Source organism: Tympanuchus pallidicinctus, unplaced genomic scaffold (genome assembly GCF_026119805.1).
Source record: "Tympanuchus pallidicinctus isolate F22 unplaced genomic scaffold, pur_lepc_1.0 scaffold1, whole genome shotgun sequence".
Classification (NCBI taxonomy): domain Eukaryota; kingdom Metazoa; phylum Chordata; class Aves; order Galliformes; family Phasianidae; genus Tympanuchus; species Tympanuchus pallidicinctus.
This window is the reverse complement of record NW_026294618.1, coordinates 92,180,877-92,252,965: the sequence shown is the minus strand read 5'-3', so window position 1 is coordinate 92,252,965 and position 72,089 is coordinate 92,180,877. Positions and strand designations below refer to the sequence as shown.

Here is a 72,089-nt window from a genome sequence, read left to right as displayed (position 1 = left end):
CTCTTTCATCCTTATGTTTTTTTGAGAGTCTATAAACAAGCAAATGTAAGGGGAAAAAACCCTTAAGATCCAGTCATATGGTAAAATAGAAAAATCAACTAAACTATTCCTTGTATCATAGTATGCATTTATGATTAAAGTGCAGCTGTCCTTTGGTACAAATTAAGAAGTTTATTGTTATAAAATACACAGTGAGGGTGACATCAAAATTAAAGATGTTCTCCAGACCTCAACATCTCCCATCAGAGTTTAGAGGCAAGAGATCAATTTGTTCAAAATCCACTGCATAAAATTACCCCAAGGATAAAAACAACCCGACTGTGGCTTTAATCCTACCCACAAAATTTGGGAATGAAGGTTTGCATGTAAGAAGGCATTCTTGTCTCTTCAACATGGAAAAACTACTTTCCTTTCTCACCACCGTACAAAAAGGAAGAGGAAACCAAAAGACAACCCATGCCAGAGGTCAGGGGATTACAGGCTTCTAGAGCTTTCTGCTCTATGTAGCTGTTGAGAAGGACAGCACTGGGAGATTCAGAAAGGGAAGAAACAATGAACTTGCTCTCTATGAGCTTGACTCGTATACAGCAGAGCTGCAGCCCCAAACATCCAGAATCCAGTATTTATCGATGCTATCATTAAATCTGAAGTATACCCATCTTGTATACTTTTACATAGACAGGTGAAAGTAATACAGTATATAAGAATAGCTCTTGTAACTTCCCCATTTTGCTAGAATAAAAAAAATACAGTGCAACTAACCTCTATTTCTTTTATAATGATTTGCCTGCACTTCTCCGGATGTTCATGGACATAAACAAGATAGGTCTCTATTACAATCAGTCAAAATTAGAATGGTTATGCCGGCGTGTTAATCCACGCTTCACAGAATTCACAGGGAAGCAGTCACATAAGTTGATCCGTTGCTGTTCCATATTTTAATTAGCAGAGTATAAAAACTTATCATAAAGAAAGAAATATGAGTTTACGTACACTTTACCAGAACACACACCACCTTCTTCATTTATTTCTGCTTCATGCTTAGTTTCTGTTCTTGCTCTATAAACTGCTGTGTGAAGAATGGAGTACTTCTCTACTGGAGATGGCTGGGAACAAACAACATCAATGTATAACTACTGAGTAAGTGGTCATGTGTTATACTCTCCAAAATACCAAAGAATAAGTTTACCTAAAAACTACGCAAAATGTTTTCAAAAGTTAAAGGATACCCTAACTCAGCTTTCATTAAAGATTATTTCTTACTTAAAATATACATTTTATGTGCATGAAAGTTACTTTTAAAAAAGAATCTTGATAAATAGCTTAAAAATAACAATGTGCAAAGCACTAAAATTAATATCTAGCATTTTACAGAGTATAGTGACACATTAATACTTCTTTTTCCATCAAACTTAACCTGAAATAGTTACAACCTTCAGAAAAAGAAAAAACAGATTCTAAATTTAGAACAAGGAACCATAGTTTTGCAGGAAACTTGTGCCAAACACTCAGTGAACAGATTGCCATTAATCACAGAAATTAGATTAATTTATTGGCATTACAGACGGAGTAGTAGGTTAACATATATAAAACATGGAGGACTGACTTCTGTTTGCATATTGACTTCACCCTTGTGCAACAGAACTTTGCTACGTTAAAGGAATGACTTGAATAAACACTTGGGACTGTATAAAAAAAATCTAGGATAAAATGAGTCATCATGCAATGCCTCTGCTTCAGATTTGACAGCTACAGTTTACTGCCGTGAGAAGGTATTTTAATGATGACTTATGTAGTAGCATATTTGGTAGGAGTAATTCAGAAAGGTGAAGCTATCTGCTAAGTCTGCCTTGAAGAGACAAAGGGTAGCAAGTCATGAACAAATTCTAAAGATTTTACTTTTTTCTATCTTACAAAACACCTCAATATGCCCTTATCACAAAACAAAATTGGTACTGTGAACAGTAATTCAATATTAATGTTGTTGCAAACTTGCCCATTCTCACCGGTTCACTTTTGTCCTTCCTCCTGATGCCAGCCGGCCCACACATGATACATCTGCCTTTTGCCATAAGCAGCACCTCTGACCTCTCTGCTTCAAAACGGAGATGAGACACTAATTGTTCTTTCAGCATTCTGTTTTGCCCATCCATCTGCGGTTGGTATCCTTTCTCCTAACGATAAGAAAACATCAATTACACAAAATCTGCAATAATGACCGTTTCTGCACTGTGCCCTTGAAGTGAACTTCACACTTGAGAAGACCTGCAGGCACCAACAGAAATCAAGTAGTGTGGGAACTGTTGTGGATGTTAACATAGGGAAACACAGGATTTGTTAGTCTCAACCCATGTTATAGATAGATACCTTAGAGCCCATGCACATCAAAATATAAGCATAAGTGCTAATAAAATAGTGCATTGGGAAGCAGAATAAAGATGAGGCTGTACATCCAACCCCACCTTTAATATTCATACACGTAAAACCGTTATTGTATCTTAATGGACTAATGCATGGCCAGTGGATCATGAGCACATTTTAGAACAGTAAAGACTGAGGTGAAACAGGCTACCCATACTGGGTCAGGTGTACCAACAGAAGCTCAAAGAAAGCACACGGTCATTGGGAATCCTAGCACTGCTCACCATCTCCTTGGCTGTGATGTCCGACCAATGGCACTGGGTGGGATGGGCAGGGTCTGCAGAGCTGCGAGGGGTGATGGCAGCCCTCACCCCTCTGCTGTTCCTTCTCCAGTTATTGGAGAGCCGTTGGGGCCCAGGTGGCCAACGGCTGTACCTGTGGGTCCTGCCTGGCCAGTATCAACATCTGAGCTGTCAGTGAGTTAAGCTACCAGTTGTAAACCTATGTGTTTACATAGATGTAAACGTATGTATTTACATAGATACGAGAGAGCACATGACCAGTTGGGGTTCTTTTGTAATAAGCTTTTCAATGAATTCCTTGAACTTTCCAGCCATAGTTAGCGGCTCTTGTTGTTTAATTACTCTTGCCAGAAAGAGGGAGTCAGCAGGCATGTCACAGTCCTCCTGCTGTGATTGCACCTCTGCTTCTGGATGCTTATTCTTTAGTAGCCTATAAAAAGCTACAAAAGTTTATTTTAAGTCTGTAACATATTCAATGAAAAAAAAATATTTTGACAAAACAGATTTTCCATTATTTTCCTCACGCATTTGAGAAGTTTCCACCATCTCTTGGATTTTCCAATAGTAAACAACTTAGTTAACTTCTTTCAATAGTTTTAAGATGACATGAGTAATGTAAATACTTGGATGAAGTAATCAGGTGTCAGCACACCCCCACCAAGCTGGATTTTTTAAAAGATAAAACTGCTTAGTACTTCCATATCTTGAGCTCAGTCCACATTTAAGTTTTCTTGAGCTCCTAATGCACACGGATCTTATTCTTTCACTTGTGTTTCATTAATAGTAACAGCATAACAGAATTAAAATAACAAAGTATATTTCAAGAAATGGAAATAGATTTTATCTGGACTGCCAGACACAGCTGGAGATCTACAGAGGACAAGTAGTTTTCTCAGAACAAGCTCAAGCATACATGATTTGACTATACAAGGCTTTCCTTAAATCATAACTAACCCTTTATTTGCCAATCTGAAACCATTATACCCAAACAAAATAAGATCTTGTTAATCATGTTAATACGTTAAACTCTGACTTGGTGAGAGAGCAATAAATGTCACAACAAAGAAATGGAATCTCAAAAAATAAAATCCATGCACTTATGCACAGGAGATTGACATGCAGAGCTCCTACTGAAGCTACCTGTTGTTATAAGAACAAGAAAAATTGGAATGCTGAAATAAATTTGCCAGATGTAAAAATATGTGACCTAATCAATACCTGTAGATTTTTCTGTCTGTTTATAAATGCTAGGCTTTATGAAAGATTCAGAAAGGAATGACTCCTGAGAATGGAGACTTTCAATGCTCTCATTATTCTAGGACAGTTTCAGTTGAAAAATGGTCACTTTTAATCAAAGAATAAAATTCCGTTTTCTAAATGCTACTGCTAATCTGGATGCAATTAATTTAAGTAGCAGTTGCCATTACTTTAGCTGGCAGAAATAATTCCACAAATCTGGTTAATTATTGAAACCAGAAGCATTCTATGTGGCTTTTACATCAAATGCAAATGTTTTAATTTTTTTTGTAACACACAATTGTATTTACACATTTTTTTGTAGGTTTACAAATGGCAATGTCTCTTCACATGAGACTTTTTTGTCCTCTTTGTGCCGAGATAAATAGTATTACTGCAACAATGATTGAAGGGTAACATGCTCCAAACCAAATAAAGTGAATGAAATTAAAATTAACACCTGCTGACAAAGTTACAGTTTGCTAAAGCAAGCACTCTGCTTTGTTAAGAGATGTTAAGAAATGCTTTAAAACAATTTTCACCAGAAAACATTAGAAAACAAATCTAAGGGCAAATGGGAAATGTTGGAAAGGTTAAGGAAGTTCTAAGAGGAGGCATGTTTTTCTTCTCTGATTATAAACCTATTTAAACATAAATCTCACATCTTTAAATAAACCATTCCCTGGGTATAATTGAAAATAACAAGAGCACATTAATCAGCAAAGCAGCCTTGATCCACCTGAATCCTACAGATTTTTTTTTAATTATATGGAATTCTGTCATGATTATCAGACTCACAGAATCACTAAGGTTGCAAAGGATCAACTGCCAGCCCATCCCCACCAATACTGCCTACTGACCATGTCCCTCAGTGCCACATCTACAGTTCTTGAATACCTCCAGGGTCGGTGCCTCCACCACCCCCACGAGCAGACTGTGCCAGTGCCTCAATGGTCTTTCTGAGAAGAAATTCTTCCCAATGTGAAACCTCAGGAGTCTTTGTTGCAGACATAGTTCCCACTGCACTGAAAATCCCAGGAACAACATGAATAAATGATGTTTTTTATGAGTCCATAGCTATTTACAGTCCCATACATACATATGCATATACATATACCTACATACACACACACTCCTATAGCAGTTATATATATAGGAGTATATAAAAAGAAGCATATATAGAAACTGCTATAGGAACATGGATACAGAATTTTTTTTACTTGATTTTTTAATATCAAATGCAATGCACTGGCAAAAAAACAATACCCTTTGTGAAAAAAGAGTCTTTAATACTTTCAGACGTGTAAGCAGTCTCAGGATGGATAAAGACAGAGGGTTTTCCAGTAGTTGCAGCAAACTGGATTCTCAGGACTCTCCTGAAAAGTTTCCCTGCAGGCTGAGAGGACTTTGCTCCATGTACTAAAAAGTCCAAATTCTTATTATTTAAGATAAAAATGCAGTGAGTATATTATGAGAATAAACACAGGATAATAGGTTACAAGCTGAACTGTAAATTGATGGAGGAAGAGAGAGGAATAAGAGGGAAAAGTGAAATCATCACTGAAGAACACAGATGTGGCAGACACATGAAATAAATAAAGCACCTTAAATAAATCAGCAGAACATCCCAAACTCATTTTATAAGGTAAAAAATGAAAGCATACCATGCACTTTGGGACCAGCTGACACACTCAGCCCTACGCTTGGTTTAGAACAAAGCACTGGCATTGTATTCATGTCCCTGTCAGCTGTGGCTATTTCTTCACAGGGAACCATGTGGTGAACAATCTGAGGGCTTCTTGAACTCCAGCATGACCTTCCAAGAGGAATTCTGAGAACCCCTAAAGACCGGTACAAGGTTTGAACAACCTCTTCATCCCAAAGGGGAATCTAAGCTTTTTATTCCGGAATTCTCACTTGGTAAATACCAGCATCAGTACATCGCCATGATACCAAACCAGTATTAATACTGGGACCATCTACAATAGTCAGATCTCTCTTGGAGGAAATGCATCTATTTCAAAAGAACAAAAAATAAAATTAAGAAATGGGATGGTGCCCTTAAACAGAATGATGTTAAAAGCATAAGAGCGTGTTGCATTGACATGGAAAGTTTTGAAGAAGTCCATAACTTCTCTGCATGAGAACTGAAAAGTCTGCAAACCAGACTGTTCCCTGATAAAAAATTCATCATTGTCCTTATGAAACATCAGGAGTATTATTCTGTACTCTTTTCCATATGAATTAAATACATCTATTATTCCATTATTAATGTTTTAGTCACATATCATTATTTCAGTATGAATTTGATTTATGGTTTCTTTCTTACTGTGAAGATGTCAGCAAAATGGGTAAAGCCCATGGGAATTGGCATAGAGGCCATTACTCTTGTTGCTCAGTCCCTTCCATTCTCTAAGTAAAATTCAGCTCTGTTGAAGTCAATGCCAAAATAATAATGGTAATAGAAAGCCCAGGGCAGAACCATGCCTCCCTCTCTTCTCTGAATTCTTTTTTTTTGCCCAAAGCTTTTCCACACACAAGTTTCTCCCTGGTAGAGGAAGACCTTGCATATGCACTTTCTCTATCACCTTTGAGCTGTTACATCTGAAATCAGAAATATGATCCCAATAGGCTGGGAATTCTGGGCTGTAACACTTGTGTTCTTTCAGGTATTCAGATGCTATGCAGCAGCAGTTACTCCCCTAGACAGCTCATCAGACTTGTTAAGCTTAACAAAAACGAGCCGAAATGTAAGTTGGTGTGGAACACTCAGCTGTTTGCTCACTGCATGAATGAGCCTGAAAGGAACAGGCTGCTACAGTACAAACAACAAATACAACTACCAGCAACTTTCCAGAGAACAGCACATAACCATGCAGCCTGAGCTCAGAAACTTTGGCTAAACAGTGAAAGGAAACCAAATGAGAAACAACTTTACACCTTACTTTAATGTCATGCAGTGTGGAATTTCTAAGTAGGTAAACATTGAATAACAAATACCAAATGATCAGACTTCAGTTCTGACAGCAGCAGGCTCCTGCAATGCTTATAATTACCATTATTCTGTGCCACAGGACAGCTCTGACTGCACACTGAAGTCAGGAGCTCAGCTTCATGGCCACAGTCACCATCATGGCACTCTGGGTTCCCCAGACTCCATACTCAGAAGTGAGCTCTCTTGCAACTCAGAAATATACATAAGAAGACAGAACATTTTTTTGTTGTTGTTGTAAATCCCCCTTCCTACTCACCTGTTCTCTCATTAAGTGGTCATTTACCTTTGCCCCATCAATTAACTTTTCTTGACTATCTTTCTGCTTCCCTTGACATCTTGATTCTTTCCTCCTAATTGCAGAGCACAGAACTTGCATTTATTTATACCTTAATCATCATGTCTCCTTCCAATTCAGACACTCACTGGACAAAGACAAAGCACGATCTCCCAAGTTACCCAGCACCAAGATGGCGTCTATGCTGCTACAGAGCTGTGGCCGGCAGGCCTGCCAGGCCCTGCTGGGTAACTTGGGAAATCGTGCTTGTCTCTGCTGTTCATCATATTGGTGTGTACTTGCAGTTATTTGGTCCTGACCTGGTTAGGGTTAGTAGCGTAGGAGGCAATGCAACAGCTCAGATATTACAGTACTACACAAGGCAAAGCATCTAATTAGCCCCTTTTTATACAACAGTAACTCACTCTCTCATACTCACAGGAACTGCACAGCTGCGTTTCAACATGCAGTTAATATAGATCATAAGCTAAAACTACAATTCCTATGTAGCATTTCCTAATTATTGTTATCATTAATATAGTTAAAATTATAATAACTTAAAAAACTCAAATTCTTAAGTTTTGTCAAACGTTTCCTTTGATTTCATTTGTAAGTGTAAGAAAATAGCTGGGTTCATGGAACACTTGAAATCTTTTCATACCCTTCTCCCTCCTGGAAGCTGTCATTCAGTCTGGGATAAGAAGCACAAGATATGCATTAGCATTCAGCGCGCGTTGCAACAGTGACCGACCGTCTCAAGCAATTTTAGTAGAGACTGGAGGTGGATTAAACTCCATGGGAACACAGAACTTAATCTGGGGCAATTACAGATGAATTCAAATCAGAGGCAAATAAATAAATAAATAAATTACATCCTGTTTCACCACACAGATCTACATGAAAAATAACATAACCATCACAACAAGCAATTAATCATGCAACGAGTCAATGACATCATTCTCGTAGTCTCCTAGAGAAAGCTGTTGGGCATGGTTAGGGGACAGCTGACAGTGATTGCTTGCTGGACAGCCGTTAACTTTGTTTAGGCCCTCCATTACTCACTGCTTAATATAAGGAACGTCAGATATCATCACTTGATGGAATGAACAACCCAGATCACAAGTACACAGTGTCCATTCTGTCCAGTAAGAAGCACCACTGGAGATGATGCTTGTTTGCTTCTCCATACAGGACAATACTAATATTCCTCCCACAGAAGTTCTGTCCCTGAAGAAAACCACCTCAGTTCAAGCTTTCTCATGTGTAATCATAGGAAGTTGTATACGTATTTCTTCCTTCATGTTATCCTTCCAACTTAAAAATGATTGCTGTTTCAGATGTAAGTGATATGTATTATAAAATGTTATTAGATCAGAGTTGGAGCTAGTACAGTAATCAGAACTGCATCAAGACTTCACAAGTTATTTTCTCTAATAACGCTCCTTGCCTTGACAAAGTAAGCTACCTGCTCTCTTTAGAGCAGATTCCCACTCCAGATAGGGAATCAGAAGTTATAAGTCATATTTTTACAGAATCATTTTTTACAGAATCACAGAATAGCCAGGGTTGGAAGGGACCTCAAGGACCACAAATCTCCAACCCCCCTGCCACAAGCAGGGCCACCAACCTTCCCATTTAATTCTAGACCAGGATGCTCAGAGCCCCATCCAATCTGACCTTGAACACCTCTAGGGATGGGGCATCCACAACCTGTCTGGGCAGCTTGTTCCAGCACCTCATCACTTTTATAGTAAAGAACTTTTTAGACTGAATAAAAGGAAGCAGTTTTTTCTAATAAGTCACTGAAACAGATTGCTTAAAGAGGTGGTGGATGCCCAGTCCTTGGGAACATCCAAGGTCAGGCTGGAGGGGCTCTAGGCACCCTGTGAGTCTGCTGTAGGCGTTCTCGTTCAGTGCAGGGGTGTTGGAATAGATGGCCTTTAGAGACTCCTTCCAACTCAAGCGACCCTACAACTCTTTGAGGTCCTTTTCAACCTGGGCCATTCTATGATGGCAGATGAATAAAGCGTATAAGTAGGTGACCATAACATAGATACAGAGAGTTTTTGCTCTGACCAGCTGAAGGCATTTTTAATGTAAGCATACAATAATAACTGAACACCATTACACCTTGTATAATCAAAGAATATTAGGATGCTATAATCACGAAATAAACAAGAGAGTTAGGCAAAGCAGACTATGATAACAAAAGAGAATAAATAGAAGGCTTACCCCTATCCTAGGCTCACTCTCAAAACATCAGCAGAGGCAATCTCCAGGAGAGATCCTTCCCCACTGGTAGCCAGCTCTTAAATAGGACTAGGAGCACAGGAGAATTGCCTTCACCTGTTCTCCTCTGGCTGACTCATTGCTCGCCTCAGGTGATCAGTCAGAGGTTCAGGCCGTGGCTCAGCAGTTCCCATACACACCTCCACCACTCATCATTCACCCGTTCCTCTCTACATCTAAACATCCCTAAGTACAGAGCTCCACGGATGCCATATCTCTTGTCGTTAATTTTATTGCTTCCTCGTGAGGTCTAAAACGAGCTGTCAGGCTTTTAGTAGCTGTGGATATTCAGAGAGAAACACAAATTAGTACACCAACTACCCAAGGATGAGGAATTTTCTCCCATTCATGCCGAATGATCAGCCCCTCCGTGCTACATCTCACTGCAGAGCTATTTTACAGACTGCATTAATTATCACCTCCTTCATCTCCTTCACTTACTGAATTTGAATAAATCCATTTCAGATAGACTTAAATAATAAATATAATAATATAAATAGTATATGTTACATATAACATATATAACTTAATATAATACAATAACATAATACATATCACAAAATCACAGAATCATAGCGGTTGGAAGGGACCTCTTGGGATCAAGTCCAATCTGAAGCTAAAGCAGGATTATAATAATATAAGTAATAAATAAGTGAATTCAAAATAAAACTTCAAAAGTGTTAAAACAAAATTCTGGTAACTGTCAGGCAGCTAATATATTCCTGGAAGCTCACAAAGACTCAGACCTGAAATGCTATGTGCCATAATCCACAGATCTAAGAACTACTTGAGCTGCTAACAAAATGCATTAGATTTCTTACACACAGGAGCTTGGCTGATGAACTTGTTGGGCTATTATGCATATAAGGACATACAATTTATGAAACCAACACAACTCAATGATATCATTTAAAGACTTCTGATGAGGAAGCACCCTTTGTAAGATGACATGCAAGATGTTAACCATTCAAAATCCCCCAATTTCAAGTCAGCTAGCATTTGTGAGCTGTGATATCAATACTGTTCTTTCCTCTCTGGCACTGCATCTGGAAGTTTCCTCATTCATTACAAAACTGCAATTTTCAACATTTATCCAATTTTAGAGAGAGGGAAAAGTCAATGTTCTTGAAAAGAAAGCAATGCCTCATTGAAAATAAGTCAGTAGGATAATTGGAAATAAACGTAGGCTTCCCTGTCATGTACTTAAAATATTAAACTATGCTGGCTCTCTTTAATAGAAGATTTCTTGTGCAAACCAGATACGTCATACACACAATATTCAGATTTCTTTGCAAGTGATAGATAAACCTTACGGTGCAATGCTCCCTCCTTCCAGTGACTCATCAGACAGCCATCCCTCTTGGCTGGACAAATCAGGATGAGTAAAGCTTCTGTTTGGGGGCCTACATGCCACATAGCTGCATTTGGTCCACAGAGTCCACAGACCGTGCATTCCAAGGGGTGGTGCACAGCTTTATTTTGGTTTAAAAAGTAGCTGATTTGGATTTCAAATCCAAATAAGGAATTGGTTCAACTGGATATCTCAGTCCAATCTATCCAGTTGGATGTCTGCCCAAATGGCTACTGCAGTTGGAGCGCTCAGTAAAAACTTGTGCCTCCTGGCAGAAGTCATTTAAACACAAAAATGTAAATATGCAAGATTGCATGTGGAGCACAATGATGAATAGCAAGCAAAATGCAAAAAATGCTGTTTGAATCAACCAAATTAAAAATATATACCATTATGCTACCACAAAAGGAGACAGAGGCTCAGATGAGGCATATAAAAATAGGTGCAGAAGCGCTCAGAATCCTAGTATAGATCACTTTAAAAAGATGACAAAATGGCTCATAACAGAAATTGATCATGAACACTGTGAAGGTGACACATCAAAATTTTCTGCTTTACCAATCTCAGAGAATGGAGACTTTTAATGAACCTACAAATACATTCTAAAGTAATAAATTATATATTTTCCAAACAATATCCAACAAAATTCTGGAGCCCGTAGGTAAATAAATAAATAAATATAAAAATTCAGTTGGAATAAAAGATTGGATATTTTAATCATTAAAAAAAAAAAAAAAAGAGAGAGAGAGTTGTGACTAATGGTTCAGGGATATTAACTTCAACCAGCAGAGATTTATACTAATCTCCTTCCGTATGCGTCCAGGATGAGACTTGACATACTGGACAGATCATAACACATCCATCAGTGCTCTGCTAGATGTTCCTCTACGGCTCTGGCCACTGTTGCAATTAGGTTGCTGAGCCAGGTGTGTACAGCTGGGCCTGAACACCCACTGCTAAGAGCATCCCAGGCACTTGATGGGACTCGGGGTTACCAAAGATCCTGGTTACATGGGCACAACAGCTCCTCAGGGACCTCCAGCACTGTTTGCTGAAAAGGAATTTCAAACGAACTTGGAAGAACTCGCTACAGCCCAGAAATACTGCTTCCTCATCCCACTTAGTGTAATCCTGTAAGAAACACCAACGCTTAGACCTGCTGCGATACACAGCATCTGTAGATATAAAGATACATAATGCAGATTTAGTCCTATTTCAGAACAAAAAGGATTTATATCAAATTAGCTGATTTGCATTTGTACCTAGGTAAAACCAAATGAAGATGTTTTTATTACCAAATAAATGCCCACAGGCAGATAAACAATGTAGGTACAGCCAGTGCCACCACTTCAGCCTGAGCTTGCATTGAGCATGCTCTCAATGCAACACTGCAAGATCAATAAAATGGATCAATAAAATGTCAGTTGTGTAATGAAGGGGAGGATAAAAGGTTAAAAAGTTGTAGCAAGGAGTGGTTAGAAGGGTGCAGCATGCTACAATGAGTTGCTTTTCTGTTTCCTTTATTCTCTAAGTGTTTATTGCTTTTTGGCAGCATTGAGTTACAGCCTTTTGGAGGGAAAAGCCTTGAAGTCTGTCAGCTAGCCCTAAAGCTCAGCAATGTGCCAGGTCAGGCACTGATCTTAGCGACAGTGGAACAAATGCATTTTGACTAATTCTACTGAATTCAGTTGCTTCCTCCCATGAGGAAAAGAAATATTAATTATTTACATTATAATACCATCTAGCCCTGTAGTTCCCAAATCCAGCTCTGCAATGTTAGGCATTACTTAGAGAAAAGAGCAATTCCATCTCATAAGAGTTCACAATGTAAATTGATAAGCCAGACAATCTGAGGGAGAAAAGGAGCACTATCTTCTCCACTTAGGGATGGTGAGTTGAGAGCCGAAGTGCCTGCCCAAAGTGGCAAAGGAACAGAACAGAATTAAACTCTCATTTTCTCAGATCTGATACCTGAGACATAACAATTTCTTTAAAAAAAAAATTAAAAAAAAAAAAACAACACCTGGTTTTGTCTTATTTTTATTTCCAAGTAACATTGTAAAATACCCAAGCAACACATCAATTCTTTTCTGCGTTAACTTCCTTTCTGGGTGCTTCCAAGGCAAGTTGCTCCTGAAACAGCATACTTTGCTTCATAAGGCTTTAGCATACAGAGCATCAATCACAGAATGGTTCCGGCTGGAAGGGACCCTAAAGCCCACCCAGCCCCAACCTCCTGCTGTGGGCAGGGTGTTCCCTATCAGCTCAGGATGCCCAGGGCCCCATCCTACCTGGCTTTGAGCATTGATGGAGCACCACAGCTTCTCCAGGCAAACAGTCTGTGACAATTATGTGCCAAAAGTCATTTTAACGGTTTTATTCTCAGGGTAGAGAAATTCATAATTTGAAACACAGTTTCTGGTTCAGTGGGTGGTTTGTTTTTGTGGTCTTTTAAGAACAGGATATGAATCCTCGAATGAACAGAACAATGACCCATTTGGTTCCAGCTATCTCTAATTGCAGGCCCTTGTAGTCATTTCAAAGCAAAGCAAGAAATGCTTCATAACTGATAAGCTGGACAAAGTGTACGTAGCCTGCTGAACTGAATTCACTGATAGTTAAATGTCTCCCAAGATACATGAATTTGTATCTCTTCTGCAGCTTTACTCTTTCAACAAGAACTTTCACTGATTAGAAAAACTGGTTCAGATTTCTTTTCACGTGTTATATCTTTGCCTCTCACTTTTCTTTCAGTGCTCTCATTGTTTTTACACTATGAGAAAAGACAGGTAAGAATCCTCCTCCTCCAGATATTTTGTACAGCTTTGTAATTCATTTATGTACCTCTCCCTAGCCAGACATCCACTCAGCAAAGAAACAGCAGGAAAGCTGAAAGTCAGACCTGAGGAGAAGTCCATTTCAAAGAGATGGATCTAGCACATTTGAAACTCTACTAAAACACACCCTACAAAAGGACAGTTGGCAGGAAGGTTTCCAAACCCAATGTAGAGACACTGCTTATTAGGCACAGAAAACAAGTTCTCCTTACAGACAAAACAAAACAAAGAAACAACAAACCACCTCAAAACAAACAGGTCAGGGAGAACTGCTTTTGCCTTAAGGTATGACCAGTGTGTGCTTGTAAAGACAAGGTAAGTCAACATCATTAGCTGCAAATGGCTAAGAGTTCTGGACTGTCATGTTCTTACTTTAAGAAAGAGCAAGTGATTCAAAGTGACAAAGGAAATGTCATCTGCTCTGCAGTAAGTGTCCCTACATGACAAGATTTCTTGGTGGCTGTGAAGACATAACCAAGCTCAAATTTGCCTATATTGCAGAACTATTCTCAACAATGTCTATATTCAAGTACTTCAAAAGTCCAGAGATTCATAATAAGACCTAGAAATTACATTTAAACAGCAAAGCTATCTGGATAGTTGCTAGAGAATCAGCTGTATTTTGCATTTGCAGTTCTTTATAGTTAGTATTTTAATATATTTATATTTGCCACATTACGTCAGGTAAGGTCTAAAAACTCCTGTGTCAAAATAAATGAATTTCTAAAGCTACAGTTGCAATTAACATCTCAATTTGCACCTCCAGTAACCTTACTCTATCAATAACTCTGAAACAGTAATTATTTGTAATAACTGTGGCCAAACTTTGCATTCCTATTAACAGTGACAGCCTGATTACCTTCTGTCTTGTGATTTACATTGTTTTAAAAACTAAGCAAAATGGAAGTACTATACTGCAGATGGAGCAGAAATTCTGGTTTGAGCTATCCCTCAAGACTACACTTTGGCTGCATAAATCTTGGCATAGTTTGTAGGAGCTATGCTTTCCTGGCAGTGTTTCATGTCAATGATCAGTATTTGGAAATGTGCTTAATAAGACTGAACTACCACAACAGCAGGACAGTCAGATCCTTTCAGATCTGTCACAACACAATGGTGATATTAGAGATACTTCATTGGGGGGGTGTAGAAAAGAAGGAACATCTATTCAAGCTTTGGACAAAATAAGTACTTCTAGCTCTTAACATTTTGTTCCACTTCCATAATGTATGACCTACATACATTACTAGAAAAAATATTTTTAAAAGGTACTTTATTTCCTCCAGAGCTTTACTGAGAAAGTCTGACTACCCAGAAACTCACAGAACTAGGCCATGGAACTACATTTGCTCTTGAATGAGAATTTGACCACCAATTTACAGGTAAGAAAATAACTATTGTTAATTGTGTAAGCACTTGAAAATATTTACAGAACAGTGCTTTGTTAAATTGCAGCACAGGATCATCTGCAGCAAATAATTTCATCATTGAGATGTATCACTGAAACTTCAGAATTCTGTTATCACATACTCACAGAATATTTGAGAGGAAAGAAAGGGGGAAATGTTGTATTTCAGAGCAGAATTTTCCCTCCCACTTGCCCACCTACAATTGCATTCCTGCACAGAATAAATCAGAACAAGGTGTTTATGATTAATGAATGATAAAAAATTACAAGCTCACCAGAATAAGAATGGATTGAGATCATCAATGTAAAGCTCGGTGCTGCATGGAGGGTAGATTGATAATAATTGCTTCCTAAATAAAGATACCGTATTTTACTTCGATCTTTTTACCTCCTGTTCTGTTCATAGTAATACAAGCTTTATGTAACATCCAATAACATCTTTGACCATAACTGAAGTTATTTTGTTAATTTTTTGCCTTCTGCTTTTAATTTTCATTGTCATCTTGGTAGAAATTGCACAGTGCTGAGGAGGACTCACATGAAGTAAGAGACAAAATTTCCATTAACTCCTTTGAAGCCAGATTTTTACCTACTTGGCCTTGCATTCACTGACAGTCTGGCACTGAAACACCCCTCTTATCCCTTTGATGCCCATGTTCTTCTTCCATTAGCATAATTAATGCAAATGGATGTGACATCAAGATCTAAAAGGCAAGACACAATTTAGCAGCAAAATTCTAGGGAGTTTCTAATGTAACTCTATTTCCCACATAGCTGTAGAGCAATACAGGGGCATGATCCAATGTCCTTTGGAAATAAAGGAAAATCTCCAGTAAATTCCAGACTTTGGACCATGCCCTGTAAAATTATTAATATTATTAGTTTTAGGTATCTGTGTGGAGACAGAGTAGAGAAAGAAAAGCAGAGTGCTAATATCTGTACTAATGAATGAATAAGTACAAGCCCACAGCACTGTCAGGTCATCACAACCTCCATGCAGTTTCTGTAGAAAGGTGCAGGTCAGTTTTCAGTGCCTTGGTGCAAAAGGAAGCATATGGTCCCAGGAACAGACAGAAAAACATTCATGACACTTTAAGTGCAGTTAATTATCTGTAGGTGAATCATACTGCTATCAGCATTGTCTTGCTGCATTTGAAACTGAAACAGTCATAGCAGCAGTGACTTCTTTCAGCATCATTGCAGTTCAGTTACCTGACTACAAATAGGAGAAGAGAAGCACAGAGCACTTCCTCCCCACTGGGGCTGCCTTTCCATCATAGCCAAGGGGAGGCAGCTCTGGCAGCATGCTGTGCAGCCACTCTGTTGGTATGCAGCTCCTCCAGGTTTCATCCACTCACATTTTGTTTTTCCACCTCCTACCTTTTCCCTTTAAATACATTAAGCATTCACAAAAAGAAAGGGAGTATTATATATGTGGAAAGATTTCACAAGGTAGGTAGCACCATTCTCACTTTACAGATGGTACAACTGAAGAAAATGAATGTGTGCTCACTGCACATATCTTCAAGGGAGCAAGGGAAATAATGTGATTTCCTATGACCTTTGTGGGGTTCACATCTATCACCAGAGCATGTGAGAGAACAAAACCTGCTGCTCCTAAGCGATGGTATTTACTTTTCCAGGAGAAGAGGCAGGAAGCAAGAAGGCTTGAGGAAGAAATATGCAACTTCCAGTCACCAAGAAGAACTGGTGACTAAAGGGACTAAAGCAGAGATTATTTCTTTCTTAAGTGTCATGAAGGGAAGAGAAGACCTTGTAACTGAAAATCTGAGCACTTTTTCTATTATTCACTATTGTCTATGGAGATCCACTTGCCTGGTTTGCTCATGTTTAGCAGCAAGATAGCCAGTACTAAGAGGGCAATCTGTATCTTTACCATTTTTCCTACCTCTTTTCACACTTTTTCTCTCATAATTTATCTAGCAAGTCTAACAGTGAAAATGGTAAATCTGGCTATGAATTCATCCACTATACATGGGTATAACTGTCCAGCAGACAGCCCTTAGCCTTGACACAGAAGAATACATGGTAAATTTATGGACCTTTTAGAGCAGTGAAAAAATTTCTACTACAAAAGTTACCAAAGCAAGGAAACAAAAGCCTATCATTATAAGAAAATGATTAATCTGGACACAAGTATGAATATGGTATTGAAGTCCATCTGCCATAGCAGACAACACATACTGGTGTAGCCCATGACTGCAGCCAAGTGCTGTTGTCTGCTGGGGCAATCCAGGAAGATACTGCAACATGTGCCCATGTGTCTGGGCAACAACACCTAGCAATGCAAATATCAAGGGTTGCATCTGTTGCCTCTGAAATCTGCAGTATTAGCAGCTTTTTAAAACTGTTGGATACCTTAGACACGCTCTTGAGTTCTGGACTGGAAATACATCCAAAACGTCCTCCAATTAATGCCTTGGCCAGTTTTGTAGTATTTATACTCAGCAGGCTAACTAAATTCCAGGAAAGGAAAAGTATCCTCAATTAAGGATTTTTTTCAATTGACTTAGACCACATTTTTTCTTTATGATAAATTGTCATTGAAAGCAATGGGGTTATTTTTTTGAATAACGATTATTAGGAAGAAAGGAAAAAGCCAGCTTTCATTATCCACTCATGGAAAGGATAAGTTTGGGTAAGACAGACTCAAGAATACTCTAAACATCTCTCATCATCCTCTCTCAAGAAAGATTAATTTGGCCAGAAGGACCAGAGAAATCCTTTAAACATGACATGGAAGATGGAGAGCTTTACTACAGAAAGACAGAAGAAGAGACTCTGAGCTCAATTCTGACAGCATGGAAGCCAAGGAGGATTTGCGCCTTTTCCTGCAAGACCTGATCAGAATTTCATCCATTCAGCCTCACAAAAACATTCCAGGATGTTTCACAAAACTGACTTCAAAGCACTTTTCTGGAATGTTGGAAATCCGAATTTCGTTTTTTTTAACCTCTGATGCACCCTGGAAGATGTGTCAGTCACCTCCTCAGTGTTGAGTTTTATGAGGTAGCAATGCTGATTTTCTCCTGTGGAGCTAGCTTCCATACTACTGTAGAATGAGATGTTTTCAGCTAGTATGTATAGAAGAAATCCAGTAACAGGCAATCTTCAGCTTTTTATGGATTATGCATTAATTATACCATACAGAGCTATACAGAGTTAGCTCTGTAACCACTCAGCTTTCCTTAGCTCAAGCACACTTCAAGGAAATACATCCATTCTGTCTGCAAATGTGATTTGAAGAGCAGTTCAGTCACTTCTGTAACATGTGCAATCCAAACTTATGAACCATCAGGCAGAAATTAGTTTCCCAAGTAACCTGATATGGCAGCTCTGTTGTCTGCTTCTAGAAATGGAAATGCTAGGCTGTAAAAATTAAAACTGCACAATGCAAGACTATCAGTTACGTCTGTACTGGTAAGTTGTAGAATGTCAATGCTAAGCAGAACTTCATCATTTAAATACTGTTAGAATGACCTTGGTATACCTTTTACAGAAGCCAGTTAGCACTCCTCCATGCCACGATCTTGACACAGGCTAAAAGCAGTCAGTTAGCATGCACCAAAAAGTGTTTTGCAGGCTAAGAGGATTTAATTTTGTCAGTGTAGGCTGATCAAACCAGAAAAAGCCTTGGCACTGTACACAACACATTAACTCCAGCTCAGTTTTTGTTTTGCCAGACATTAGATTACTGCACGCAGCCACTGCTTCTCCAGCATGCTCTAAAATAGGGTTTATTAGCACAAGAGCAGTGCTGAACGTGCCACTGGACCTTTCTTTCTGAAGTCTTGTGCCCAAAGTCCTCAGGAACAATCTGTTGGCTCTCAACAGACACACCAAATTTGGCAGGGTCTACACTGGGCCAAACTTAACGAGACCAATTGTTCACAAGCTGTTTCCATACAGAACTCTCTGCCCTGCTCTCCTCAGCATCTGTGCCAAAAGCATGTCTTATTAGCTCATTCACAGTGCAGGACCCGATCCCTGTGTGTGCTGGTACTAGTCTTAGAAGCTTCCTGCTGCCCAGGGCACCAGTGATTGCCTTGAAATACCTTAGTGATTCTGGAGTCAGCCCTGGTTCACTAGTTTCAGTGCTGAAACATATTTAGCAGCAGTTCTGAACAGATGATGCTTTTGACCTGGTAAATCAAACAGATTAACATAAAATATGAATAGACTTTGAGTGCTTACATAGATGTGTATTTGTATATACATATATATGAAGATTTACAGCTCATATGTATAAAATTAAATATTAGTTGTACGATAAAATAATAAAAATCCTTTTAAGTTATAAAAAGAACTGAACAACTTAAATACCCACCTCATACAGAACAAAAACATTTTGTGACTTCCAGCATAAATTTGACAGCAGAAATGAAATGGCACAATAGAATTTCAGACCACAATCTGGTCTGGTATTTCATTCTCCGGAATTCTAACAAATACAATATCTATATTACAATCCTCTTCACTTATGTAATTCTTACCAGTCTTTTTTGCAGTCAGAGGAACACTATTCTGGTATGTGCTTGATATAGTTAGGCCAATTCCAACGTATTTATACTATCACTATGTTATTGATGCACCACAAGTGAAGTACAGAAACATACCACATGTTTGTCTACAGTAATAACATGTCGTTAAAAAAACGGAGCACTGCAATTTCTAAATAATTTTCTTGTTATTGTTAAAGAGGAGTGGGTAAAAAAAGCCACAGAAAGCAATTCCCCAAGATCCAACACCCTGTTTGATAAGTGTCACACAAACACCCCTGCAGAACAGTCACACATCTTGTCTGAACCCCAGTTTAGTGCTCATTTTCATGACGTATTGTGTAAGTGTTCCTGCTGTTTATGATGATCTTGTCCTCTGCTTCCACAGAACAGAACAATCATTAAAAAAGAAAAAAGAAACTTTGCTCCTTGGAAGACAGTAGGGACTACGGTTTATGATGAATCCATTTAGCTGAGCAGCATTATCCTTGAAGAGGAAAACAGTTCTGTAACTCAGTCTATTTGGTTGCATTTTTTTGTTTCCCTTGGGTTTTGAAAGTCATTTGCTGTAATACACAGAGACAGGAGAAACACAGTTAACTCAGCCACTCTTCATGGTACTCTGCTTCTGCTTGGTGTCTCTGTCATATACTCTATTTACTTCTTGGGTTCAAAGTTTTCCTCTCTTTAATTTTCATTTACTTATTTATCTTTGAATCATGCATCACTTGGCTCACTCCTTGCACCTCCACAGCTTTTGTTGTTTTCAGTCTTTAATGATGATCTTTTAGTTAAGAGCTCACCAAAGTGTAGATCATGCTGAGTGAAAAGAAAGACACAATATGAAAGTATCCTTTTGAAACATAAAGAGCACTTTGATTTTCATAACCCTTTGCTGTCTGTTCCTCAAGGTCTGACTGTAATGGCCAATGCCTTCCTTTGCATTCTCTCTGTCTCTCTAAAGTATCTTAATTATGGTGGATTCAAGATGGGTATCAAAAAGAACTCAAGAAATAGCAAATTCATTAGTGATTTCCTACTGTACCACAAGCTGTGTTTGAGCTTATTAAAATGTGCTATGATGTTTGAATTTGAACAGTGAAGAAACAAAACCATTTAGCTTTCAGACATTTGATATTTACAACTTCAACCAGCAACTCTCAGTGTGGCAGGCAAGGTTTACCATGAAACTACGTTTTCTTTCCTTCGGAGAAAAGTCCATATAGTAGAAGAAATAAAATGCAGACAACCAGCTAGCACAAATCCATACATATTAAGTACAACACTAAAAAATGAGGAAATTGCAGTATATTACCACAGCCCCATTTTACTGCAATTCTAGCTCTTGCAATACCCAGGAACGCACAGCAAAAGTGGATATAGCACTGTTTTATTAAGGACCAGACAGCAGTCCTTGGCTTATGGCCACATTTTAGAATGAAGGAAAGCAGGGCTCAGCACAACAGTTTAGTTCCAGCAGAAATACTCAAACAAATGCTTAATATTCTACATGTAATGAAGCATCCGCAGATTTAAGCACACGCTGCTGATGCTTCCTTGAATCAAGATCAGAAGCAGTTTTGTAAGGCTTAGGAAGCATGCACATTTGTTCCAGCCATTCCTAAATGCAATTTCACACATTAAATGAAAAGCAGCTACTATTCCCTCTATATAAAATTACCAGACTTACCAGTAAAGATAGTAGAAGAAAGAAAGGAGATAGAAAGCTAGCTTACACCAGGCCTCTTTTTGACAGTAACTCAAGGTATCAGCATTCATGACTGCAGGTGGATCGTAAGCGAGTTCTGAACTATCTGCTGGGCAACGAAAATACCTGAAAGAAAAGGAGAACTCAAGAACAACTGTAACACGCTGTATTAGATATGTGCTGACACATACTGTCCTGACCATCACCTCAAAAGAAAACAGTCTTCCATCGTATAGGAGAAATTTACCTCTCTTTATCAAGCCTCACTTTCTGGACATGGTTAAGTCAGAATGCCAGTCTAGATATATTGCAGAACCAAGCAATTCATGGTTGTGAAATTTCTGTGCTCTGTTAAATCGTTAGACTGCAACATTCCCCCTGCCTATCCAGTTCTTTCTGGCTTACTCGCTAATAACTTGTATACTGTGCGTTACAATACGTGGTCTGTGATCACAGCATGGAAGAAGAATTACTGGGCTTTAACTGTATCCACACAACTAATTTCAGATATGATGAGAGGTGACAGTCTCAACCAGTTGACAGCTCAGCTTCCTCTGCTCTGAAAAGGAAAAATTCAATATGGTGTAACAAAAGAGTTGGCTGACTAGTGTTTTCTACACATAGCACTGCCCAGAAATTTATTATCTAAATGATTTTTATCAGAAAATATTTTTCTTACGTGGGAGAAATTTCTTATTATTTTCACCAGTGACTGGATATTTGAAAAAACTATGATGAAAGATGTTTTTGGCAAAGGAACCTTAGTCTCAGTTACTTTGCAGCTTCACTGGAATGATAACATGCAATTATCTTCCCATGGTTTTACGCAGAAATTTTTACAATGAACCCAAGAGCAACAAATGACATGAGTAATTACGACAATACCTATGGAGAATCACAGAAACATATCTTAAGTTTGGCATCATTATTTCAAGTATGACCATTTCCACTTTGTATTTTTTTCTACTTTTCACACTTGAGTCGTTATCCTTTGAAAGACAGCATCGTAAAACACCATGATCTTTATTATACCCAACAAAAGAGCGCTCATAACTTCATCTCATTAAACTTTCTGAGAACTATGCTGTCACTCTAACTTCTGTATAATATAAATCTACCACAAGATGCTGCATTATTATCAAGTTTCACAGAAAATAGAGTTTAAAAGCTACTATTTTTTAATTTGTAGCTGAGGCACTAGCAGTCCCTTCTTTACAGAGTTGTTCTTCAAGCTACTTCACAACAGAAGCTCCCTGCTACCATATCTATCTCTGTAACACAGAAAGAACCTGACAAAAATTGCCTATGCTTTTCCAAATACAGTGGGAATGCAAAACTAGTGAAAGACTGCAGATTGACAGACAGAAAAATGAATGCCTCCTGCCTATCTTCAGAGGTGCCAGATCCTCTACTAGAATTCAGTGGAAGCTGTATTGCCAGCAGCTTCAGTCCAGAAAACATTAAAGCTGCTCCACAGCAGCTCCCACACAGTCTACTAAGGAAGACCTTGGGTGAGCACAAACATGTAGCAGAGACCTAAAGCTGAAGACAGCTGGAGAATCCAGCTGCTTGGGGAGATGAGGGAGTCACCATCCAAGGAGGTGTTTGAGAACCATGGAGATGTGGCACTGAGGGATGTGATATGTGGCAAGGTGGGAGTGGGTTGGTGGTTGGACACAATAATCTTAGTGGTCTTTTCCAACCTTAATGATTATGTGATATTAACTCCCTGACAGCTCCCAGCCTGTACAGCTCTTAGTGCTCCATCTTCAGACTGCAGGCCACTTCAAGTTCTCATGTGTGAATGATTCCATCTCGCACTTGCAAAATTCAAAGTGGTTATTTAAATGTGGCTATCTAAATTAGGCTATTTGAAGCCACTTTTATGTATTATAGGTTTTCTTTCCCCATCCTAAACATTATAATATACTTTTTCTCTCCAAACTTGTGTCTTAGCTGCCTTTAGGCCTTTTTCCTGTTGCTGAGCTTCATGCTTCATACAATCTGCATGGCTGATAAGTTGACACATATGGCTAACAAGCAGTCAGAATATAAAATATGGGCTTACCTCCAGAAGTGATAAAAAAGCAGAGGAACATTTAAGCCCAGTGTGAGCCATTCCTGAGCACACAAAAACATTATGCAGAAAAGGCTATGGATGGAGTACTCCGGCAACACCAGCTGAAAGGAACAGAAATAACAGATCAGTAAAATATCCCTGTGACTTCCATCACTGATTTTGCAGAAGGCAAACCTGCATCAATCCCCAGACATACCTCAAGAGAGGGACAGCAAAGCAGAGGGCAATGAGCACAAGGCATGGAGCCATCCTGGTTCTGATCCTGGCTGTACACTGTGAGCTTTTTTGTAAGTTACATTCATCCTAAAGGTATCAAATCCATTACTAAGTTAGCTTTTTGAGCTAAAACCCACTAAAAAAGAAAAGTTACACCCCTGGTAAATCCATGGCTTCTCATGCTGCTTACTGCAGACCAACATGATCCTTTCTATTAAAAGAGTGAGTGGGCAGCTGGCAGAAACAGAAGTTTATGTGATGTTGATTCAGACTGATTACTTCTAAAGGCTCTTTTTCACCCCCCTTTCTTAGCTGGTCTTCGCTTGTTTTCTTATGCCTTTTCTCAGAAATTCAATTCTTATCTTTATTCAAGCAATAAAAGAATTTTATTCCAGTATCTTCTATTACTCAAAGCCAGACAATCCCACACACAGTTCACATGTATCTCTTGCTGTGTCTCCAGATCACATTAAAATTAAAATAAAAAAAAAAAAAAAAAAAAAAACACCCCCCTCCCCTCCCCAAAAAAAACAACAAAAAAACATTTGAGGGACTTCTTTTGATGTCAGTTCATCTTCATCAGTCAAATAGTTCAAGTGATTCTTGTTTCTGCAAACAGTGAGAAGCCCACTACAGCTACTCCCAACTTTTACCTACTCCTATACAGTTGTGCTGCAACAAATTCTGTAGTTTAAGGACTTCTTCCACTTCACAAGGAACATATTTTTTCACTTTCATGTCTCTAACTCTATGCAGTCAGTCTAAGCATCCTCAAAAGCTTATCTTACGTGGATGACAACTCATGGTACAATTGCATAGCACAGATTCCAGATGGCAGTTATTTATCACTGCTGGATTTTTTTTTTTTCTTTTCATTTTTAGAATGTGATTTAGAACATGACTATAACCTTTACCAAGAGAATGATTCATCCTCGCCATAAATTACAGACAAGGAAGGTCTTAATGATGAATGGCTTCCGACTAAGCATCACAGCACTTTCAAGTATATTACATTCATTATCACATATTTGATTTCAGCTTCTAACACAGTTCACAAAATGAGCAAAAACACAATGCTGTTGCTTGATCAGTGGGCTGGCTGGTAATAGCTGAGAAGGAAACCCAAGGTGCAAATTTATAAAGGAAATTTAAAAAAAAAAAATCATCTGTGAAACTAGAAAGGAAACACGGGAAGCAGTAGAGAACAGATTCTCCAGTCATTTTCTAGTGTATACTAGATCTACCTCTGCTTTTAATAGAATAACAGATGGGTCACCTTATCCCTTCATTTTTTCTTTCATTTTTTCTTGGAATAATATTTTTGCATCGGCATAAATAAATACAGGATCAATTCTGATCACAGTTTCCAAAGAGAATTCGTGGAAAGAAGCAAACAAACACCAGTCTGTAAACCAGTTGCAGTTAACATTCAAATGATTTAGGCTAGCGACTAAATCTAAAAGTAAATGAGGGAAGTAAAAGCATAAGGGAGTACCAGCAAGGCTTGTGAGGAAAAGTAAACTAGAAAAACAGAATGCAACACTGCCTCTGTTCCTGCAGAAATAGTCACCTTGCAGTCCTCTGAAACCAATGGAGACTCCAATGCACTTCAGCAAATACAGGATTTGGTTCCTGGAGGGAAGAAAGCCAGTTCTGCAAGCAGCAACTGTCAATCCTTGTCATTGCTGCCGAGCTAGCTCATTGCAATGGTAACTTCTGATAGATGAGTGCTGTGCTACAGGAGTTGTGCTAGGATCTTTAATTCTGGGACAGTGTATAAGGCTGTCAGATGGCAATCATTTTAGGATATAAACAGTATGCTTCTATTTTGAACCAGGAACACTCTGATTCAGATAATGAACTCTGCTTTCTGACACAACTCAAGATGAAGTCTGGGGACGGTTACAGAACACAGAGCTGGAGAAGCTGGCAAAGAAGCACAGCTCTTGAGAGCTGAAACGTGGTCACTTGGAATTCCAAACTAACGAACAGCATTGCAAATATACTATTAGAAATTCTGTTGGCTGATGTTTACCCATGGAAAACCACAAAAAAGCCTGAAAAGTAAACTGAAGTTTTTAGATCAATGTGATGCTAGTCAGAAACATCTCTTGCTATAATGTAAGCATAGGAAAGAAACTACTATACCTTCGTATGCATGCTCTGATATGTACATTTAATATATGTATCACCAAAAAATTCAAAATCTTTTTTTCACAAACCATTTGCATTTCAAACGTAAAATCTTTGCTAGATATCAAATCATTATCATCCCATAATAAATATTCAGTACACTTTCATACAAAGTAATATACACATGCATACAGGTAGATAGTGTCATCCTTACAGTTCCAAAGCAAATAAGGCAGCCTTTGCTGTGTGTAGACAGCAAGTTTGGCTGAACTGAAGCATGGGAAAACATGCACTGAAGCTAACTAAGAACCTGACAGCAGCTTTTCTGCACTTATTGGACTACTTACTGGATTAATCAGTTTCCTCTTCCCTAATTGTGTTCTGTTATTCTTTTACAAACAACAATCCCATCTTTTCCTGTCAGTAGTCTTCCTCCTTTTTGTGCTTATTACACATTACTCCCTTCTTCTCAAATGTAATTTCGCTCTTCCAGAACATTCTATTGTTTTTAAATGGAATGACTCTCACAGCTGGGCTCACCAGTGAATATGCACATGAAATACCTCTCTGAAACCCAAACTGGGAAGATAGAACAGACTGAATAGTGACCTCCCTTCATCAGTGCTATTAAATTCTCTTACTTAGAAAAAGTAATGTAACAAGTGAATCTAACTGTTTTCCAGTCACTATTAAGTCACTATAATGCCAAGAACTCATGCCTCTGTCAAATATCTTGTTTATGTCCAATACTCCTGAGTCCTAGACAGTAATAGTAATTCTTACAAAATCACTGTTTTTCTCCCCCAAGAAGTCTCCTTGCACATACCCAGAGCCCTTCCTTTAACCATGAATGTGCCACTTTACCCACAGGTAGGCAAACCAGACATAGCAGTGCTACATTAGCACAGCAGTTAACGCTGCTGCACCTGCTGCTGGCAAAGGATGGCTGCAGCTTGTTTCTAAGGTGCTCACTTTGCTGCTTTTTCCCTAATAGCCTTACTAAAGCTGACACACAGGGAAAGAGGGGAGGGAGACATAGCCATGGTGTTCAGGACACAAGAGTTATTTTAATTACACGTTGAAGTCCATCCTAGTAGAGCCTGCCAGAGCTAACCCAGCTTACTGAGGAGTATCAGCTGCTGAATTTTAGACATTATGAGCTCCTTTGGAGCTCACTGTTTAGCATCTCCGAAATCCTGCTAATTGAACAATGAAAAAATCAGAAGTGTAGCATAAGGAAATGAAAAAGAGAAAGGACAAGCACACAGAAAAAACTGCAGTAGCATTTCAATTTATTCAAAGTCATGTAATTCAAACTGCTACAAGCACTCAGCAGTTTGCTATGTCGCATTTAACTAGCTGAAAAGAAAATGGCTGGAAAATAAATTTCTGATCATATAAAGAACACCTGCAGTTGAACCTAACTAATTCACATCTATATCTTTACATTTTATCAAGGGACAGCAGTGTTGCATGCACACAATAGTCAATGTTACAGATCAAATGCAGAGCACAAATTAAAAAGGATTTAACACCTGTGCTTTCAGCTCTCCCTTTTTCTGGACAGCAACGACATGAAGCAGGGCAAAACATACACGTCTGGAAAGGAAACGTCCTTAATTTTAATGTCCTACTGGAATTCGTTTAAACAGTATCAAGAGAATATGAGAGAATTCACTCCACAGCACAAGCAGCAGGCAGGGAGACAGTAACACAAAGAACCTAATTATCATACTCACAAAGCACTCCACATCCATCTGCAACACAATACAGAAAATCAGGTACACTAATACTGGATCTACGCTCTCTTTCCATTTCGGGTACTGAACACACCTCTATTTAGGCCCATCATTTTAATACTCACTGTCTCATTTTTATCTTCTGTATCATAGAGGTAATTATATTTTAAGTCTAAGATTCTAACGGAGCCAGTTTATGACTGGCATATTTAAACTTTGTCGTATTACAAATAATAACTTCAACAACAGTGACAGAGGAAGATCACGTCTTCATGGATCATTTATCAAGAATATCAATAAGATTTCTGTTCTGCAGAGCCTACAAGAGGTCATAAAATAACAATATTAATAAAAAGCTTCTCCACTGAGCGCAGCCTGCAGGGCATCAGCACTGTTCAAAAAGCACCTCATCCTTGGGTGGTACCTCATTAAGGCAGCAGTGCTGTGATCTTAGAAGTGATGATATCTTCACAACCTTTTTTATTTATTTATTTTCTAAATGTTAATTCAGAACCAGTAACAGAAGCTGAGTTTGCATCCCTGGAGCACAAACATCTAATTTTCCTCCACACTGATACAGAATAGGGTAACAAATGCCCTTTTGCCCTACCTCTCTCTTGTGTTTCAGACATAACCAGAGATGAGCAGAACTGGTACAGGTGATCCCTGTCCTGCTATTCTCTAACAGGTTTTTGGAAACGTCAACATTTGAATGCAAGGTAGGACATTTAACTCCCACCAGAAACCATTCCCATTCGTATAATGGATACGATGTGAAATAATTCCACTCTGTTTTTAGGGATTGTGCTGTTTTTTGTAATAGCATAGAGGCTGTGTAGGATCCAATCCTGACTTAAATCCACAATGAAAATTCTGCTAAACATAACAGCAACATTTGATTTAACCCCAGTTCCTTTAGTTTCATTAAAATGCATATATATATTTTATTGCATACCAAATTAAAGCAAATACAGTCCATTAGCAAGTCAAATTTTGCCAATATCTTCAACACAGCTCTGAGGAGCAGATGCATAAATTACATTACCCCAAGCAACTCAGAATTCTCATCTCAGGAGCGCATTAGAGACAACAGTTACTCATATATATATATTTTGCTGCATCTCCAGACTTATTCACTGCTTCTTGCAGTGTTGTGAGAATAAGGCCATATCCTCCAGAACAGTACTGGAGGGAAGCTGAACTGTAATGCAAAAGGTTGTCTTACAGGGTGATACTTCACCATTTTGATTATTGAATAAATATTTAAAAGATCACATTAAACAGCAAAATACAGTTGGTTAAACTGATATAGATTTATATGTAAATATTTTCATGAGTAATAGTACTACTTACAATAAATAATAAACACGTATATCTCTCTGCTCTCCATTTCCATCAGACATTGTACTGGCAAATCTTACTTCCTCCCCAGAGTTAAAAATGGGGTAAAGACCAAACTGTGACTGAGTCACAAGCTTGAACATTTTAGGTTTGCAATAATTTCACAGCTTTTCTTATCTTTCACTGCTGCTTCAAACACCTGTGCAGACACAGCAAGATACAGCTTTCCATGAAGCAAACAGATGTCCTTAAGTAACAATTCCTAAAAATAACAATTATTATGCTCTAACTTTTGAAAATGCTGAACTCAGGAACTTGTGAATTTGACTAAAAATAGCACTGGCACAATGCACATAATAAAAGAATGTGACAACACATAAAACAAATGAATGTTAGCAGTGAGTGGATTGCATGCCAGAAATACTATACTTCCTCTAAGTTCTTAAGTGCTATGCATTCCCCTTTTCCAATTATCACTCTCTAATCTAGTCCTTTAAGATCCATAATGAGCACATTAACCAAGGCTGCAGCAAATAAGTTTAGTTTATTCATCAGCCTACCTGAGAGTAACTACAAGTGTGAGCACAGAGTTTATATAAGCACATCAATCCCTTACTTGGAAATGAAGATAATCAGATAACACAACTACTGGAAAGGGAATTACATACAAGAAAATGACAAAAGGGATTGTGGTCAGTATTTCTGTTGCAAAAGCAATTCCTTTTGAATAATTATGAAACTGAGATATTCACAATAAAATAAAAAGTATGAGGAGATGCCCTGTCTCTAGTCAAGTGATATTTATGACATTGTCTTTGTATAAAGTAACAACACTGCCAGCTGTCTGGTCCCAATTCTATCATCATTTTTGCAAAATAGCTACTGTAGTCTCAATAACAGATCCGGCATTTAAACTTCTAAAGAAAGCAGGATTACTGAACTCTTCCATATTCATGTATCAGGTCAGTTAATAGCAGGTTTAGACCTTAATAAAACTAGAGATGGAATGGAGATAGGTCAAAAGGCATCCTTGCTTCTTGGAAACATGAAGCACCTCCCTCTATGACAATCCTCTCTCAGTAGTGTCCAAACCCAAAGGGAAGAGAACGATGATTTTCTGATGTGTAAAATATTATTAGCACAAATGAAGTGCTACAAAGGCACCTGTTGAATTCTCTAATTAAAACCTGTATTTCTCTCCCTTGTTTTATTCTGTTTGACCTTTATGGTCTCTTTTGAATTTCACCAAGAACTCCCACAGAAATTCATATAAATTTGGCTATAATTGCCAACAATACGATACAGAGTTTTTATCCAAATGGTGCTTAAATTAGGAGGACTTCAAATCCAAAACTATGTCCAGGGCCTATTCTACACAGCTTTATGTTTGAGTATCAACAGTATTCTCATCTCAGAACAGCAAACAGGGTTTTTCCATGCTGTCAGCGTGAAAGAGACTCTAAAAGCACCCACAGAGGACTATCACTATCTGGTTTTGTTGCTGCCCGATCTGAGATAAACGGTGAGCACAAATGTCAAACATGAGGTCAAACCCTTCCTAAATCCAGAGATGTTCAGAAAGTTTTCTGATATAAATCAACTCTGTTTTGAACTACTGTGGTTTTTTTCAAGTGAGATTACAAAAATAATTAAAAAAAAATACAATATTTACTTAGCTTTTCTGATAGACAGCAATGCCTGCAATCTTCTATATTGCACTCAGTCATAGAGAGACAAAGTTTTGAGGAAATACTGCAGGCATGCAGGTAGACTTTCTACACACACAATTCTATATTCATTTCAGAAGCTATCCACACCATCTCTTGATTAAGATTTATGCTCTCAGGCACTTGGTAGGAAGAATCTCCTGAAAGATTTCCTACTGCCCAGATGATTAATCAAACTCAGCGGTTCCATTGTACTGAGGTTGTATGAAAAGAGATAGCATTAGATACATCAAGAAATACAATATGCATTGAGAAACCAGTAACAATGATGAACTCCTCAGTCTCTAACGAGTGGACAAAGTTCAGGTGCTCCATCACTGCAACCTTCACTGTTAATGGAGAAAGTGTCACATGGTGCCATTTTCTGTTCCCTTCGTGATCTTTGTTACAGCAGCAATTTATCAGAACTCTGGACAGAGAGACCTTTTTGTCCTGTGAGCAGCATGGCACTGCTATTTCCACATTCCAAAAATACCTTGTGACTAGATAACTCTGTTTTCCTCTCAGATAGCACAAGCACACAGACTTGAAAGCTGACATGCTCACTGCTGGTTAGGAGGTGCTGAATACACACAATGCCACAACGCTGGCGTGAATCACCCCTGCACAGACAGTGCAAATATCTTTGGCTTAAGTGACTTAACTCTCTTACATGGCTGTGATGAACTGCTTTTCATGATTTTTTTTTTTCTGTCAAATCTAGCTGAGAAATTAACACATCTTTGCTGAAGTTCTAAGTAATATACAGTACAACAAAAGGCAAAGTTGCTCCTGTTTGCAACACATTTGTTTTGCATCAAATTGGCCTGCTGCTGTAGTCTCAGCCAATGCAATTTTTCAAATCTGTAGAAAGTATGATTCTTCTTATACACGGATGGTTACTCATCACTTAAAAAAAAAATCCACCAAAATTGCTAAATTGACTTATATAGCCTTACATTAAGCACTTTAATGAACCATGCAATAGGCTTAGAGACATACCCTGCTAATAACTATCAGCCTGGCAACTAGCTAAAAGAATGTCAAATATTTATAAATCTCTAAATCCATGATGAAGCAATGAACTGATACATCCAGAAATGCATGCTATAAATACGACACATTATCTCCAACTTGTCAGTGGCCATGAGGCAGAGCAATGGAAGAAGCGATCCGTATAATAACAAACAAATCATAGAATCATTAAGGTTGGTCAAGTCCAACTACCAACCCATCTCTACCATGCCCAGTGACCTTTTCCTCAGTGCCACATCTCCACAGTTCTTGAACACCGCTTCAGGACTCCACCACTTCCCTGGGCAGCCTGTGCCAGTGCATCACCACTCTTTCTGAGAAGAAATTTTCCTAATATCCAACCTGAACCTCCTATGATGCAACTTGAGGTCATTTCCTCTGGTCTTATTGCTGTTACCTAGGAGAAGAACCTGGTCTTCACCTCCCCACAACTTCTTTTCAGGCAGTTGTAGAGAGCAATAAGGTCTTTCCTAAGCCTTCTCTTCTCCAGATAGAACAATCCCAATTCCCTCAACCAATCCCCATCAGACTTGTGCTCCAGACACTTCACCAGCTTGGGCACACGCCAAAGATTTCTGCAGTTAGATTTCTTGCTGGATTTGCTGTCCAATTATCCCTTGCCAAAATAAGCAATCAAACAAACAAAATCAAACCAGATAAAATGAAGATAAAGGACTGAGTTCTATAAAATACACGTTTGCAGTTTCATGGATTTCATGCTTAATTTAACTTAGCTAAAATGCTTCCGCTGTAACAGGAAAATGAATAAAAGTCTTATACCTAATTTTCCTCACACAGTATTGCCAGTTTCATCATTTAGAAATCACTCTTCAGATTAATGGGGTTTAAAAACAAATACTGGCTAAAAATTTGAGGAAGGTCATTTACACTGTTCAGCAGTGTCTGGCATGAGCAAACTCAAGTCTGAAATACATTCATTGAGAATAAAGCAAGCTTAATCAACTCTACTCATTAGTAAGGATTTATCTGCTTAAATCAGATATTAAGATGCTGTTGCTTATAAGTACACCCCTAATCACAAGTTAATTTAAATTTCCCTAAAGGTAAAGCAATGACTTTACAACGGTTGATTAATGAGAGACCACATTTTAATGTAGAAAGTAATTGTCCTTAGAGCTAAAATAAGTAATTACAAGAGAAATCAACCATGTAGTTAGATCATTGAAATACACCTGCAATTATAATTATACAATAATGCTGCCTTCATTAATCAAATATGTTTTAATAACCTCACAAAATATTGGAATGGTTTTATACTGAAGGAGGGGAAATTTAGATCAGATGTCAGCTAGAAGTTTTTCATGGAAAGGGTGGTGAGATGCTGGCACAGGCTGCCCAGAGAGGTTGTGGATGCCCCATCCCTGGATGTATTCAAGGCCAGGTTGGATGGGGCCAGGGACAACCTGAGGTAGTACTAGTCAAGCAGCTGACAGCCATGCCTGCAGCAGGGGGAACAGAACTAAATGATCTTTGAGGTCTCTTCCAACCCAAATCATTCTATTATTCAATGATTTAATCACAAAATCATGGTGTAGTTATATGGCATGCTCCCGTTATCTCATTAGCAGCACTAATGAACCCAAAAATCCTGTACTGATAGTTATACTCAATGATTTTGAATGTATTTTCCAACTTGAAGAATTCTATGATTTTGTACTGCTCATGATACTACTTCACTAAGCCAAGACAGTTCATTCACAACTAGTTGGTGCATCTCTACGCAGCATTGTAGTGCATCATGTAATCATATCCTTGGAGAAACAAAGGCAATTTATTTAAAAAAAGAAGAAAAAAAAAAAAGAGAAAAGACAGCACAGATCCACAGAATCCACAGATTCAGCAATACCAGTATATATCCTATGTGAACAATGTAACACTTGCATGACACAACAATGTCTGAACAATTAAACATTCTACTATTTACATCACATGCACATCAACACAAATCGATAGTTAAAGCCTTCCAAACACATAATTGAATGAAATGAGGTATCTGCATCCTCCTCACTTTGTGCTGGCTTCAGGAAGTAAGTCCTTCCTGTCACACACTTCAGAACAGAAGAGATATAACCATGGCTCTGTGAGGTTCATAGCTTTTTTTACACAAAATCATTCTCCAGTGACTGGGAAACATAGACAGACCTAATTCTAGCTTTCTAGCAGCATAAAAGCATGGACGTATCTCTACAGGTATGTATACATGCCAGCACCATATAAACCTTCTTCACAAGCTCCCAAGGTTTTTGTGTGATATAAAAACATTTTCCCCCAAAGCAAATGTCTGAAAGTGTCTGGCTGCTGAAGGATTCCATTCTTCATATCATTTTGGAATGTACAGCTAAATTATACAGCATCTGATGACATATCACATACCTGGTTGCAGTTTGTTAGTAATCTTCTCCAAGTATTTTGGAGATAAAACCAAAAATCTATCCTTAAAAACACTCTGCTCATTAGAACCATTCGCACTGCATACTATTTGCCTACTCAATCATGTCCAAAAAAACAGGCTATCATGAAACAACAGTTTTAAAATCTGCCTATAATCTCTTTTGAAAACAGATTTACAACAGATCTTTATCATTAAGTTCTAATGTCATGCATAGTAATATGGCAGTATATTCAAAGCCATTTGAAATAAATATCTGACTTAACGACACTGGGAAATGGATATGCTGCTGCTTCGTAGAAAGAGAAACAAACTTAAAGCCTCACAGTTATAATGATGGCTATATTTAGTGCTTGCTGATAGCATCCTAACTGCTGTTTTCCTTTATCTATACAACTGACACTTCACTGTTTTTGCCAGAATTTTTCTCCAGCAGTAAATCCTTTATGCTACATAGACTACAGCTATTTTTAGAGACAGTCAGTTTTAATGACTACAGATCTCTGTAGTTAGTCCACCTTCTTCTTGCATATCATCTCTCAATTAAAACAAGTGCATCCCCAAAGAACTTTGAATAGGTTGAATTAACAAACTATTTAAGTGAAGCAGAAGCAAGCCAATCCCCTATGAATACAGAGTCTGTAATTAGCCAAAATACTCAATGTTCGCGTGAAGACTGAGGCTCAATAAAAATTAAACACTCATGAAGACCAAGCACTCTTATGGGGCTTACATATATTAATACGTTATCACTCACCAGTTGCTTTATGTCTTTATGTTTTATTTTTCTTAAACTGGGACGCAGCTTGAAAATGGCTTGCTGCCAATTTGACAAAAATGGAAAGCTACTGGTGATAAGTATTGTTTCTTCTTGTCACATTCCTAGTGCCTCACCCTTGCTAAATAAGTACTTGAGTATGGCTCTTAAAAACCACACGCTCATAATCGTGACAAGCAGGAACCACTCAAGTTCTGAGCTGAGAATGACAATTCATAGATTGAGCATGGTCACAGTTAGATCTCTGGAACATCCCAAGAAAATAAACCTTAGCACTGGTTTTCCCCAAACCTCCAAGGATGAGGCCATCAGCTTATTAAAAAAAAACACCAGGATTTAATTCTTACCTTGATTAGGGGGATGCAGTCAGTGGTCCATATTTCAAGTGTTATCATTTTTTAAGCAAAAATGCTCAATAATTTAAGTGGCTCCATTACTATCCTGGTGAATTTATAGAAACTTGAATATAGGGAGTAAAATGTTTAGGAACAATGATTATTTTGACTTTATTAGTACAGAGTCAGGAGAACAACAAATGTTTATGAAAGACCTCTTTCAAGCTACAGAGGAAAGGTGCAACGTATGACCATATCAATCCTACATTTTATCAACTCATTCAGTTTCCTGAGAAACTGAGGCATCAATATGTGCTTGATTGAGTTAAAGTAAATGCTGTATCAACTTTTTCATTAATCAATTCAAAAACTTAATTATTAAATATATAGCTAATAAAATGCTTAATTCATCAAACAGCAAGCCCTAATCAAAAACTGTATGATCACTACGATCAGATGATAGGACTATTAACATCTCAAGCTGCAACTGCAAAATGATTCACCACCTTCCAAAAGCACATTCCAAAATGAATGGGCAATGTTCTGAAACTTCAGTTCTTATCTAGAAATCCTCTACTTATGTTAACTTTATGTAATTTGTCTCCGTCTATTCTTACAAGGTCATCATGAATTCTACTTCCGCAGTAGAACTCAGCCTTTCAGTAGGGAGTGAGGATCATTAAAAAAAAAAGAAAATGAAGGCAGATAATCACTCAGTGGCTTTAATTCTCATCCAATTAATAACTCTTGGGCTAGTGTATGCTCACCTTTCGCAGGAGGAAGCAAATACGTTCAATATTCCTCAGCCGCTCTCTCTGTTAAGAAAAAGTAGGGAAAGAGGTAGAAGATTAGCTGGTGCTATAAATTAAAGATATTACCAGTATATAGTGAGTCAAAATCATAATTATTGGCTGTAAAGATGCAACATTATTCATCTGAACCAACTGTATTCGCTTCTGATGTACTGCCTACAAGTCAAACAATCTGCTCATTTCCAAGTCCCAATGTTATTTTTTTTCATCTGTTACTGAGCATAGCAATAAAAACAGGGGTTTCAAGTCTGTGTTAGCTGTGAGTCAGAAGCTCAAGTCAGCGTTTGTGACTCTAACCATTGGTGCCAATGTACACCACAGAGACCTGGCCTTGCATTTTCAGGTACTCAATTTTGGCCTCAAGACATTTCTGAATGGGAAAAACAACTGCAAAGTTCACGTGGTAGTTCTTCTGCTCTCACTAATAGAGTACCTGAGCAACATGATATTACAATTTAATTTCTGCAAAATCAGCATATCTTGCAATTCCCAGTGAGTTCATGGGGGCAAGTTCTGCTGTCAGCTATAGTGATACAAATCTGATGCATGTTTAATTGGAATTAGCAAAATAATTTTGGATTACAGCTTTCACAGGAAAAAAAAAAAAAAAAAAGAGCTTTCTTCTGCTACAATCTGGGTTGCATTTTGGATCATTAGGTAAAACTGAGTTTACAGTCACATGGTGACATTTAAACTTTCACATAACAAATGTAACAGAATGTGTTATTTACTCTTCAAGCACAGGAGAACAGCCCTGCTCTGGGACAAACACATCTAGGAAATGCACTTCTTATCAAATCTCTTCAAAGATTTTGACTGATTTTTACAGACGGTTTTGTGAAAGGTCATCAAGCCACGCTGGAAAGCAGAGAAAGCAAATGGTTTTTAAAAGGAAAACTGGTGCCACAGAATCAAAAGAAAGTTCTAGCATCACATTAGGTGTCTTTTAGGTTTTAAAATTCCAAATTGTTTTCCTACTTCTTTCAGCAATTAGCAAAGTTATCAGAATAAAGAACCACCATCTGGTTTCCCAGGTCTAGTCCAACACATCTATTCACCAAACTAGAACTGACTTCACAGCAGGCTCTGTGCTCCCCTCCACACTCATGCTTTGACGTATGGCTCAGTGTATCTCCTCCTGTTTAGTAGCTGTTGCTTAGCACACCACTGGTTGTACTCACTGCGTGGGCTGGGTTGCACTGATCTATTGGGCTTTTGAAGTCCGTCCGTAGCTCATCAAAGGCAATTATCTGAAAAACATTTTTTTTCAAACATTGCAATGACTGTTCAAACAAATACTTCTTTTTCTATTAGCAGCTAGTTAGAAGGATGGCCTCATTGCCTCCCTTTCTTCTGCTTCCTGAGAAAATATGGGAACCTAGCTTCCTAATACACTCCTTTCAGATCTAATTCATTAAAATGAAACGTGGAGTACTCCCATAGACAAAATCTGGAATCCATTAATCTTTGTCATACTGTAAAACCACATCTGCAGCTTTTCCAGCATGGTTTTCCATGTTTCTGCCCTTAGACTTCATTCTCAAAATGTTAAAAGATGTTAAACTACTTTCCAAACAAATGCATCTTTAGACCTGATGGAAAAAATCACTAACTGCCTAACACACAGAGTCGCATCAGATACAATGCACCAGGCTTAATGCATATACAACAGACTCCTCTTATCAGTTGTTGAACTTACTTCAGATATTAATTCTGAATTAGTGTTGTCTTTATTATTAAGCTGCTATTCGTTATCAAGCACTCTAAAGAAAAGCATGCCCTACCTCAATTGCAGCAGGTTTTGGAACACTTACCTCAGACATCATTAATGGAGGGAAAGCTTTTGCACAGGTGCTTTAGTTTCATCCATCAGTTGATGGATCAGCTGGTAATTACTGCCTGCTTTTACAGCACAGCATAAAAGTACCCGTTAAATAATAATATGTGATAATGTTTTCTTGGAAATGAAACAGCTGTAATTGCCCTCAGCATATTTCATTCAAAGATCTCAAAGAGTGTTCTTAACTTCATGGCTGTATTTTATTAATACCTCTGCTGGCTACAATCAAGGAGCAGAGGCTCCCTGTGACAGGCACCACATAAAACACACAATAAAACAGTGATTCCTTTTTAGACAGTTTACAACTAGGAAAGTATTTGTATCCACTGAGAAGATGAGGTAGCAGCCAGGTAATTGGTATATGAGTGCAGCAGTCGTTCTGTGTCATGTTCAAACCCAGTAACTGAGGAGGGATCAGAACAGACCTGCTGTATAGTTAACACACATTCATTTTACAGATATGACATGCAGCAACAAGAAGTCTGAAAATGAGCTGTCCATGACTACCATCATAATCTGCCGAGAGATCTGAGGGTAAAACCCAGTTACCCTAATGCTGCATTCATCATGCTGGAGCACATTTAAAATCAAAAGTGGGGCATTTTGTGGGAATTCTACAGAATTCAATTTATTCCACTGTGACAAGTCATATGCCAGAATAAACCAAAAGAACTATAAAGCATGATTATAAGTGAAGGATTTCTCCCCATTAATGTAATATCTCTGGAAGTCAAAATTCAGATCAGCAACAAGCTGTTAGGTGAAAGTGCAAAATAACAGAGACTGTGAGATGGTCATAATACAGCTGTGAGGAATAAGGCTCATTATAATTCTATACTTAATACTTCTTGAGCAGCTCTTCATTTACTCAAGCTGGGCAAACTGTTAGGAAGGTAATGACCGTGCAAGACGCTTGTTTGTAATTGGGTGTTGATGTGGGCACTGGCTGCATCCCGTAAAGGGAGAAGGTAAGGGGGTGCCTCTGTTCACAGCTCTGCCACAGATCTACTGTGCATCTCCCCTGAATTGTCTTTGCCTCACTGCACCAGTACTTACAGATGTCATTTTAAGACAGGAAAGCATTAGGAGATTTGAATGACAACTCTTTTTAATGTACCATGGAAACGGGTGTTGCAAATACAGAGATGAGCTCAAAATTTCCTTGAAACGAGGAAATAAACAAGCCCTGAGTGAATTTGCTGTGCTGTTCCTTTTGGTAGTCAGTAACAGCAAGGAGTTTGAGAAAATAATGAAATGGCAGTCAGCAAGAGCCAGCTCATAGCTCCCTGTTCACTGCAGGGAGATGGACTAGGTGGCCTATAGTGGTCCCTTCCAACTCAAGAGTTACTATGATTCTTCACTGGAAGGGACGACTGATCCGAGACAATAACATGGAGAACTGGAAACACTGGAATAATGAGGTGGACCCTATTCCACAAGGAGTCCAAAAAAGGCTTCAAAGCTTCACTGAATGTAGAGGTTTGATGGTAACGCTGGAACACGTTTAGATGCAGAAGTAGGTCATTTTGAAAGACAGAACCATTAAAGGCAGGGCTCTGTTGAGCAGGCCTTACCTAATGCAGAAATCTTGGAGAAATACTAAATGACAGTTTGTAAATGAAATTAACTTCAAATATGCTACATTTTTAGACTTCCTGCTCTCCCTCTCTCTCCTTTCTTCATTCTTTCTCCAGCAGCATCTTCAGCTCCACAGACAAACCCCTGCTCCTTATTTGCTGGCAAGCAATTCATTTTTCATTATGCCTCCATAATATCTAAAAGCACTGAAATGAATCAGAAACTATTAAGCATATGGCTTTCTCCAAATCAATAATTCCAAATACAACAGTCTATCAGGCAGACCACTTGGGATTACACCTGCAAATCATGACAATTTTAAGATACATTTTTATTACACCTGCCTGAAATAGACTGAGAATTTGTATCAAGCGCACAGAATAAGGGGAAAGTTTCTTCAGCAAAAGTTTCAGTCTTGCTCTGGAAGGAGGCAGACAGAAATAACTCCCCCTAATTCTTAATGTTTTACTTTCATAATAGTTTATACTTTGTTAAATCCAGAGGAATGGAGATCCAGTGATTACAGGAAGATACCTTCTTTCATTCATGAAAATAGTGTATTCCTATTTGTCGTTCACAGTGAAAAGCTATAAAGCAGTGTTAGGCAGGTTCACAACTAGAAGGGATCTAAAGAAGCTCCCTTTTTTTTGTTTGTTTGGTCAATTGGGTTTTTGGATTGCTCTCAAGTCATCCAATTTCTAAAGCCACAGACAGGAAATAATGGAAGCAAAACTGTTTTCTTAAGATTGGTGGCTGCACACAGTACAGTCTGTAACCGTAAAACAAACCATGTTGCATTAGAGGTGGGCTGTGCTGCTGAGTAGTTTGCATAATCAATTAGTAAACATTTTGCTCTTCCAATTACAACTAACCTTGCGTAGAAGTTCAGTGCTGTAGGGTATTGTGTGGTTGGAGTTGCCATTTAACCCTACAGAAAAACAAATAATTAACTACTTGCCATTATTACGTATTTCACGGGAGGTGTGGGGTTCTGGCCATACTCCAAAGAAACCAATCTGCTGCCCAATTATTCATACATTTCAGCTTGATGCAGTATAGCTACCTGCTTTCCATACAGAGCCCATCAGAGATGCTTATTGCTATGGAACAGCACTTGAGTGTGTTTGAGGTCCACTTCACTTCAGAAATTGCCACATTTGTCAGTACCATGACAGAGCAGATTATTTAAAGGCAAGCAATGGAACAGATCCCAGTCAGGCATTGCCATCATTTAGCTTTCGTAAAATGAATGTATTTTAGAAACTGTTCTGCATCTTGTTTGATCCAGTGTGGCAATTTAGACATACACACATGTGGGCATCAGTGACCTCATCTCTGCAAAGGCTGGGCAACCAACACACTGTTCCAAAGGAAAACAACCAACTTCCAGTCACAGTGTCTAACAGAGAGCCACATGGTTGGCATTTTGGAAGCATACACCAGGGACTGATCTTAAACAGAGGAGAAGATTACCTACTTCAGTAAACGTTACTGTTGAACATGGCTTGATAGAATAAGGATCGTTTCATTTTTTTCATGTTTAGCAAAGACTTTAATCATTACTGCAAAAGGGGCAATGGATGCTGACTCACCCTCTGACTTGGAAAATTTTCCCTGATTCCACGCTGCAAAACACTGCAGGAAGTTTGCCCTACCACTGCCCTATCTGCACTTTTTTTTTTTCTATTGATAGAAATATGCTTGTGGGTGTTACCAGTCTAATAAAACTAAAGGTTTATACAATTCACAATTGCATTCTCCCATGATTCACATCATCTGCAAATCTCAAAGATCCAAGTGTAAGTCAGAAAGGAGTTCGCCCAGTTTAAACGTGCTCTGAACAGATGAGATGGGGATGACATCGTAGGTTTCAATACACCTACAATTGCATTCAGATTTACAAAACGTGCTTTAATTACCTGCACTCCCTGTGCTCATCTCTCTCAACAGCAACAGCTTTGAAGAACAAAATATTCAAATAGACAAAACCTGGATTTTGTCTTCTTACACTTATCCACACAAACTGAAAATTTCACCTATTAATGGCAGAAATTAATTATAACCTCTCAATTTTAGGGAAGGCTTTTTGTTTTTAAACCACTGAGCTCTCGAATAAACACTTTTCAATGGAGAATGAGAAGTTTTCAGGTGGTGGGTGGGGTTACTGTTCATTTGAATTCAGTGACAACAAAGGAGTTGGATATTACTGCTCATTGGTATCTTAGAAAAATTAAAATATATGTAAAACAGAACTTAGTGACAACCACACTAAGCACAGAACAGAACAGCAGCACTTAACATATGTTTCCTTGCCACTACCCTGCCAATCCTGTCCTGCAAAACTGTTGTTAATGGCTCATCTAAACATTCGTCTCCCCCTCTGCTCTCATGCACAGCTCCCACACAGGCAGCTCTTGGCTGTCTCCAAGTCAGCACATGGACAGAAGGTAGACAGGTTTAGGAGCACACTGTGCTTACGTTCATTTAATGCCTGCCCATCAGCTGCTGGATAGACATCTTTACCGTGTTTGGGAAATACTGTTGAACAATAATCATGTTTAAGCTACGCTGGGTAGTTCAAGGGCAAGCTGGGTGAGTTACTTTGATGGATTTTGTTGACCAGAAGCTGTGAGTCAAAATGTGTGAGAGAGCGTCAGTCAGTGAAGAACACAGAAGGAGTTGAAAGGGAAGATACATCACTAGGTATGATGGAGCATGGGGAGCTTGCAGAGAGATGAAAAACAGCACTGATGTGGACAAAGTGACAGACTGAGAGAATACTTCCTGCCACCCGATTGTTACTGTGATGCAAAATAAAACCAAACAAGAAATTTTGCTCTGAGGTTGGTGAACGTTTGTTCAAAGATGGTTTGCCCTCTCCTTCCATCTGAAGTGATCAGGTTCAGGCTACCAAGCAATATAAATACAACAAGGAAAACTGTTCATAGGGCTTCCTCTGAGCCAATACCTCCTGTGTCATCTCCTTAGAGAACGCTCATTTGAGCTTAGCAGCAGCTTGTCACAGTACTTTCAAGATTCTTGCAACACTCCATAAATCAGAAGAGATGTAAACTGTACTACAAGGATTAATTCTATAGTCTCCAGTATGGCCCAGAGATATCCAGTAATGCAGCTGTCAGATTTAAACCGCTTTTTGAGTACCTCCCTCCTCCCCCTCACCAGGGCCACTTTGTGTACCCTCAGCACTCACAGCACCATCATCAAGCTTAACCTGACAATCTTATTTTAAGAAATGAACAAACAAAAACCTGATAGTAGGCCAGGAGAAAAAAATAAATCTAATTTCACTGGAAAAACTACCAGCTCCTCTTTTCTGACATGATAGTAAAGTACAGCTAAGAGCAATTCAGTCTATATGGTTCACTAACTCTGGAAAAGGGTGGAATGCAGGTTGCACTGTTACAGGAGATATTTTCCTCACTTCCAGTGCTTGCATGTACCATTTGTTATTTGTTTTTACCAACCACTACCTAACATCAGATGGCCTGGGGTTGTTAAGGTCTGAAAATTGAGAGCTTGGCTGCTCAGAGGATGCAGTGTTCAGCTCTCATTTCATGTTGCATTGGAACAAATCAGCATGTTCATACCACTTCTTGGTTGCTGCTCAGGTGCACAGCTCAGATTTCATGTTTCTGTGCAACAGCAGGGTAAGGATCTAGCTCACTTCAGAACACTTGAAGCTGGGTACATATGCAGCAAAACAGTAATTCCCAGACTCCACTCTCAAGTCACTTTCTGCCTTCAGAAGAGAGGACAATGTAGGCTGCTGCTGCTTAAGTTAATTCAGGAAAAATGGAATAGGCTAACCAAAGCTATGCAGCATCATCACTTATGCTAGCCCAAAGCTGAGGAACAGTCTTTGTCTTTCTAAGTCTTGGGATTAACTTTCACACTTTCCAGAAAATTTCCAGACTTGTACAACTCTCTGCTTTACACTTCTTAAAAAGGGAATTTTTGCGTTCTTATTTCATACATCATAAATTCATCATTTATTGTGTTACTCGTGCACTTAACACTCGTGATCTGTACTCAGTATGGCAGCCGTGCTTAAAGAGCATGAAGGTTTTTTTTGGCAGCCCTCAGAACTGCTTCATGCTTAGGTGCACACATTCAGTTTGTGATCCATGGGAAGTGCACAGAACTATTAATCGAGGTTACAACCATACCTATAGTAAGCTCACTATTTCAGCAAGGCAGACACTGAAGCACAGTGACTAAAATGTTGGAGGTACGCAGCATTACAAGCATAACTGTTCTCACACATGCATTAAAAGAACTACAATAAAGCAAAAGTTCTTCACAAAGCAAACTACCTTGTTTATTGGAGATCCAAAATAATTTACTGCACAGTTTTGTAATACTTACACACTTGAAGGCTGGGGAGCTGCTGTGCAACTAGAAACATCATGGGAACACAGAATCATTAGGGAAAAGACCTCTAAGGTCACCTAGTCCAACTACCAAGCCATCCCCATAGTGCTCACTAATACCTGAACCTGCTCTGGTGCAATTTACAGCCATTACCTTAAGTATAATGGAAACAGTCTAGAGAAGAAACAGTATTACTCAAGGATGTAATGCAGCAGTAAGTAAAACATAAGCTACAATGACCACAACTTGGAAATGAAAAAGCACATAAGCATCCAGGGAAATGCTTTTGGCCTCTTCTAGCCTCCTATTCCATAAATAAAGAACATCTACCAGTGACCCTGCACACAAATCTCATTAAACAGTGCAAACAAGATCCCCATTTTTGGTAGGAAGTGGTGCATACATCAGAGTTTTCAAAATGCTGTATTTTCTCCTGGGCAGAACCATTTCTGTCATTTTCAATAGACTAATACTCAAAGAATATACAGATGTAACACAAAATCAGAAATTGTTCCCAAACCACATTTTTACCTTTTGACTTCAGACAACTGGATTGTGAGGCATAGTTCAATATTATATCACTGTATTTGTTTTAATAAAACACACTGCTTATAGAGAGTGAAACATCTTATCTTACCTTCTAGATCAAAGTGCCTCTTGTTTGTACCATAATGAAACAGTAATGATAGTAAATGTTATTATTTTATTATCATTTAATTCTCAAAACAGAATCCATGAAGAAGTACCGGAGGGGACACTTTGGGCTGCCAAGGATAGCCCCTTATTTCTGCCAACTCAAGTGTTCCAAGTGATGACTATGCCAAGCTTATTTTGAAAAGGAGGCATACAGTTTCCCCTCTTACTGTTCCAATTGGAAGACTATTCCATTTGGAAGCATTTACAAAGCTGCTGTGAAACCGGGAACCTGTTCCTAAATGAAAACTATTCACAGACAAACCTTGCCATTGCAAAACACTACTTCATTACAACAGCTATTCAATAAAACGAGAAAGTTTTATTTTGCAGGAACTTGCAGTTGGAGTGACTCCAAAGCCATTTGTCTTCAGTTCAGCAGAAGACTCCATCCCTAGTTCCTGCTAGCTGACATTCATACAAACCCACACATACACATGCAAATCCTGTGCATTGCAGCCCTTGCACAAGAGTAAGAATTAATAACAGAGCTAAAAGATGCTGGGACTGTATCTATTTTTCAAGTTTTTCCTTAAAGGCATGGGTTAGCTCTTGGATATCTGGCACATTTTATCTTGACACTTGCCAACAGAAACTAAATCTAATCAATACCTTCTTTTGAAAAACTAAAAACATTTTTCTTGCCAAATTTCTGTAGGAGCACTTATACACAAGTAACATGTCTAATTATCTCAGCATTTATTAACCCCTCACTTCTAGGCGGGTTGATAAGAAGAAAGGTCCTTCTGAAAAAGAGACAAGTGCTGTGAGATGTGCAGTAATGAGCAGCAGAAAAACACAAAATGGTGAAATAAATTTCCTTTTTCAGGCTTCATATGGCCATCCAGTATTCTGTGGCTGAGAGGACATCACACTTTCCCATCTTCAATTTTGGCTGGGACTGACAGCTCCAAAAAGAATCAGTGGCTGAATGCCAAGGAAAAGAGAAGTCCCTAACTCAGAAGCACAGCAGGAATTTAATCTGAAGATGAGTGGCAGTCAGGGAAATCCTCCCTATGAGCCAAGCTGTGGCCAAAGAGATAAGAAAACCTGCTTGCTGCTACCCATATGATTGCACCTTCACAGCTTTAGTTTGATTGGGAACCATTAGAGTGGAGAGAGCTGGCACAGCCCTGCTCGCTGTCCCTGCAATCAAAGCCACACTGCAGGAATTTACATACGGCAGGTGCAGGGACTGTCTGAAAAGTCAGCAAAGCTTTTGAATTAGTAATGGAATTCAGTCAATCACCCAGAAATTGGAAAGAGTTTCATACTGGCAGATAACACCATTGCTATTTATGGACTTCAATATCTCTTATAGAAGGATAAAGACACCCAAAGACATACTGAAGTCTGATCCTTTAGACAGCAGTTCAGATTCAGGAGGACAGTACTTAGAAAGCCCTACATTCCAAACACCTACACTGTTTGTACTGCAGGGTTTGTACTGCAGACCAGGAATGAATAAATGTATGAAGCTAATGAGCATTGCCCGCCTGGTCCACATCGAGAACTTTCAGAGTACAGCTGCCAATGCCATGCACAGATGATTCCTTACCTATGTATCTTTGTAGCAGGCACAATTCTACAGCATATATGCAGGTTTAAACCTTTGTGCCCTGAAAAAGTTCTAGGTAATGGAAAAACAAAAAAAAATGAAGCTCAAATATTACTAATGCTGTAGTTTTAGATGATATATTATCCTAATAGGTGAAATACTCAACTCCAACTTTCATGCTGGTACTAAACAAACCTTTAATCCTTTCCCATCAATTACAGTCTCCCTTCCCTCTACTTGGAAGTTTTTAACTGCTTAGCTCTGAAGCTCAATGTACATTCATTTTATTTCAAGTGAGTCTTATATTTCTCTGGAAGTTGGAATTACATAGCCAATGAAGCAAGGACAGAACATAAAGCAGAAAAATGTGGACTGATCTTTGCATCATTAAGCATAATTATGGTGGAAAACACCCTCCTGGCTTTCCGCTTTTATGAACTCCTCTAACAGAGAGTGACAGACAGTTTCTTAAAATGATTATTCAAAATTGCAGGAATGGATGGGTAACTACTCTCAAAAGCCAAATAAGTTAATCTTTTTTTCTCCCCACATTATTGTATCCTTTTGTTAAACATCTTTTAAAATATACATATGTATTTTTTTTCTTTTCATCGTATCTACCCACATAACTCAGTAGCTTTCTAGACTACATATCTGAAATGCTGGTTTTGATCAGAGTCTTAACACTACAGTCAAACAGAGCTTAAAGAGGAAAGTGAGATGAAATGTATTTATCAATAAAAGAATAACAACTATGTTTTGCATTTAAAAGACTTACTTCATGACAATGAAGACCTTAACAAATGCACCACTCCTATCTTTTATACTAGGGGAAAAACAAAGCTCAGGACTTAAATTGCAGAAGTAGTTGCAGATGAAAGAGAGCCCCCTGAATTTCTGCAAACCTAAATATTTGGGGAAACAAAGAATACAAGAATACTGTCAGCAGACTAATAGCATATAAGAAGCTATGAAAACTTTGTGTTTCTGCGTGATTATTATACTGTCGTTCATCCCTGGAGCAGAGCATTGCCTTAAGCTGTGCCTTTCTGGATTAAGATTGCAAATGGCTTTAAACCACTCAAGGGTAGAAAATTGTTCTATCTGTCAGATTTCACAGTAATAATTGTATGGCATTTCTCTGCTCTACTTAACTTGAATTTCTTATGCTGCTGCTATTAAACAACTCTCTACACTGCTAATGCAAACAAAGCACTTGTGGTACCATCCAGGGCTGCATAAACATACAGCTGAGCAACTGGCTTTCAATTCTTAGCTCTGTGTGAGGTGGTACTACATTTAATCCAATACAGTTCAAACTTTTGAGCTCTAACTGGAAGTTTAAGATAGCTTAACAGTCATTAAAATCTTACTGTAACTTCTCAACACACCGTAAGCTTTTTCCACTAGAAATTCTGATCTGCAAAATAAAATGCATGCAGTGACTATTCCACAAATATAATTGAAAAGGCTTCCCTATCTACCTATGGAATTGTAGAGGCATAACTATACTATTTTTGTTAAATAGTGATAAAAACCCAAAGAAGGCGGCTCTCCTGCCCAGAACATGTTGCTACACCAATGCAGACTGCTACGCCTACACACATCACTGTATTCCCCCACATGAACAATAACTACACAGTCAAAAGCAGCAGCATTGCTTCCACTGCACTAAGTCAGATTTCTGAGCATGTGGAGAGGTCCAGGAGAAACTACTAAGAATAACCATTTGGCAGACACCTAGAAGTCCATGTATTAGCAGAAGAATGAAAAACTCCATCCATTTTGTGAAAGAGGCAGAGATTTATCTTCAGGAACACAACCATACTGTGAAGAGTTTCAAGTATTTTGAATCGAAAGTTACTATCTCAGTGTGCTACTGGTTGCTATTATAGCAACACTACAGACAATATGAAAAACCAATCTGATTTCTACATGTAAAAAATTCACTTCTTGTTTTGACAAAAGCACAGAAAAAAACCTCAGCAGTTGCAAAATTCTGTTAAGAGCATGATGTTCCCAGAAGGCTGATCTGACAAGCATCTATTGACAGCTTTCTTTAACTGTTATGAAAGGAGTGTTTTAAAGTCACCTCATCCAACTGCAAGGAGAAACAATTTTAACAGGTAACAACAGGATTCTGGACACAGATTTCACTTTTCCTCCACAGTCACTGAAATATGTTCCCCAGTTATCCCGAAGCTGAGATGTGCCAGCCTTCTCAGTCAGGAAGGAAGAAGTTCTACCTTTTCCCCCAGGTATGGAGTTCAGAGATGACCTACAATTGTGCCACGGCTTCACACCCACTCCCTGGCTTTCAGTCCAGACCAGCTGAAATCCAGCCAGGAAAAAAAAAAAAATAATCAGCTTTGCACTGATAAATTGCAGCTCATTACAAGAAGGAAAACGAGCAAGCAAGCTGCACAGAAGACATGATCCTAACACAGTTGTACAGAGCCTGTCTCCGAAGAGGCTGATAGTTCTGCTCCCTGCAGCTAGAACACATTTCAGAACAGACTTCCAATGGAGGAGGAGTTTTTAAGGTAGGTGTGCTGCTTCATTACAGTGAGACAGTTCAGAAATCAGCAGCATTATGTGAATGAAGAACAACCCTTGACATGCTTTGAGGGACAGAACATGTTGATAATAACATCAAGCAAAAATAAAACACCAAAGCAAAACGTCTTCACTTAGCAGCAAAAATGATGGCTATACCACATTGCTCTGAGCAGAAGTAAAGGTTAAATGTACCTATAGATGCATTACTTAAGTGTATTTACATTCAGTACTGTGAGGAAACTCTTCTGCCAGCATAGACTTAAAAATTATGTCTTCTATTTCTCACAAGAGCACCTGAACTCATTTCTTGAAACGTTTTTTGGAAATGAGGTTAATTCCATTGCCAATATCTTGCTACAGTGCATAAAGACATTTCACTGAAGGGTTTATTGAGGCAAAAGACCTACCCTCACTTTTTTATACTAGAAAAGTATGAAATCTGTGACTGTTGCACCCAGCAGGTCACCCATTTCTGGAGACTCTGAGTCCATGTCGCAGGTGACATCAGGACCTATCACCAGGATTTGACAATCAAGCACAAAGAGCCCAAAATCTGAGCACCTTCATAGGTACTCAGAGAAATAGTTTGTGCAGCAAAGGGAGCTGAACACACATCTCCCACACCTGCTGCACTTTCAGTGCAAGCATCCTGCCAATAATCTGCTCTGCATATGTCCTCCTATTGCTACATGCAATGGAGCATTTCACATGGATTCATGAAAACCAGGCTTTTCCATTTAAGTAACAAAATCAAAACCTTTTAAACATTGGACTATCTAACCACTTCTGATTCTTCAGCTCAGCGCAGCAGTGACAACAAACTGACATGCCCTATCAGCAGCGCTGTCCCTTGTTAGTGAGGCACTAAGTTGATGTGACAGACAAGTCTGTTCAGAAAAACCATCTGTAACAGTGTGGATTCCCAGTCGTGGCCAAACATTCATCAAGGTAACAGAGGGCAACCCAGCAAAGGTCACACAGACTCAAGCCTCGCTTTTTTCTTCTATCCTGGAAAAGAGGCAAAGACCAGATCTGCAAATAAATTGTTGAAAAATATATATAAAGTTAAGCCAAAGCATTATCCATAATCTCAGTCTCCTCAGTGGGCCAAGGGCAAATTACAAGCGCTTAGATTCAAGCTTTCAAGCTGAGGTGCTGACATGATTCATGGCACTGATTCAGGTAATGGACAGCACAGCTGAAATGGCTTGCTGACCTCCCAAACAACACTGGTGAGAAGAAAATGATGGCATTTTGTATCCCAGCTCAGGAGAGACTGGAGAACTCTACTTTCAACAAAAGGAGGAGAGCGCTGCTCTGCTCTTGCTTCTCCTTAGACTAACTGTCCCCCCAAGAAAGTGCAATGAGAAATGAAACAAAGAGGAGGTATTGCTTATTACCTCTATGTCACTAACTCATTACTAGGGATTTGTACATCTTCTACTTGTATAGGTCACATTCTCTACTACCCAGGAACAGGCTAGGTTTGGGCTTGTGAAAAGCCTGACATACAAGGGTAAACTTATAGGATGTTGGCATGGTCACATTGGACTGACAATGGGTTAATCCTGGCTGGAAACCACATAACAAGAGGAAGTATTCTTCTCTTCCTGATTTTCCTCAAAATTACAAGTTATTTCTGATCTAGTTCACTTTAAATGTAATGTGCTCGCATGCAGTTTTACCACTTGCTTTTTCCCCTCTCATCAGACCTCCAGTATGGGAGATGTGGAAGCAAAGAGGAACAGACTTTAGAGCCACAAAGCTCTGTGTTCATAAATTATTCTCAAAGCTCTGTGTTCATAAATTATTCTCAGAAAAATGTACTTCAGTTCTTTCTATTTGTTAACAACATAACACAAAGCTAGGAACAAACAGGATGCTTCTGCAGAATAATTTCAGAGAAAGGGCAGTAAATAAATGAGGAAATATACCAAAATAAATACAACTAGAAAAAATATCTGCTTCCAAGGAGGAGGTAAGAGAATGAGATCAGAAGACGAGATGTTTTTCTAGTATCAGTAGGACAGAAGTCATCAATGAAAGTCTGGTCAATTGGCTATTGCTATATCTAACAAGTTTCCAATCTTACCATTACAGCAGAACTTATTCTACTTAGTTTTCAAAGAATCCTACATATTGTAATAAGTTATTATTTTGTTCCACGCATCTTTTTTTCCAGTCAGTTCTCTCCTCAACAGTGTCAATTCACAGTGTAAAAACTGATGTTTAGGAGAGATACCTTCCCCCACTCCTTATGTTGAGTTCTCTTCCGTTTCACCACAGGTTTCCCACTGCTGCTGTCACCTCTTTTTCCTCTCTTGCATTCCCCATTCCTACCAGCAGTGATTTATCCATGTTCACCAAACCTCACAAAACACATAAGTGCATCTGGGTTCTGCCACTAATAAATTTGTCCAAGCATGTCACATTTTACAGCATACCCTCACAAAAGATTCATTACACAGGCCACCCAAAAATGCCCACTATCTGAATTCAACTATAGTTTCTGCATTCAGCCAGCCTTCTCTTCTCAAGGAACTGTTTCTCAAGCAAGAATTCTACATTTTCAATCTTTCTTCTTTTTAACCTTTACTCATAATACACTTTCTTATGTCTAATGTGATCTCCATATCTTTATCCCCAGAGTTCCGCTTCCCTTAGCCCAACTTCTCCCCTTTTCATGAAGATTTTCTTGCCCATTATCCACTTAGCAGTGTGGTAATAGCAATGCTGTCTCAGAAAGGAGCCTGCTATGGGGTGGCAGGCCAAAATGCTGGCATATCTGTGTATCTTGCCTCCAGCCTGCACAGCTGGAGCCCAGCTGGACCAAGAGGCAAGGCAATAGAACAGGAGGTTCTCCTGCAGGTGGCATAAGGCAACGATGACAATGCTCAGAATCTCTCCTGATGTTCTTACCCATAAAGAACTTGAAGGAAAAAACCCCAAGGCACAGACACACACACCCACCAGCAACACAGCTGTGTTGGCAGAGATAAGGCAAGGTGAAACAAAACATCAGTGGTGCAGTTGTGTTTGCAGAAGGCAAGGGAAAGGCACGTGACAGCCAGTAAGAAGGATGAAACAGTCTAAGATAATTGAACACCAGCACTTTTTTCATGCCTCCACTATCTACCTACGTCCCTATGAAACTGATTGTTTTAATTACAAGAGCATGATTAAGGATAAAGACAGATTTCAGCACAACTCCAAACAGATCTGTCATTCAAGTGATCAGCAAATCAATTTGCTAAAGGATGTAATAGTGTTTAAGCAATACTGCAAGCAGATCAACTCTGAAGCACACACAGTCAAATCGGTCTTCATGGAGTCTTTGTAATGCTGGCTTATAAATGCCCATTTATGTGGTGATACAAATAACAGTTTAGCACAAACTCATAACACGATAAAATAACAACACTGCAGATGATTGACTAAACAATCAAGCACTTGAAACAGTGACTCACAGCATAAAGATGGCTGGCATTTACATGCATTGAAAAATCAAATGACATTTCTTCAAAAAAAAGGAAAGAAGTAGTGCTTCTGTCAACAATGCCTGACATTTGCACAGAAACTGTTATTGGAGAACTGCAAAGATTTTAACTTACTAATTCTCACCATTTTACCGCAGATCTTCTTTGCATTTTAAACTCCATTACCCCAGTAATGTGCTTAGTTTAGACTTCCAGCTATGTTACAAAATATAAATCTGATAGCTAGGATATGACAGAACTCCCAAAAGCCTAGAAATACAAAAGGACCCAAACCAACCCAGAGGTATTTCATGACCTTCCGCACAGGTGAGGAGCTGGAGGCAATGTTCCATAGGACAGCTCCACAAAGGCACTCATTTTTTTTCTACCTACTCTTTTTATCAAAACATTAGGTGTGAGTTCAGCAATCCTGCACTATCTTGAATAGAAAACCTACTGCTGTGAAAGTTTTGTGATTTTTTTCAGTGCCTCTTAATATAACTTTTCACAGTAACATCTCTAAAATAGATTCTTGTTTTATACGGTAATATTTTTCCAAAGGAAAGCGGATAAAATTAGATGGACCCTTGCCCTGCTGCTACAAGGTGCTTTGATGCTCCTCAGAGTTTTCAAGGGCACACAGCGTGACACTAAGCAAGAGGGAGATGCTGTGTCCCAGCATAAAAAAATCTGTACCCAAACTAGGGTAATAGGGGAAAGGATGGACAGACCACAAGGTGAAAAACTGACTGTATCACTAGGATGAAAGACAGCGGTCACTCGTTTGGAGACTGCCTGATAACCAATTTAGAGTGGATTTCCTCAGAAATCAGTGTTGGTTTAAGTCTTGTTTGACATCTTCATTGATGACTTGGAAGATGAGACAGAGCAAGTTTGCAGGTGATATCAGGAGGTATCACTGCCATTAAACTTAGCTATTGGAGCGGGGATCCAGTGATTGGGTTTCCTTTAACAGGAATAGGATATTCTGAAGGTGTAAATTATTACCTATGGAACATGGGAACCATCCTGTTAATAAAACTGAATCTTGCTTGTTGCATGACATCATAGCCACAAACTGCGCATTTTTAATAAAATTTTCAACACTCCTCTGCTTTTTCCTTCATGAACTTTCCTTCCTCTGTCCTGAGACTTCAGGTGACTCTCTCTTTGCAGAATGAAAATAACAATACTTGTTTCATATGGGAAAGCTACCTGGTTTCCACAGAAAGTTGATGTCTTTCCAAAAGCACCAACCTACAGGAGGTAAGTCCTCAGTATCTTTAGCTTTTGATATTCTGAGACCATTGGATTGCCTGGTGGATTCACCTCTAGCTGTCAGCAGCAGGAACAGTTATAAATAAACCCCATGCCAGAGAGAGAGGAAGAGGAATGGGTCAAACAGATGTTTCTACATTCTCAAGCTGAGCATCCCTCTCTTCCTGAAAAACATTCTGATAGAAGGACACTTATCTTGAGAGGGACAAAGGAAGCAGGCAAATCAATGAAGCCAGAAGCCTGATGTTGGGTGTAAAGGGTGATTTAACATATCTGGTAGATGAATATACAAATATATGTAGTAAGAGCTACAAACTCATGCCTCAGACTCAATCAGAGAGCTGTACTCACAGTCTAATGCAATATGACAGCTGTGTTGCCTTGCTTGTTAACACGCAGAGCAGCTGAAATAAAGCACTACAAATATGGTGTTTACCAGCTTTGAGATAACATCCTTTTAGTAAATAGATTTTCCAGCTAATCTTATGATTAAAAAAAGATGTGACAACTAAATATCATTGAAGCAGTTCTCTGTATGTTTCTGAAGGACACATGAGACTCCACAGAATAATTTATTGTACGTAGATAATGGAGTCACTGTGAGTTGTGATACAACCAGTGGCAATCATTTACAGTTTAAAACCTTCCTCCAAATATATCTCATATTGACAGTTCAAGCACGGAGAGAGCACCAATTAAATCTTTTTACAGCTTTTAAGTCTGTGGTGAAGACAGACTCCTATCATTTTTAAATTATTTTAAAATTATTATTTAAGCATGGCAAGGTAGTTGCATTGAAATGTATTTATTTCTCAATATATAAAATATATTGTGTTAAGCTGCTTATGTTGCCTAGGCTGATATCTGTCTGTCAGCATTAATGTGACAAACTTCCAAGAGAAGAGTTGTAAGGAACTGTCAGGCTATGTTATAGCCAGCCCAGTCTGGCTGTGCTCAGTCTTCAGAAAGAGTGGAAATATCAGATGTTTCTTAAGCTGTTATGACTACGAAACCTTCAGGGACAATGTGCTCAGCCACTCAGATAGAGAAGAAAATATCTTCAAGAAATATGGATAACAACAGTGTTTATGTTCCTACTCCTCAAACATTCATCTGATACTATTTTTAATTACATGATTATCTAATATCCTCAGAAAATTCAGTTAATGACTCATTAAAGTACAGGACTGAACTTCAATAACTGAAAGAACATTCAAGCTCAACCGAATCTGTAAGGAAACTACTTTCATTTCAAGGCAGGCTCTTAAAGGAGGTTAAATTGAGGTGCCCAGCATCCTTTAATGAAGAGAAATCCACATCCAGCTAGGTTACAGCTCTTTATATCAGATTCAGACGGAACAGCCAGCTATCCTCCAAATCACTTACAGAAACAATAAGGCACTGATGCACAGAGAAAACTGATAGAGAAGCAGGTACTTTGAGATCAAAGTGTTTGTTCAACTCAACTTGCTATCAACCCAAGCTTTAAATGGTTCTCTTGAGGACTTTCTACTTATCTTCAAAACTAAGATTATTCAATTTATCAAAAATTAGGGTAGGAATTTTCTGAGGAAACCTAGTGAGACATTAACTGAATATTCACCAAATTCCATGTACATATCTCATGGAGAGGTTTCAAATATTTTAACTTAAACTACTGCAAATTGAGTACTAATAAATAATGAAACACAGTCCACATCATCAGAAGAAGGCAGAGAATAACAACAGAATTGGTAACATCTTCTAAGAACATAGCAGCTCCAGTTGGAAAGCAAAGATGTTTCAGGGATATTTGTAAAAAAAAATTAAAATAGCAGTACTTGGAGTTCAGTTCTATTATCCACACTCAGCATATGTGTCCTGTCAGGGGAGATTCAAGTTGGATATTAAGAAACATTTCTTCTCAGAAAGAGCAGTGAGGCACTAGCACAGCTGCCAGGGAGGTGATGGTGTTACTGTTCGCTGGAGGTGTTTGAGAACCATGGAGGTGTGGCACTGAAGGACATGGTCAGTGGGCACGGTGGGATAGGTTGGTAGTTGGACACAGTGATCTTAGAGGCCTTTTCCAACCTTAATGGTTCTATGTTGAAGTAACCATCACTGATTTCAGCACACACTGCTCTTGCCATCATGCAGTTCTATTACATTGAAGTATATTCCATAAGCCTGGGTGATTTGGTACAACTGCTTAGGCAAGCCCTATTCATTATTCCACTGGCGTAATAATCCTAAACCTTTCTGGCAGTCCTTAAGTACTACTGGTTACTAAGCAATCACACACATCCACAGATACGCTGGTGTGAGCTTGAAAGTCGATGGCTTATCTCATGAATTATTTTTTTAACCAATGTCTATCTTCTTATGATTTCACACTTATGATATCACACATGATTTTTTGCCTTTGTGATATTACATAGTAGAACACTTTGAAGGTTGTTTTATAAAGCTTTCTTTGAAATAACAAATCTCAGAGCACACAATTTCATCTTAAAATATGAAGAAAGGGAAGGAATCTCTTATACATAGTCAGATTACCCAAATAATTGCACTGAGAGTTTGTAAAAACACATCACGTATTAAGGGACAACAATTAAACCACAATTTGATCACCTCCAGTCAACTTCAATTCAGACATAACTGAAATCAATGGAGCTATACAGAAAAAATGTAACATGTCAAACCCGGATGGGAGTTCAGAAAAGAGCTGACATGGCTCAGCTAAACCTTGCTTCAGAGCAGTTCAGAATGGAGTAAAACTGACTAGGTAATTACAGTGTGCTTTAATGAAGAACTACAAAAAGCTAGGGACATAAACCTTGTGCATAGTTTAAATTCTGTTCATATCAACAAATTTGTGTTTTCTTCCTTGACAGACAACAGTGAAACAATGTTATCATGTGTACCAAAAGCCTAAAGGAGTTTCTGTAATTCATTTTCAACACCTTCCAATACTCTGACCAGCTTCACTCTGACTGTCCTGAAGAGCATAAGGAAAGAAAAAGAGATACTTCAATTTAAAAGAAAGGCATCAGAAGAGTATAGTTTCCAAAAATGAACATCCTCATTTTACACTGTTTTGGTTTCACACTTTTTATTGGATTTACTACACCAATATGAATGAAAATTACAATTTTATATAAGCCATCTGACTACCAAGCAAGAAGAAAGGAAAAATATATATATATATTCTGTTTGAGTCACTGTTATTTCATTCCAAAGAACTGCCCAAACTTCGGTCAGATTTGGGCTGGAACAACACAAAGTCGAATGCTTCCATTTGCTTTAGCCCTTTAAAGTAATCTACAAGATGCATACTCAGATTCAGTCTTAGAACCTCGGAAATCATTCAATGTGATGAGATGCTCTGATTAATCAACCATTTATTTTTAGGAACCATGCATTAAAAAAATAATAATTAAAAAGCATTTTAGCAGGTAGCAGGAAATGCTACCTTCATAAACTTGTATCTGAAATATAGCAACTGTTCATTACAAATGTACTACCGTGGAAAAAAAGATGGGTTGCAGTGAAGGAACAGGAGCTTTGTTTCTCAGTAAGATGTTCACAGTGAGATGTTCAAGGTAAAAGAAACTCCTATGACACTAAATTTAAGCTACACATCAGACTACATTTCAGAAGAAGTAAGAAATTGTAACAGTTCTTAGAGGAAAGACAATAAAAATTCCTGTGTTTTGTATGTAGAGGTCGTGTTTAAAAGTTTGTTCCAGCAATGTGTTCAGTCTGTTCTATGACCTTCACAAGCCATGCATTTCAATAGAACTATCTATTTATAACTGTACCAATTCTTGCTCTATTACAGCAGAGCATTGTTTCCCGGTCATTTTCAAATTCAGTCCCTCAATTTTTCAACAAGCACATTAAAAATGAATCTATTGACAAAGCTTTCCTTTCTTAGTTGCCTCTTCTGAACCTCTAAAAACAACAGATTATCCTCCACTGTCTTACAGATTTAAAGTTGATAGGTATTTCACCAAGAGTGCGTTCAAAGTAACTACACTGATTTATGGAAGAATCATAGAATTGTTTGAGTTGGAAGGGACCCTTAAAGGCCATCTGGTCCAACTGCCCTGCAGTGAACAGGGACCTACAGCAGATCAGGTGCTCAGAGCCCTGTCCATCCTGACCTTGGATGTCTCCAGGGATGGAGCATCCATCATCTCTCTGGGCAACCTGAACCAGTGCCTCACCACCCTGATTGTAAAAATCTTCTTCCTTATATCCAACCTAAATCTCCCATCTTTTAGATTGAAACCATTTCCCCTTGTCCTGTCACAATAGACTCTACTAAAAATCCACCCCCTTCTTTCTTAGAGCACTCCTTTAGATATGATTTGCCCCATTTGCTAGATAGACTGTGCATCTTCAGGCAACAACTTCAGTCCAGAAAGAAGACAACTGCTGGAATACGATAACAGACTTCAAACACATGAAAACTATTAAAATGTATTCATAATTATGGAATTTAAAAAAAAAAAAAAAAAGCCAGCAGTTTAGTTTATAGCAAGTGATTGAGTATGGAAACACACTTTTTAATCTCAGTAAGTTTGAAGAATCTATAGACTCACACTTTTGGAAACCTTATGGTTAGAAGAAGCTGAAAGAAGAGCACAGAAGTGAGTAATCACGGCAATTGTACTCCTTTCCTCGCGGAGAGCAGGCGCTGACTGCTACAGATCCTTTCTAGCCTCGCGGCGCTTGGCATCACTGTCACATTTTTTGTCATTTCGTGAATAAGAAAAGCCTTGTAACTGCACCATTAACAGCTCAGAGCAATTCGATCTCAAAGATCACTCCGCGGAGAGAATTCTATTTCTACCTCGACCACGATTACACAAAACTCAGCCAGCAGCTTCACTCTAGTTTGAATAAGAAATTCCGTCTTGGCTAACAGCGAGGGGTTTTTAATCCCACAAACGCCACCGCTTCCAAACGAAACGGTCCCGCGGTACTCACATGCCAGATGGCGAAGAAGATGAGCGCGGCGCAAAGCACGAGCGACAGCATGTAGCAGAAAGCAGCGAAGGTGAAAGCCATGGCGAGGGGAGCCCCGAGCCCCCAGCGGAGAGCCGTGCACCAGCGCCTCCAACACCGGCAGAGGTGGAGTTGCTCGCCTTCAGACACAACCAGGGACGGAATAAAAACCCGTCCGGCCCCGTGGAACCCTCCACCTGCTCTACGAGGGGGAGCGGGAGCGGTCCGGCCCCTCTCGCGCTCTGCCCTCCCCCGTGAGGGCGGTGGAGCCTCCAGCGGGGGGTGGGTTCGGCACCGGTCCCCCCACCGGCGGGGCGGGGTCTTCTGTCACCACCGCGTGTTTCTAAATGAAATGCTGTTTCGACAGCGTGAGGGTGGGCTGGTACCCAGGCTGACTTGGTCCGGATAGTGAATAAAGAACGACTTGTCCAAACTTGAAATACTTTATCCTTTTCACGTTTTCTTTTAGTATGAGGTAAATCTAGCTGCGGCACAGGCTGCCCAGGGAGATGGTGGAGTCACCATCCGTGGAGGCGTTTAATAACTGTGGAGATGTGGCAGTGAGGAACATGGTTAAAGGGCAGTGGGGATGGGTTGGTGATTGGACACAATTTGTTAGAGGTCTTTTCCATCCTTAATGATTTCTCATGATTCTGTGGTGCAAGGAAGGGTGAGATGTGACCCAGTGCCAGAGGCTGCTTGAGAAGGGGAACATGGCCAGAGGAAGGTACTGCCAGGGGTCACCTGGGCAGGCCAGCACCGAGGCTCCATCACTTCCCCTGCAGAGAAGTGGCAGAAACTATCCAGTAGCAAATGAGGCTCAGCAGAACAGCTTCCTTACACCCTCCTTTACACACCATGAAAGGATATCACAGAATCACCAGGGTTGGAAGGGACCTCAAGGGTCACGTATCTCCAACCCCCCTGCCACAGGCAGGGCCACCAACCTCCACATTTAATACTAGACCAAGCTGCCCAGGGCCCCCTCCAGTCTGACCTTGAATACTTTCAGGGACAGGGCATCCACAACCTCTCTGGGCAGCCTGTGCCAGCACCTCACAGCTCTCTGTAAAGAACTTCCCCCTGACATCCAACCTAAATCTTCCCTCCCTCAACTTAAAACCATTTCCTCTTATCCTACAGTTATCTACCCTATCTATCAAAGAGTTGATTCCCCTCCTGTTTGTAGGCTCCCTTTAGGTACTGAAAGGCTGCAATGAGGTCACCCTGCAGCCTTCTTTTCTCCAGGCTGAACAAGCCCAGCTCCCTCAGCCTGTCTTCATAGGGGAGGTGCTCCAGTCCCCTGATCATCTTTGTGGCTCTCCTCTGGACCCTGTCCAACAGCTCCCTGTCTTTTTTGTACTGGGGGCTCCAGACCTACAGTACTGTAGATGGGACCTCACAAGAGCAGAATAGAGGGAGACAATCACTCTTCTCAGGATACCATTTGCTTTCTGAGCTGCAAGGGCACTCTGCTGGCTCACGTTAAGCTTTTCATCTGTTAAGAAACCCAGGTCCTTCTCCACAGGACTGCTCTCAAAGATCACTCCTTCCAGCCTGTATGGATGCCTGGGAGTCCTTCGACCCAAATGCAAAGCTGTGCACTTTACCTTCTTGAACATCATCAGGTTCACCTGAGCCCACCTTTCTAGCCTGTCAAGGTCCCTCTGAATGGCATCCTTTCCTTTAACCGTGTCAACCACTCCACTCAGCTTGGTGTCATCAGCAAACTTGCTGAGGGTGCACTCGATTCTGTCATCAGTGTCATTGATAAAGATGTTAAAGAGCACATATCAGCAGTTAGAGTAAACAAAGAAAAACCCATTGGAGTGACACATTTTGGGAAACCACAGTTTGGGAACCTGACTTGCAAGTATTCATGATATCCAAATTGCTGAATTATATACTTAAAACCAGGAAGGAAAAGTAAGCCCCTTCCTTCTTAGCCCATTACTGCCAGCACCCATGGTGCCTCCAAACATCACTCTGCCACTTCTGCAGGGATTTTTTGCTTTAGATTTGCCATCAAGAGTTCTCCTATAGAGCCACATCAGCTGATAGCACAGCAGCTTTGCAAACAAGCAAAATCAGTACAAAATACTACAGGAACACCAGTGGACTCATTTAAAAATATTCTTTAACAAAACAAGTGTAGAGTCTTGCATCTAGGAAGGATGAAACAATACAGGTTGAAGGGGATGAGCTGCTGGAGAGGAGCTCTGCAGAGAGGGACCCAGGTGCCCTGGTGGATGACAGGTTGGCCATGAGCCAGCAGTGTGCCCTTGTGGCCAAAAAGGCCAACGGCATTCTGCAGTGCATTAAAAAGAGCACAGCCAGCAGGTCGAGAGAGGTGACCCTCACCCTCTACCCTGCCCTGGTAAGGCCTCATCTGGAGTTCTGTGTCCAGTTCTGGGCTCCCCAGTACAAAAAGACAGGAATCTCTTGGAAAGAGTCCAGCAGAGGACCACAAAGATGGTGAAGGGCCTGGAGCATCTCCCCTATGAAGAAAGGCTGAGTGAACTGGGTCTGTTCAGCCTTGAGAAAAGATGACTGAGAGGGGACCTGATCTAGGTCTCTAAATACCCAAGGTGTGGGGAGGCAGAGTGGCAAGCCCATACTCTTCAGTAGCACGTGGAAACAGGACAAGGGGAAACAGCCAGAAGCTGCAGCATAGGAAGCTCCACACAAATGTGCACAAGAACTTCTTTATGGTGAGGGTGATGGAGCAGTGGAACAGGCTGCCCAGGGAGTTGTGGAGTCTCCTTCTCTGGAGATATTCATGACCCACCTGGACACCTACTTGTGCAACCTGGTATAGGGAACCTGCTTTGGCATGGGGGTTGGACTCAATGATCTCTAGAGGTGTCTTCCAACTCCTACAACTCTATGAAAATCATGGATGAAAGCTGTGCATTTGCATTCTCCTCACCAACTTAACTAGAGTTCACAGCACTTTTGTCTGTCCTTTGTGGATGAAGGCAAGTTCAGAAGGCAAGTAGCAGAACTACTCAGAAATTTGCAGTGGTCACCTGCCATGATTAGTATTATCTTCTCAAATTTGTTTAAAATTATCTTATTTTTAACATAGTGTGTACTTTTATCATGAGGAAAGTGTGTTGACTTGAACAGAGTGTCAGGCCAATAATTAATAAACTAAACAAGAACAGAGAAACAGCCTTCTGTAACTAAGCTGCTCCAGAAAGTACAGGCAGGTTGATGATTTAATTAAGGAGGACAGAACACAGCCAATAGTAATGATCTTCGCTGTCAATGATGCAGTGCATTCATTGCAGTTTAGCCTTTCAAATTTTTTTTATTATTATTATTTTTTTTTTAATCTGAAATCCTGCAGAGCATACATTTAAGTAAATGGTTTATTCATAACTACACATTTTGAAAAGAGCTGTTAATGAGCTAAAGAACAGGTATTTGGAGTCTGGTTTTATTTTTGTCATACCTACTTTAATATCTGGATATACATCACCTGTGTTAAGACTTATCACAGAACACCTGAGGCTTCCAGGAAAGACAAAAAACATTTCCTTCTGGAGCACTTACAAGTATGCATGCATACACACATTTATGTATATAAATATATTGTTGTTATCATTAAAGATATTGAAACAACCATTAAATATTAGTTTGGACTCTAAGGTAAATATTTTCCTGTTTTCCACTGCCTCTCATCTTCTTTTACATTTCAACTATCTATTTGGAGCTGTTTGAAGAACACAGGCAAAATATGCTTCTCATTTTGCAAGGAAATAGTCCTACAGCCAAATACTTCCAACATCAAACAGTCTTTCCTGGTATTCATTCAAAAGCATGCATTTCCCAACAGTCTTACTTCTAGTAACTTTTAGTGACTGTCTCATCACAGAAATTTCCAATACTAAGTTAAAGGGAAATCCACCAAGTTGCTTTTAGTTTGTTTTTGTCCTACCATCTTCTTTTAACCATACACCATGAGGGTATCTTAAGCACCCTAAGATACTTAAGTGTTGGAAAATGGTGGAAGGATTTAGCCTTCACTCAGTACCTCTCTGAAACTGGTGTAGGCTATACTGTCTTTAAAAATATCTTCCTTATCTCCATCTCTTCAGAGACTCATTACAGCTTTCTGTGGCACAAGGACATTGCAGGGGGAAGCTGTACCATTTCTGAACTAAATTACTGCAAATCACTCAAACTGTGTCAAAAGGTGAAAATAACACAGACATGCTCAATCTTTTTCTCATTGGCTTAAGCCCTGAGAGCACAGCAGGAACATCAAGCTGTATTTTGGTGCCTCATTCACTTTTAAGGTCTTAGTCTTAACTTTCAAGTAAGATGATGGATCTAATCCCAGCTGCATGAAAAATTACAGCCCAGCACCCAGCTGTGCTCCTTTGGTGTAATGGATACCAAAGAGGTCTGAATGGATGGAATAAGAGCTGATGATGCTGCATCACCAGCTGATGGGATCTGGAATAAGTATAGCAGACATACAGAATATCACCCCCTTTGGGAAAAAATAAGAAAAAGATTTTCAAAGCTATTATTTTCACACTTCCCAAAATAAATAAAATGGCATGCACATGTCCAGACACACCTGGGTTTCATTTGAGCTAATGGAAATAGAAGTCCCAGAGGTTCTGCAGAGATCCAGTAGGAAATGCACCAAGCCTTGGCCTCTGGTGGCCAGCAGCTTCAGTCTCAGATTTGGCACCTCATCTTCCATCACATTGTCTTCAAAACATCACTAATGCTCACACTCCCTCTAGGTGGAATATTCACACCTGACTCCCAAATCAGACATCTGTTCTCACCCTCCTGCACACATCTGCACCACAGCAATGCAGTAACAATAACTCCTCAGAATGCAGAAGCTTGAAGATGAATTTCAGACCAAGCAGAAAGTGAATAAATTTATGTTCAAATTGATTTAAAAAAAAAAAAAAAGTTTGTATTCTCTCCTCTCATTTTAACCAGTTGCTGTTTTCTTTTACAAGTATTTGATGGAGGGGTCACAACATTTTATTACATAAGCTGGTTCTGCAGAGCTCTCTGCCATAATATACAGATGATGACTTCCATGTCAGATGCCATTTTATTTCGCACTGCACTTCTGCTGCCATCTGTCACACAGCAACAAAATGTAATGGGATATTGGTGGAAAGGTTTGACCTCTACTGCCATACCACCAACTTCTTCCTCTGAAGTCATGGGCCAACATAATAAAATAGGAGGTGTTACTTTCAGAACAGCCCTCATAGTTTTAACTTTAATATATTACTGAATGCATAGTAAAGTAACAGGCATTTATTAATTATACAAGAGATTTGTCTCATTAGATTGAGTACATTTTAAAAATACAGCTGGCTATCTTTGGTGAACTTTGATTAATACTAAATAATTAACAATGTTTACATAAAAATTGCTCTCCTTGGGCTTCGCTGTTAATATTCTGCAGAAATTCATAGAAGCATTTTGTACTATTATGCATTATTATTTCAGATTAGCTGCAGATTTCAGATGAAATGATTGCATTCATTTCTAGTCTGTTCATTTTTGAAAGGTTATCTTTGCAATCATAAAGGTGACATTTACTTAACGAAGACTTTTTTTCCAGACACCAGGAACATGATAGTTCATAAACACAATGACAATAATTTCATCCTACTGCCAGGAGAATAAGTTCTCTATTCCAGACCTTCAGAATTTCAAAGATTCCTGTCAGATCACGATCTCCATGTTTACTCAATAAAATCCATTGAAATCTTTCTACATAGAAAAAAGGACTCCAGAAAGATTAAGATTATCTAAAGACCATTTCTGGCAACAGCAGAAGTCATGTTCATCACACAAAAGTTACCTACTTCCAGATGTGAATCCTTTCTAACATATGGAGAAAGCAGCCTCCCATTAAGAATTTTTCAGCACTAACAATATAATTCTTTTTTTTTGTGAATCATTTGCTGAACTGTTAAAAACTTCAGATTGCAGAGGAAGCCCATTACACAAATGGAAATCCACTGAGGAACAGAAGTAATATCTCAACATGAAATACCTGAAACAGGCTTAATTGCATTTGATGCTGTCTATATGCTTCTAACTGATACCTGAAATCTTTACTCACGTAGTTCTTGCTGCATTTTATTAATTCTGCCCAGGTTTAATGTAATTTACTCTTGGTTTGGGGAGAGAGAGGTCTCCAACTTTAACACTTCTGACTGTATTCCTTCAGAGCTAAAAATGGAATAACACATTTTCTGACAAAGTGAACTCAAAGAAACCCTTCACAGCCCCTGAAGATTCCACAGCCTTACTATGCTACTAAGACAATTTTAATAACATATAGGGGTTTGGTTTTTTTTTCCCCCCCAGACACTGAAATTCTGGGCCAAGTTATTTTGCTTTTAATTGTGTTTAATTTCTTTCCCCACCACATAACCTGAAATATTCTGCCAATCTACAACACTTGCTTGTTGCTCCTACCTGTTGCAGACCCTATAGGATTCAATTCCATAGCTTCATTGCTATAAACAGAGAAGCCAGAACAAGGACTGCCCTTGGATTGCCCTCCCTGGAGATATTCAAAGCTAAGCTGATGGGGCTGTGAGCAACCTGGTCTAGAGGGATGTGCCCCTGCCTATAGCAGGAGGTTGGAACGAGGTGGTCTTAAAGGTCTCTTCCAACACAAACCATTCTGTGATTCTAACAAAAGCAGACACCTGATGTACTTCAACAATTGTCCTTCTCAGAATCAGATTATCTTCTGTATAATCAATGAATATACAGATGTTACAATTAAAAAATATATGAAAGAGTGTGGCTAAGCAGGTTATTACACCAAAAAAGAATAGACATAGGGCTTACCCTTGTCCTAGGCTCACAGGAAAACTCCAAAAAGAGAGACCTCCAGAAAAGATCCTTCTCCAGTGGCAGTCAGCTCTTAAATGGGTCTAGGAGAGGTGCAGCCAGCCTTCACCCCTTCCGGCAGCACAGTTGAATTGCCTTCACCTGTGCTCCCAGGGCTGACTCAGTGCTTGCCTCAGGTGATCAATCAGAGGCCGTGATTCAGCAGTTCGCATACAAATTCTTTTCCATCAGATGATATGTTCTTCCTCTTTATCTCCTTATAGTGAGACTGCTATTTCTCTACTGTATTATCAGCCCCTCTGTCTGGAAAACAAGAATCTGTATTGCAAACCAAGGCCTGGTGTCTTTTTTATAAAGAATTTTGAGTGTTTCACCAAAATGACATGTGTTCTAACTGAATTCATGGAGTTATTCATTCTCAGTTTGCACGCATAGATAAGCAGCTTCAGCATGGTCTGCATAAATACCAGTGTTGACTAATGAATGCATCAAAATTAAATTGTGACTATAGTTGTTTTTTTTTTTAAAGTGTGTTCACTTTTGACACATGAGAGGTGGGTGCATCCACAACTTGAAATGGAAGTGAGGCTGTACAGACATGAGCAGCACACACTGCAGAGTCAGTACAACAAATGGACCGGCTGCCATCACCTCAGGACCTCTGTAGCCCCTCATTGTTGTCCACTGCATCCACTAAGTTAGTATCAGCTTTCACACATCTCATTTTACAGAAGAAAAAAAAAAATCAGTGGTACCAAGAGCTGTACTATTAGCGTATCCACAATAACACTTATTGAAATACTGAGTTTAGCTAAAGATTCTCCAAATGAATCCCCTAAGTTTTTGCAACTTTGAAACACATTCATCAAGAAAAAAAAAGAGAGAGAAAAATAAAAGACCATAAATGGGAATTTTTTTTTAAACTGGGGGAGTTATACTAATGATGTAGCACTGCATCTCTTAGAATTTCAAATCAGTTCAGCCAGAGTCCCTTATAAAAATTGTTTTAGTATTTAACAACAACAGCTGAATAATTGATGCTGTAAATTGGAAAAATACCAGAAGGTTGGAAGTGGCAACGGAGGAGTGGGAACATGTAGTAAGAAGTCTCATGAGAATGGCTGTGCTGAAAGATCATTACAGCTCTAAAAATAAATCTTCAATACATTAAGACAAAGTGGTTCTTTGTGATTTATCCATCTCTTAGGAGAAGAGAACAGAAAATATTGGAAATCTTGGTTGGAAGGTCTCGTACTTTTTATGCCACAAACTTATGCTCTTCATTTAGGTTCTCTTTTTTTCCTTTCTGTTGTCTTGAAGAATATTTGCCTAGAACACAAGGTCGAATTATGAATGCTTGGGTCCAGATCTTCACAAAAAAATTCAGGATGTTTTCTAAAACACTCATTTTAATTCCAGGAATTACTACAAGAAGCTGTGATGTAGCCAATATAGAAAAATCTTCCCTCATTTGGCTTATTTTTGGAAAATATAAAATCTATGTCATTCGGAGTTGCTTTTTGCCAAGTTCTACATATTTTGTATCATTAGTCAGAAAGGACAAGATATGCTTTCTTCTGTTGAACCAACCATCAGTTTTATTTCATAGACAAAAATGTCTGAGTGGCAACAGGTGTTAGCTCTTGTTACCCACTCTCTCCAAATGGAGCCATCTTGTGTTTTTTCTTAAAGACTTGACTTGTTGCTCAGAACTCTGAAGTAGTTGTTCACTGGAAGATCAATGAAACACAAGCCTTAGAGATTGCTAGAGAAACAGAAGTTCTAAATGTGAATTTCACTAATCATTACCTGGAAAGAGAACAATGACTCACGTCAACTTCATAAAGTTAAACAGCCTTTAAGAAACTAAAATGACTCACAAGCACTGAGCAAAATAATACAAAACAAAAAGAAAAAAAAGAAAAAAATCTGTTCTCAGTTCAATGCACTTGGTTCTTCTACAGAGAAACTCAGATTTCTACTTGAACCAGTAATAACAGCATTAACGTAACTGCCCTGACACCAACCAGACAAGCAATTAAGAATAGTAGATGCTGCTATCACTGTTTCTTGCTGACCAAGTTACAGAAATAGTTGACCTAAAAATTAGTGTGAAATAGTACATAATAGGAATGAACCTTTTTTCCCCTCAAACAGATGATGTAAGAATTTCTTTTCACTGCAATTCAAGCAACCTTAAAAATCAAACTAGCTTTCAAATTGTTATCTAATAAGACACATTCTTTTTGCAAATATCTAGGTGGGGAGTTGTTTTCTGAAACATTCATTTTAATGACTTTAATTCTGTATCCATTGAAACGATCACCACAAACAATGTTATTCTGTTAAGCAGAGCTAATGAAGTTGGCAGATTTGGGCATGAAACAAAAGCAAAGATGACATTTTTAGCAGTACTGGCATTTACAACCTGTGTTGATGATCTATCAGTTAATGCTGTCATTAAGATGTTTATGTGGATGCTGCCTTCTGAAAGGTATGCCAAGCAGCCATTTATCCTTAGATTTCGATGCTATTTCAAATGATGTTTTTGAATGTAGGTTAAGAAAGACAGGTTTGGTTGATTTTCTTATGTGAGTATAGTAATATGTTGGGCAAACAGATGTTCTTCAAGTCATGATTCACTGTCAAAAAAGAAGGATTTTGCACTTGGGATTCTATCTCAGGTCTGGCACTATTCAAAACTCCCATTAATATTTTGTATAACATAATGGAGAGTATTATTAAATACCATTCAGCAAGCAACTGCAGAGGATCTCTTAACTGCCTGTGAAAGGAAGGAGGCAAATTCAGAATCAGTGATGAGTTAAAGACTCAGTGTGAAAAGTGTAAGCAACTCAACAAAGGCAAATGAGAAGTACTGCACTTAAGTAGAATATATACACAATAATATGAGCTGGAACAATCAGACAGCAGCCCTTAAAAAATAGCTGAGTATTTTATCACAACCTGAGTATATGTTAGTAGCTTCAATCTGGCATGAAAACAGAAATCATACTGGGAGAAGAAAGCCAAAATGTGGACATTACACTTGCAGAAACCTTGTGAATCAGTTGAATACAAGTCAGGTGATGCTAGAGTCATAAACACAACCTCTGAGGTAAGGCTGAAAGAACTGAGGTTATTTCACCTAAAGAAAGCTCTGAAGACATGCATGACAGTTGTGTTCAAATGCATAAAGGAGTACGGAGTGTGGAAATATTCTGTGTTCACTACAGATAAAATTAAATGTGACCTTCTAAAATGGAATAAAAAAGAAAGGGCAATTGATATTGTCTATCTGGACTCCTCTTTGACTTGATCCCACACTACATCCTTTTCTCTTCCAACCCAAGCCATTCTTTGATTCTGTGAAATGCAATGGTCTCAAAAAAAAAGTTTAAAATTAGAAGTTAGGAAGAGGTTTTTTTATTGGTAAAAGCAATGAAATAATGGAATAGATTTCCTTGCAGAGACAAGTTCCATGAATTGGAATATTTCACAAGCAGCTTATACAAAGTTCTGTCAAGCATTTTGATATACCTTCCAACCTTGTTACCTAAGATTTAATATTTTCAAGAGATAGAATGTTCTAATTTGTAAGAATTCAATAACTAAGGGGAAAAACTATTAGATTATTTCACACAATCTTCACTGTAGCTATATTAAACAAAAGAGGCATCAGTGTCATTAACAAATGAAATACAGCAACCACGTTATGGTAGAAATGACACTCAGGTTGAATAGCAGGTCACAAGACTTCTATGAAACAACTTTTGGAAAAATACATTGTTCTCTTCAAGTTATATGTTTTGTTTTTCCTCAAATCAAGGAAGTAACATAACAGATGAGCATAAGGACATAATATTACAATATTGTCTAGGCTTCAAACTAGAACATGATTAAGAAAAAAACCTCTATTTTTGCATCTCCAAAGAAATGTAGGAATAGTAGGAGAACATATAATTTCACTTCTGTTTAAGAACACAGCAACTTCCAAAATTATGCTCAGTGACATCTCTTTAATACACAGTTGTGATGGTAAATCTAACAAAGAAAGATGTGCAGGATCTGTATGTGGCACAGTCTATTTAAATCAGAAAACTTCAAGCAGTGCAATTACTTTGTCCTATTCCCTCCATTTCCTTAATAATGGTTCATATGGAAGATACATATGAACCATTTGTGTTTTATGTGTACTGCAGCTAAGGTCGAAGGCTGAATGCTTAGCTAGACTTTATTTAAAAGTAACAAACCCAAGATTCATTATCTTACCTAACACAGTCTAAATGATTTCTTACCTTTTATTCAAGGCTCTTCAAAAGGTTCCTTGTAATTTAGGAAAGCACAAAGAGAAAACCTATCTATTTTTAAGATCCAATATTCAGACTGGTTTTTCTGGTATTATATGCATTGTGTAGGGTAGTTAAATTCAGAGAGAAGATTAAACCCCACTACCAACCAGAACCCTCTGGGTCAATATGTATATGAAGGGTCAAATTTTATTTGCATAAGCAGAAAAAAAAATGCTAATTTCTCCTGGAATTGTAAGTGCCGTGCCAAAGCAGGGAAAGGCAGTGGAGTAAACAAAGAGTAGGGGATGGCACAGCCATGAAATATAACATGGCAGGCAATCACACTGCACAACCACACTTAGAAATACTGTGTGGTACTCTAAAGCTCACAAACTGTGTTAGCTCATTACCTACTGAGAATATGAGCTCAACTGACTGATTTCTCTTATTTATCTTAAGATTTTATTCTAGATATAGGAGGATTTCATGACTAAGAATAATTGAGAACAGATTGAACTGTAAGTCTTCAAGGACTGTAAGAATGCAACAAAAGCCCAGATGTGGCCATTCTGCTCAGAGGAATCTGGCTCCAGCTTTGCTCTGCTTACTTTATTTTTTATTACAGCATATTCTGACTGCTTGGCATTATGTTATGAATGGACTAGAGAGGGAGAAGTGGGAGAAATACAGAAGAGCAACTGGAACAGGAATAGAGTAGAATTAGGATGAGGACTAACCCACACACGCAGACCAGCTGAGTAAGTGTGTGCAGTTGGAATACAGAGCATGAAAGTCTTGTTGAGCAGCTGAGTTGTTGATGTGCTTAGGTACAGCTGCTATTGTTCAAGTTTTGGTCGTCTGACAACAAGAAGTTATTTTCCTGCTGTCTGAAGCGATACCAGTTTCTTGTAAGAACACCTTGTTCTGGAAGGTTTAGCACACGGTCTGGTACAACTTGTACTGAAGCCTGCCCCCTGCCCCACACTATTGTGGCAGCCCAGCCTGGCCCCTCAGCACCAGCTGAATATTGGTTCACTATCTGGGCTGAAACCAGGGCTAACTCAAGTTATAGAAAGTAATTTTAAGCATTTTGATGCATAGTCTAAATACAGTTCTCTGAACAGTGAAAAATACACATCTGTAGTTTCGGTTTTTTTCTAAAAGAATTAGAAAATAGGTTTCAAGAAAAAACAATCTTTTCTGTGTGTGTTTGGACTCCCATTTTCATTCAACATAAATACATTTTTAAGATGAGATGCATCTCTCGCTTCACAATCACACCTTATTCACGTCATTGCGTGTGTCAATATGCACATCTATGAGCAGCTGTCCTCAAGGATGAAGCACAGGAAAAGTAAAATTTCACAAAAAATCTCTAATGTTCACCTTCAGAACTCACTATAAATTGCTACTACTGCCATTGAACCACACTGATGCTCAAAAACAAGGTCAAACATCCCACTATTTTTAAGGGATTTTTTGCTCTCTTTTCTAAAACTGTATTTCTAAAAATATTAAAAATAATTTTAAATAAGTTTTATTATGCAGATTGTCTATATTATATATTTTACAAGGGCTGCTCCAAAAGTAATGCCTCCTATTTTATTATGTTGGCCCAAAGCATCAGAGGTGGATGTTAGTAGCATGGCAGTATAGGTTGGACCTTCCCATCCATGTTCCATTACATTTTGTTGCTGTGTGACAGATGGCAGCAGAGGGATAGCCTGACAGAATGGCATCTGGCATGCGAGTGTGTATGAAACAGTGATGTGGAGTTGAATTTCCATGCTGAAAAATAGCACTCATTAACATTTATTGATGCTTGCTGAACATTTATGAAGACCGAACAGTGAATGTGACCACAATGAGGCAGTGGGTGGTGCATTTCAGCAGTGGCAACAGTGACAGTGGGTCACCTTCACTGGTGCAGGTTTTGATGAGTGTGGCATGCAGGCTCTTGTTCATCACTGGTGAAAATGCACATCTAATGGTAGTGACCATGTTGAAAAATACTGTTTTGTAGATGAGAATTTGCTCTCTAGCAAGGTTACTGTGCTCACTGTATCTGCTGTAGTTACCATGGAAAGAAATAGGAGGCATTACTCTCAGAGTAATCTACATACATGTGGCCCAAGAAAATTCCTCTTCACTCAATGCAGCCCAGGCAAGCCAAAAGGTTGGATGCAGATGGGTTAGCAGATATGGGACAAATTGGAACAAATAAACTGCTTGCTTAGGTGTGCACCTAACTAGCTGAACTTCCTCTTCAAGTAAATGGTTTTATGACTATTTCAATTAAAAAATTTCACAAAGAGTTTGCCAAACTGCTGTTACTTGTCCATGCCTATTTTCAAATGATTCAATCCTGAAATACTTCCAATGTACAAAGAATATGTGTGTATTATGTATGCAAAAAATATATCTACGTTTCTGAGTATGCCCATAGATGTTCAGTGAGTGTGTTCCACTCACATAAAGAAGGATTTGGAATTTGATGAATATCTTGTAGCACACATTTCAATCAAATTCTCAAACAAACATGTGGGAATGTATTTTGCATTTCATTAGTATTTTTAGAGGATTTTTTTTTCCCCAAAAAAATAAGTTGTGAGAAATGCCAACACAGGTGCCCTCTCAAATTTAGTATCAGAAGGGGCATCTTTTTGGCTGTGATCTCGGGCCTACAGCACCAAAGTGCTAAAGA

The 72,089-nt window shown here is 38.9% G+C and overlaps 2 protein-coding genes across 3 annotated transcripts in view; both read right to left on the bottom strand.

Moving 5' to 3' along the window:
- Positions 1 to 9,456, bottom strand: part of DNAH14 (dynein axonemal heavy chain 14) — a 16,221-nt gene extending 6,765 nt beyond the window's left edge. Inside the window, exons 1-4 of one of the 2 annotated variants that reach the window (XM_052678809.1) lie at positions 9,401 to 9,456; positions 2,007 to 2,174; positions 994 to 1,106; positions 1 to 29 (exon numbers count right to left, since the gene is read on the bottom strand). The exon at positions 1 to 29 is cut by the window's left edge and continues 102 nt beyond it. In XM_052678809.1, coding sequence (XP_052534769.1) covers positions 1 to 29; positions 994 to 1,106; positions 2,007 to 2,153 — 289 coding nt within the window. In that variant the 5' untranslated portion in view covers positions 2,154 to 2,174; positions 9,401 to 9,456. The remainder of the gene's footprint in view (positions 30 to 993; positions 1,107 to 2,006; positions 2,175 to 9,400) is intronic. The other variant, XM_052678803.1, reaches the window with a different exon arrangement.
- An 8,473-nt stretch (positions 9,457 to 17,929) lies between these two features.
- Positions 17,930 to 58,471, bottom strand: CNIH3 (cornichon family AMPA receptor auxiliary protein 3). The gene is given in 8 exon segments (XM_052695599.1): positions 17,930 to 20,392; positions 21,264 to 21,407; positions 23,350 to 23,462; positions 25,148 to 25,179; positions 25,182 to 25,209; positions 35,822 to 35,869; positions 37,048 to 37,116; positions 58,215 to 58,471. Coding segments are annotated over 8 exon segments (543 nt in total). The 5' UTR covers positions 58,296 to 58,471; the 3' UTR covers positions 17,930 to 20,364.
- Positions 58,472 to 72,089: the final 13,618 nt, after the last annotated feature.